Raw genomic sequence first — 71,116 nt, 5'->3', positions numbered from 1 at the left:
TCAGACCACACAGCCCAGTAAGGCTTCTCGTAACCTGTGTGGTTAAGCCATCCCTCCCCCGGGGCACAGCAGAGGGGTGGTTTCTGCTCGATGGTTCTCACCTCCCAAGGCATCTTTTCCACTCAGAAAATGCTCATTAATTGACAAGCAGATCCCCTAGGAGATCTTGCATTGATACTTCTCCATCTTCTCCCATTTCCCCAAGAACTAAACTCAGAAAACTGCATGGATGTGGGAGAGAAAAGAAATGCACGTGTGCTGAGTCGCTCGGTCATGTCCTGCTCTGTCCTGCTCTTTGCGACCCCATGGACTGTAGCCCGCCAGGCTCCTCTGTCCGTGGGATTTCCCAGGCAAGAACACTGCAGTGGGTTGCCATTTCCTCCTCCAGAGGATCTTCTCGATCCAGGGATCAAACCTGTCTCCTGGGGCTCCTGCATTGGCAGGCAAATTCTTTGCTGCTGAGCCACCTAGGAAGCCCTGAGAAAGGAAATGACAAATACTTAATTTATTCCAAAACTGCCAAGGGAGGGAGGGATGGAAGGGGAGAAGAAAAGAAGGAAGGAAGGACGATGGCTGTGGTTTTGATTTCTGAGGCTTGCAGAGTTTAGATAAACCCTCTGTAACCTCAGGAAGCTCAGAGGCTCACCGGAAGCCTTTCTAGGGCTTGGACAGGGGTCTGGGAACCAGTCCAATTCCAGGGAAGTGGCAGGAAGAAACACTCCATCCTTCTGGGCCTTCAGGAGGGACATGGGGTCTCTGGGGGAGAAGGAACAATAAGCTGCCCCACAGGGTCACCCAGAGGGAGACATTCGTTCTCTAGGATAGTTCTGGAGGGGAGCCTGTGGAAGGGGGAAGAGTGGAGTGTGTGTTTAATATAGTGGCTGCCATTAGCACCTGGCTTGTAGCATCTATAAAGCACTGCTCACGTGAGCAGCTGTGAGCTCCGCATGGCGGCTCCCAGAGGAGGAGAGGGGCATTCAGCTAACAAGAGGCAGAGCCTTGACTGAAATGCGTCCCTTGTGATTTAAAATCCCTCCTCTTCTGCTCCCGGGAAAGGTGGTGCTGTAGTCCTGGGCCAGGACGGGACGTGAACAAGGCAGTGAACCAAAAGGAGGAGGAGGTTTTCATCCTGGAGTATCATGTAATAACCCTGCAGCCCCGAGGGCTGTGGCAGGGATGGAATTTCAGGATACGGTCAACTGCCTCTGTCGATGGTAGGATGGACGCCACGTGAGGAGAGGAGCTGTCTGTTCACTCACTCAGACATAACTGTGAGCTTTTCCTGAGGCACTGAGTCACATCAGTGGACAAAACAAAGGCCTCTTCTCGTGCAGGACAACAGACACCAGACGAATTTGGAAATACACGTCACGTCAGGTGGTAATCGGGGGAGAAGTGACGCGGCCTGACCCGCATCTTCCAGCATCAGGCTGGTAGGAGGGCAGGAAGAGAGACAGAGGAACAGCCGGGAGGCCACTGCAAGGTCCTGGCTTTGGCTGGAACAGCAACACTGGTCCAGTCCTGGCTGCATGTTGAGCCCACAGAACTTGGTGATGGTTTGTTTGTGGGAAGTAGGAGAAACAGCGTGAGAAACTCCAAGATGGAGTCACTGTTGAACGAGATGGGAAAGCTTTGAGGCCTCGGGTTTTGGGGAAAAAAACAAGGGGCTCCTTTTGGCCATTTCAAGTCTGAGCTGTTTTCTAGAAATCCAAGTGGCAGTATGATTGGTGATATAGTCAACTGCTTCTCTGAGCTCTACCAACCCCTCCTCTGGCTCTGTTCCGCCGTGAGCATCACGGACCTCCTAGCCTCCAAGCACACTGGAACCTCTCAGATGCCGCCAGGCTTCCCACAGCCTCCTGCGGTTGCAGCTTAGGCCTGGCTCCTCTGTGCCCCGCCTACTTGCTGAGTCAAATTTGATAGGGAGCTTTTCCTGGGCATAAGCAGCACCTTGTGGGGCAGGAGGCAGCTGCCCAGCTCTTGAAGACCACGCTCCATCGGTGCTGAGCCCACCGTGTGAGACCCTGCCTACTGCTGGTGCAGCCGCAGCTCTGTGGTCAGAGTTCTTGACCCATTACACGGTTGGGTGCTATTCCCCAAGGTCCCACAGTTGGATCCTGAGTCCAGGGCCCTCCTCCTCAGCTGAGAGTGACTTCTGGGAAGCCAAAGAGGTACCTTTCTCCTGTAGCAGCCTCTAGAGCAGCCCAGCGCTGAGCCCATGGTTCAGGAGGGTAACCTCCAAGAGGAGGAAGCTGAGCACCCTTAGATGCTGATAACAGTGAGAGCGATGCATGCTGGCTGCTCAAAACTCACTTAAGGGGGTGGGGGAGCTGAGGTAGGGAGCAGATGGGGGAAGACACAGTGCTCACAGCAAGTTGATGGTTGAATCCCAGTTCTCCCAGTTGCCCAGGAGCTGGCAGCAGCCCCCCCACCCCCCCGCACACACACCACTGAGCAGCCCTCTGGCTTCACACAGGCACAAGGATCGCTTTATGCTAAACAAGGCACAGACGATCTTTCAGATCCAGGCTCCAGCCAAGTCTGTAGGGAGCAGCTACTCCTGGCAGAACTTGGCTTCAGACACCAAACAGCCACTTCCATGTGTGTTTACTTAGTACATTCAATTTTTGAAGACTGATCTGTGGAATCCCTGCTGGGAACTGGGTTCCAGTTCTGAGGACAGACATCCCCAGGTGGGGGCGGGTGAGAGGTTCTGATCCGTAGGAGGAGCATGGGGCGGCTCTTTCCCCTCCATGCACAGCCCCTCCCGCAGCTAAAGGTCATCGTCACCTTGCTTGGCATCTCCCCATCTCCCTCAGCATCCCCCTTCTCCGATCTCTCGTCCACCACCTTTCACAGAGGCCCCCTGCAGCTGCCGTGATCTTTCGATCAGGTAAGTGGGTCCACTTGAAGCCATCTAGAGGTTCATGTGGCTTCTTGAAAGGAAGCCCAGCTCCTTCACCTGCCCTCCTCTCCGCCCTCACCTTCTCCATCCTCCCCACTGACGCTGCTCCAGGCTGAGCCCTCCTCTCAGCCCCGCAACCCAGGATCTTCCATCCTGCCGTCCCCCTGCCCTTCCAACCTCAGGCAACTGCCTCCGTTCACTCAGACCCGGGAGGGCTTTCCTCCACTGAATAACCTCGTGCCTCTGTTTCAATTCCATCACACGGGCTCTGCTCTCTGCACAAACTCACCTTTCTCAGAAGTGACTAGCCATTTTCTCTGCTCATACGCCGTCTGGTCTCCCTTTGGCTCACCTCTCTGCCACCCAGCACGCAAGCTCCAGAGCGCATCCCTGGTCTCTGCTCCCCACAGCATGCCCAGGACCCGTGCTCACAGGCCTCTGTCAGGGAGAACAGGCTTTTCACAGGAAAGGAGGGAGGCAGGAGCCCGTCAGGGGGCCACGCTGCCCCAGGTGGGCCTGCTCCCACACAGCTGCTGGCAAACCGGGTTGTCACGGGAAAGCAGTTTGACAGTTTGGATCAGGAGTCTTGAAATAGTTCCTTGGTGTTGAAGCAGAGTAATCTTCCTTCTGAAGGCCTAAACAGAAGGGGGATATCTGAAAAATAGGCAATCCAAATACTATTGATTATAGTAACGAGCTTTACATTGCATCACGATGACATTCATTTTTTAACTGGAAGTTTATACCTCTTAGAAATGCTTTTTTTTTTTTTTTTCCTGGTTAGGACATATCTTTTTTTTATTTACACAGCACTGACGGAAAAAAATAACACTGAGAGTTAGACCATGACAAGTTGCTTTCATGATAGTGTTGATCAGTACAGTAATCTGTTCCATGAGCTTCTCTTGCCTTTTACATTTCTCTTATCCAGTCTAAGGAGTTTGGCAGTTGTCTTCATATGCATTGCTTCAAATGTGATAGCAAACCCTTTTGCACATATCTTGGTTACAGACCATAGCAAAGTTTCATCGATTTGTAAATAGTTTCCACGGTAGAAAAAAAAAATCAGTAATAACTGAAAATAAATGAGTTCTTTTTTTAAAAAGAAAACTGTAATTTTTCTAAATGGTCAAAGGATATGAATGGGCCATCCACAGAGGGGAAAACCCACATAAATCAATAAACATCTTAAAAGTCATCAAGAAAAAACAAATAACAAAAAGATTCCATTTATTACCCATCGGATTAGTAAAAAGCAATGTCTCATAACGCCGGTTGTGGCAAGCGTGTGGGGAAATGAGAATTCTTGGGTATTGCTGGGAGGAGAACTTGGTACCTTGGAGGGAGTTTTGGGACTCCACAGCCAAACCGAAGGATCTCACTCTATAGCCCTGTGGGTCCTCACAGTACCCTGGAGCCGCACTGTTCAGAGATAGACTCACACGTGTGCAGGGGGGCATGGGCTCCTCACCGTGGGGTTTGTCATCATGGAAAAGGGGAGACAACTCAGTTGCTCCTTAGCAAACAATGATTAAAGGGACAAATAAGATGTGGTTTATTCACTTAATGGAATAAGGCTTTTTAAAAATAGAATTAGGGATCTGTATAGCAAATAAATAAACCTCAAGAATAAGTTTGGGTAAAAAAAAGCAAGTTTCAAAAATATAACTTGCATTATGAGGCCATTTTTGGCAAAACATACAAAAGTATATATTGCTTGTGGCTGTTTATTTGTATGTCATAAATGTGCAAAATCATATGTGGTAATAGCACCCAGTTACTTCAATATAATGATGACTTTGGAGACAAAGAAAGGAGAAAATTGTGATCAAGCTTTAGTAATACTGGTGACATAAAAAGAGAGAGAGGAAGAAAAAGAGAACTGACGTAAATGTGACAAAATATTAATACGTGTTTGATGTTAGTGCTGCTACATTTGTTTCTGAGTTTTTTATGCATATAAAATATTGTGAAAAAACTAATAGTGAAAATTAATAAATATATATGTAGGTTAATATCTATAATCTTAGGTTGGGGAAGATATTTCTAACAGGGAACACCAAAAGCAAAGATTGGTAAGAAAGATTAGTAAACTGACAAGATAAAGATGATAACAAATTAAAAAGTGAATGATAAAGTGAGAAAAGTATTTAGACTGTATTTGACAAATTAATGTATAAATTAAATATATCTATGATATAAAGAGTTCCTATATGTAATTAGGAAAAATGATAAACACCTCAGTGTAAAAATAAGCAGAGAAGTGGACAACCAGTTTATCACAGGAGAAACACAAGTGGTCAATAAATACATGATAAATATTCATAGAAAAGTAAATTAAAGCCGTGTTGCTTTTCACTTCGAGGACTGGCAAAGATTTGCAACTTGATAAAAGCTCTTGACAAAGATCAAGGGAAATGAGCTTTCTTCATTGCTGTGAGAATATAAATTAATATCATCTTTGTAGAAATTAATTTAGTATCAGAGTTCAAGATCCTTAAAAATATGCATCTTCTTTGACTTCATATTTCCACTTATAGACATATAGCTTTAAAAATATTGGACAAACAACTAAACATTTATTCTATAAGGATGTTTACTACAGGTTTATTTATAGCCATCAAAGGTTGAAAATAACTTATTTGAGCAATAGTGATTAAATAAATTAATGTTGTCTGTAGATGGCATGCAATTAATAATATTGGTTCCCAAATTACCCTTATGTATATGTAGTTTACAGTGTACTGTTTGCTGAAATAACCACGTTATTATACTGCATAAACAGTCTGGTTCCATCTTCTTAAGGGTATATGCAAATATGAAAGCTCTGCAAATTCATCACCAAAGTTTCATAGTGTTTTTTCATATGTGGTGAGATTTTGAGTCTTTCTAATTTTTTTCTTTATATAGATCTTAATTTCCTGATTTTCAACATGTGTATATTACTTACTTGGTCCAGGGAGTCGCAAAGAGTCAGACACGACTGAGTGACTGAATGACAGCAATGAAACAAAAAGATTACATTGAAAAGAAAAAGATAACTTTTTAAATAAATTAACTTAGTAAGTATAAAAAGAACAATAACGTTTCCTAGAGAAAGTACAGGGAAATACATATATCCAGTTGTGTGAAAATCCCTGAAGGGCAATTTGGCAAAATATGTATCAGAAGACTTAAACATATTATGCTCTTGAGCCCAGAAATCCCACTTCTAGGATTTTTAACCTCAGCAAAGATTAACAGGGGACTTGAACAAGGGCAGGGTATATGAGCAAAGGACATCTTTGCAGCATTATTTCTGATACTGAAAAAATGGAAGCAGCTTGGGCATGGAAGCAGAAGAATGGGTAAATTAAGTATGGTACCACCTTCCAATAAGAAACCCCACAGCCCTGCGTGTGATGCAACAGGCAAAGGGGGTAAATGACAGGAAAAGGTAGCCACGATACAGTCTTAAAAACAGGTCACAGAACCGGATGTAGATAATGATCCCAGTTTTGCGTTTTTTAAAAAATGCCAGTGGAAAATAGCATACCAGAATGTTAACTAACAGTGAAGTGAAGTTGCTCAGTCATGTCCGACTCTTTGTGACCCCGTGGACTGTAGCCTACCAGGCTCCTCCCTCCATGGGATTCTCCAGGCAAGAATACTGGAGTGGATTGCCATTTCCTTCTCCAGGAGATCTTCCCGACTCAGGGATCAAACCCAGGTATCCCGCATTGCAGGCAGACGCTTTAACCTCGGAGCCACCAGGGCAGCCCTAACTAACCATGATTATCTCTAAATAATGGTGCTGTCAGTAAATCTTATCTTCCTCTCTACTTTCTGAATTTCCTATAACTGCAAGCCAATTACATGCAGAAAGAGGAAAGTATATTAATGTGATTCATCAGAAGAGGCCAGGTCCTCCAAGCATGGCCTGAACCCATAAAGGATAGAATTCTGCCATCACCTCTTTCATCCTTCAGAATGTTGCTCAGGGGCACATGTCCCTTTTTTTTTTTTTTTTAGGGTAATTGCCAATTCATTGTTTTTAACTTCACATTTAAAAAACAATATTTAATGGTATTGGGAGAAGGAAATAGCAACCCACTCCAGTATTCTTGCCTGGAGAATCCCATGGACAGAGGAGCCTGGCAGGCTACAGTCCGTGGGGTCACAAGAGTCGGACACGACTTAAGGGACTAAACCACCACCTCCACCACCACCATTTAATAGTATTACGCATTTAAGCGTATCGTTCTGTGTTTAATACAAACCGCACCGAAGTGTGTAAAGTGAAATGTGAAGTCTTTTTTGGTCATGAATTTCACTCCCCAGAAACAGCCCTGTTGGCAGTTTTATTTATACCAAAGGGCTTTCAGACATTTTTTTCATTTGCAAATATATTTATATACTCCCCTTTTTTTCTTTTCTACGATTATTTTACACAAAGTACTCTTCAATAAACTCTTTCACCTAACAATAATGTATTCCAGGCATTTTTGGTCAGTTAGATCTTTTATTCTTTTCCTAATTTATTTGTCTACCCATTCAATTGCCGAGTTAGATTTTATCACTACATAAGTTATCCATAAATACGATTTCTTAAAATGTGCAAAGCTCTAAAGTGTCTAAACTGAAAAATAAAAATTTGTCCCACCCCTCCCTCTATCACCTCAGAAATAAAGGATGCTAGCAGTTTTTGTTTTTAAATCTCCTGTTCGTCACCTTTGTAACTTTAAAGAATACCAATACTTTGATTTTAAATTTATCTCTGGGCTAATTATATTGATTCCCACTATGAAAGATGCAGAAGCCCTTCCTTACCTGCCTCCCACCTGTACCCTCTCTTCTTTATCGAAATTTTCATTGGTGGTTGATTCAATCTGTAAATACAAAAACTGTAAATATGAAGGGCAGACTGTGACCTTGAGAACAAGGAGATATTTTGGCAAATGTGGGGACTCCTGGAATCAAATCTCGGTGGATATGAGAGGGCTGTGTATGGAATCAGACAGTACATATTCTTTGTGTTTCATTTCTTTCTCTTAGCATGGTGCTCTGGAAGTTCACCACGTTAGTATAGCTAGAGTGATCAATTACAACTGCGTGTCTGCAATCCACTTGCCAGTTAATGGGCCTTTGTGCTATTTCCAGCGGGAGCTAATGAGTAAAGCTGCTAGGAACGTATGCCCACAAGTCTTTGTGTTAGATGTGTCCACTGCTGTTCGATAAATAACCAGAAATGAAATCTCTGGATCATAGAATAGAAGCTCCCAAACTGGTTTCCCAAGTTGCTGTTCCGTTTCCCTTTGCCGTCGGCTTTCAACGTTGTGTGAGAGCTGCAGGTTCCCCAAAGCCTGCCCCGCATTTGCTTTGGTTGGTCTTTCAGCAGTAGCCATTCTGGCGGGTCTGTAGGGGTATCTCTTGGTGATTTTAATCACCATTTTCTCTAATGATTGATAATGTTGAGCCCCTTTTCTTGTGCTTGTTTGCCAATCATATAATATCTCCTTTGTTCAACTATTTAAGTTGAATTTTTGTCTTCTTTTACTGAGTTGAAAAAGTTATTTATACATTCTCACATCAGATACATGTTTTTCAGATATTTTCCCCAGTCTGTGGTTTACCTCTTCATTTCCTTAATGGTATCTTTTAAGGTGCAGACATTCTTAATTTCGAAAAACTCTAATATATCAAATTTTCCTTTCATGGTTCATGCTTGTGCGTTCTCAAAGATTTTTGGCCAGTCAAAGTCACAAAGATTTTCTCCTGCGATGTTTTGCTAAACATATAATGTATCTTCTCTAGAAGTTTTTTGGATCTTTTCATTATCACCAGTTTTCAGCGATTTGATCATGATATAACTTGATGTAAGTTTCTTCATCTATGAGGTTGAGTGACTTTCTCGAATCCTTGAGTTTATAGTTTTCATCAAATTTGGAATTTCCATCTTTTACTTCTTCCAATTTTTTTTCTCTTCTATCCCTTTTCTGATAATCCAATGACATGTTTTTGGACCACAAAATACTGTCTCACAGGTCACTGTGCCTGTTCTTTTTCCACTTTTACTTCTTTTTTTAAAGTGCTTCATTTAGTTTCTTTCTCTATTGCCATGTCTACAATTTCCAAAGTCCTCATCTTGTTCTAAAATCCTATCATAATCTACTTTTCCTTGTTTATCACTTATTACTTAATTTTCTAATCAGCTTTATGCTTTTCACAGATGTCATCTCAGTGTCTTATTTTCATTACTTCACATACTTTGGAACAGAGTAGAATAGGATTGATTTTTAAACGTCAGTCTGTGACTCACTATATGGTCTTAAGCCTTTAGACGTGGGTGAGCCTCAGTTTCTTCATCTATGAAATGGGAAGGAGCGTGCCTACTTTCAGTACTAGACGCACTACACGTGAAGCCCTTGGCAGTGTGACTGGCCTTGAGCAGGAAGGAACACAGGCCCTCTGCGTTAGTATTCACGCTCCCATGTGATGGGCAAACCCTACGACAAAGAGCTGTCATAAGCTAATCTTAGATCTCCGTGCCTGTCAATCCGTGTCTATCGATTATTACAGATAATTATAATCACTGTAACATTATTACAGTTAACCCCCAAAATGTCAGGGACCGAAGACCTTTTTTTTTCCCCTTTCCTTTTTGCTGTCTTTACCTTTCCCAAATTCCTGTTTGCAAGCACAGAATAGAGCCAACTTTTTCATTTCCAAATGTCCCCACCACCCCCTGAAACCTGTGGAGGTGCTTTTCTGCACAAGTCTCCTTTCTGTTTACCAATTCCACTTCTGAGTTGAGCGTAGAACATTGGAGAGGAGGCTCTCGAGGACCGATGATGGATAATGAGAAAGAAATTCAGGCTGTGAACAGATGTGCATTTGGGAGCACAGCTGCGAGCCTCGGCGTGAGAGAACACGGCTTCACGTCAGAGAGGACACTCAGATGCCTGTTCAGTCTCTTCCGCTTCTTCCCCTCTGTCTTCAGCCTCCGGAGGATGACGGTGAGGATTCTGCTCACAGGGTTGTTCTGAGGCTCCTGAGATACACATGTGAAAATGCTTTGCCAACTGGCAAATATCAGAGTCATGCTGGCTGCTGTTGTAGAAAGGGAAGTTCTTTCCCCATGTCCAAAACCTATATAGAAATCTCTTAACATATAATACGTGTATGGAGGACAAAACCTGTTTCCTTTCAAGATAAGAGGATCAGTGGCAGGAAAACTAACAGCATTATTTACGAGAGACTCTTTTTTATTTTATTTATGTTTTAGAACCTTTGTGTTGGGGTGTAGCCGATTAACAAACTACGTCATAGTTTCAGGTGAACAGTGAAGGGACTCAGCCATACACACACGTGTATCCATTCTCCCTAAACTCCTCTCTCATCCCGACTGTCACATAACACTGAGCAGAGCTCCCTGCGCTACACAGTAGGTTCCTGTAGGTTATCCATTTTAAATACAGCAGTGTGTATATGTCCATCCCAAACTCCCTAATTATCCCTTCCCCCACATCCTTTCCTCCAGAAAACATGTGTTCATTCTAAGTCTGTGAGTCTCTTTCTGTTTTGCATGTCAAGTTATGAGGGACTCAAATGAAGGTCTGCCTGCAATCTGGGAGACCTGGGCTTGATCCTTGGCTTGGGAAGATCCCCTGGAGAAGGAAATGGCAACCCACTCCACTATTCTTGCCTGGAAAATCCTATGGACAGAGGAGCCTGGCAGGCTGCAGTCCGTGGGGTCACAAAGACTTGGACACGACTGAGCGACTTCACCACGAAGGTCTGCAAGACTATCATTTAATCCCTTTTGCAAGTAATACTCTGGAAGTGCAGCCAAATAAAAGAAAGAATCCTAATGAAGTGGGGTAGGGGAACTGGTCTGCATCAGCATGGTCAGGGAGCTAATTAAAAATGCAGACACTTGCCCCAGGCTGGACTTCCATGTCAGAACTGCTGGGGCCGGAACTCAGGAATCTGCAAACTCCCAGCTGTGATAATGCAAGTTAAGCAACTACTATGCTAAGAAATCATAGCTGACTCCGTTAGGAAGTAGTGAATTCATGATTTAACTTTGTAATAAAAACAATGCAAAAAAAGAGAAAGAAACAAAAGTAGATTAAAGTCCGCAGTCCCATCAGTACCAAATATACCGGTAGTTGTTTGCATTTCGACATATGGGCAGCGTGTTTTACTTATCACCACTGTGGTTTTTTAAATAAACGTGTATATGTTGTCTCCAAATAAAAAAACTTTATTCGCAAGCTAGTAATTATCACAAGAATGTAACTATTATCCTGGTGCCACTTTTACACATAATTTGCCTAACAAATTTCAAGCTTTGCTATGTCAGCAGAATCAAATGTAGGTGACACAGTAAGCATGCATCTGTATTTAGACATTTTCACAGACATGCTGTCTTCCTTCCTGAAGTTTTGCTCAGCACCCTCAGACGTTTCACCCCCTGAAAACAGTTTCCATTGAATTTATCATTGTGGGGAGTGAATTTCCACTGTGGAAACATTTTCAGTTTGCAGAATTGAAATAGCCACACGTGTGTCTACTTATCACTGAGCCTAAGTTGGCAGCCACTTTGGCCCTGGGGACACACAAGTCCAAGTTCACTGCCAGCTCGCCCAGCAGCCCTGATATACCCAGACGGGAGTTACAGCTCTAACAGTGGGTCCTGTGATAGCACTGGGCAGATATTCTGCTAGTATTGAAAATACTGCACGAGGCATTCACTCTGGTTTCTTGACTAATTCCATCACATGCTCTACAATCTAGCCAATGGAAAAACTCTGTTTTCTGAACAAAGTTTCTGTCTCCATGTCTTTGGGAAAGGACTGTTTCTCTATATGTGGATACTACTTAATCCTGGTGGAATTGCGCATGGCATTTTTTCTCTGATGTTCTCTCATTCTCATCCTTTACTCTCTCAACTCCCAACAAGCGTGAAAGGAATGCTGAAATTAAAGCATCAGTACTCAGTGACCTCTTGCGGAACCAGGAGCTGAAAATGTTGACAAGGAGCTTTTCAATGAAAGGATCAGGCTGGCATCACCTGAACCCAGATCTATCTTAGTATCTCCGAAGTGGTACAGCTGGATATTTGAGCCTCCTGACAGATGAGCCTCCGCATGACGTGAAGCACATGTCACTCCTATTAGGCATCTGAACTGATCAGAAAAAGGTGAACCTGAGTGTAGTGAATCCTGCAGTTAGTTCTATGTGTGAGAAACACCAACAACCTCAGACACGTGGATGATACCATTCTAATGGCAAAAGATGAAGAGGAATGAAAGAGCCTCTTGATGAGTAAAGGAGGGTAAAGGAGGAGAGTGAAAGAGCTGGCTTAAAATCAACTATTAAAAAAATTAAGATCATGGCATCCAGCCCCATTAACTCGCGGCAAATAGAGGGGGAGAAGGTGAAAGTAGTGACAGAGTTTCTCTTCTTGGGCTCTAAAATCACTGTGGATGGTGACTGCAGCCATGAAATCGGAAGATGTTTGTTTCTTGACAGGGAAGATATGACAGACCTAGACAGAGTGTTGAAAAGCAGAGATATTACTCTGCCATCAAAGGTCCATACGGTCGAGGCTATGGTCTTCCCGGGAGAAAGCAATGGCACCCCACTCCAGTACTCTTGCCTGGAGAATCCCAGGGACGGCGGAGTCTGGTGGGCTGCAGTCCATGGGGTCGCGACTGAGTGACTTCACTTTCACCTTTCACTTTCACGCACTGGAGAAGGAAATGGCAACCCACTCCAGTGTTCTTGCCTGGAGAATCCCAGGGACAGCGGAGCCTGGTGGACTGCCGTCTATGAGGTCGCACAGAGTCGGACACGACTGAGCGACTTAGCAGCAGCAGCAGCATGGTCTTCCCAGTGGTCAGGTACAGTTGTGAGAGCTGGACCATGAAGAAGGCGGAGAGCCGAAGAATTGATGCTTTTGAACTGTGGTGCTGGAGGAGACAGGAGAGTCCCTTGGACGGCAGGGAGATTAAACCGGTCAATCTTAAGGGAAGTCAACCCCGAATACTCATTGGAAGGACTGGTGCTGAAGCTGAAACATCAGTATTTTGGTCTTCTGATGCGAACAGCTGACTCATTGCTGTGAAAGACTGAGGGCTGAAGGAGAAGAGGATGAGATGGCTGGATGGCATCATCAACAATGGATGTGAACTTGGGCAAGCTTCTGGAGATGATGAGAGACAGGGGGGCCTGATGTGCCACAGTCTGTGGGGTCGCAAAGAGTCGGACACGACTGGGTGACTCAACAACAACAATGAGACAGAGGGGAGCCCGTTATGAGCCGTCGTGAGGAAGCAAACTCCAGAAAGCAGAACATTCCACAGGACCACCCATCTCGATCTGACAAATCAATGGCGTGAAACAAACCCAAGCAGGGGCTAGCGTGGGCGGGGGTGGGAGGCCACTCCAGTAAAGGTGACCCAAGAGACTCAACCATCCCGTACGGTGTGTGAAGCTTGGCTGAATCCTGAATAGGACAAACCAGCATCAGGAGGCCATTTTTGAGGCAATTGGGGGAAACCGATTATGGATTGGATGTTAGATAAAACCATAGAATTACTGCTCCTTTTGTTATGTCTGATAACGGCATTGTGATTCTGTGAGAAAAATGTCTCCATGTCTTAGAGATGCGTACAGAGTATGGCGGGGACACAGCATGTTTCAAGCCATGAGTTTCACTTCACTTTAAAGTTTAAACCCTTTATAAAATGATTTGTCTTAAAATACTTGAAGTTTTTCCATCAAGAGAATAATTTCTAACCCTTCCCTGGCGGCCCCGTGGTTAATGCTCCGTGCTTCCAGAGCAAGGGGTGTAGTTGATTCTTGGCTGGGAAACTAAGATCCCACATGCTGGGCAGTGTGCCCAAAAAAGGAAAAAAGAAAATAAGTAATAATCCTAGTGTATAAAGATAACTGGTGAATCTGGGAGATGTGCATAGAGGTGTTCATTATACTCGTGTTTTACATTTTGAATTTTTTTGTCCAAAACAGTTTAGATCTAAAAAATGATACCTGAACCATCCTTTAAGGATTATCTAGTGTTTTCTTGCAGGTGGAAGTGATTTCTCCTTGCTCAGCTCACAAGGCCTCTCTTTTGAACGTCATCTGCGTACCTCGCTTGTTGTGGCTTGAATGTACGTCTCTCGTCTTACCGTCCCTCGAGAACAGACATCTTCCTTGTTTCATCTCTGTGTCTTCGCTGCGCCTGACACAGAATGCAGTTTCTGTGACTATGTAAACACAAGAATATGGTTTCTGAGAGTCAGCACTGTTAAGTGGAGGGGATGATATACACAAGGTGAACTACATTCAAGTTGAGCTTTCCTGAACAGGAGACTCGAAAAATAAGTTTCAGCTCACGTTCTTTGGCCTCTTTTTAGATCAGAGTCATGCACTGGGGAAGGAAATGGCAACCCACTCCAGTACTCTTCCGGGGAGAATCCCAGGGTTGGCGGAGCCTGGTGGGCTGCCGTCTATGGGGTCGCACAGAGTCGGACACGACTGAAGCGACTTAGCAGCAGCAGCAGCAGCATCGTAAGCCCATCGTTGTATTCTTCTCATCTAGGAAATGGGCGTTGCACTAGAGGATTCATGGAGGGGGCAGGACTTGGAATGCTTAGAAGCTGGCAAATACTCCATAAGGATGCAAGGAGCTCACCAACGGGAGGCTGGTGTCGCATCACGGCAGCCAGTGCCCAAAATGAGCCCTGGCTCTGCTCATAGGCTCACCTGTTCCACCTTGAAGTGGCCCCTCATGTCTGTCAGGTGAAGTCACAGAGTTGAGATTTTGGCCAAGAACATGGCAAAACTTCCAGATACCAGACTTAGGAACCAGTCAGAGGTGGGTGGAAGGCTGTCCCCACAGCTCACTTGCTCAGCTGGGCTTTAAGTCATCTGTAGAAAGAGGGCGGGGCTGCCCGTTTGACAGTTACTAAAGAAACCATGATTGGTAGTTATTCGTATATGTGGAGTAATAGTGAAGTATTTATTAAACACTTACTTTATGCGCCACGCACTGTTCTAAGATGTGCCAGCAGCATGGAATAACTCATCTAATCCTTACAGCAATGTTAAGCAACTTTCGCAAGGACACAGAGGTTGAACAGAGCAAAACTGGGGTTCAGACCTCTGCATTCTTGTCTTTGGTGCGCTGTGGTCTCTTTCAAACACGACAGTGTTCCTGGGGTGTCTGGCTCAGTATCTGGCACAGGAAGGCCACTTAACACGTGAGAGTACCTGCTATTTAAAAAATCTTTTTGTCGCAAGGCATGCGGGATCTTAGTTCCCCAACTAGGGATCGAACCCAGGCCCCCTGCCTTGGAAGCAGAGTCTTACCCACTGGGCCGCCAGGGAAGTCCCTGTACCTGCTCTTTAAAAGAGTCAACCAGAGCCACAACGTTGGCTTTTGGTACCTCAACTTTTTAAAATTAAAAAAGTAAACCAGCGTTAAACTGAGTTTTCTGTCTCGCCACCACGTGCATTCCAGGGTTGACTTTGTATAATAGAAGATATTTTCCCACTACGTCCACCTCCTGCCTCTCAGATAACCTGCTTCTGGAGCAGCCAGTGCAGTGGAGGGACTCAGAGCCATCAGCACTTCTGGGGCCACGCAGTGACCTGCCATGCACATTGGCCTCTGACCACCCAGGCCCTCAACCCTAGGAAAGGTCAGGGACTTCAGGGGGTCCCAGGCCAGCTCAGAGCTCCGCGAGGCTCTCCTCTGTCACCCAGTTCATCCTCCAGTCACGATTTAGTTAGTACCCTGTCTGCTCTGGTTCTTTCATCTGGTTTGGTCTGCATAACAACTGTATGTCTTACGTACAGGCCCTGGGTCCTTGACCTTTATAAAACCTAGGTAGCTGCACCCTGTGTCCACATTACCAAACACTTTCCCTATGTTGAATTTGGACTTGAGCACGTCAGCTGATGAATGAACTGCCGCCTGCATGCCAACAGTTCCGCCTTGTCCAGATTAGCTCTTTCATCTGAGTGATAGTGTTTGCACAACTGTTTCCATGTTTTGGTGCCTTTCCCCCTAATTTTACACAAATGGACAAATAGTCATTGGAATTACACTTGTAATTGTGGGTGAGTGCATAATTAAAAGACATCTGTGAAAGGCTAAAAATAGACCAAGTTTTTCCAAATAGGCAAGACATGATTGACAGGTTATCAGTATTTATTTTAAAACATGCTAAAAAAAAAAATGGTGTTCCATCATGCCAGGTCCGGGATGAAGGAAGCCCACAGACAGGGTAGTGCAAGCAGAAAAGTGCACTGAAACCTGGTTTAATTCTGCAGAACTGAACTGCCTCCTCAGCCCCAAAGTCTATTGTTTGGCTTTTTCGGCATTCACCTTTGAGCATGTTTTTTTAAAAAGTCTTTATATGTGAAAATGAGGGATGGTTTCATACTTCCCCATTTTATAGGTGAGGAGACTGAGTCTAGAAGATGAGATGATTTGCCCAGGTTCACCCAGCCAATTGGTCACTTGCTTGGACCACCCACTTCCCCTGGACCAAGGAGGAGGGAGACTGCTGTGCCAGGCTCTCCCTGGAATCCCACACCTCCCCTCTCCATCAGCGCTCAAACGGCTTTTCCTATGGGCTGGAGGGCTTCAGAGGCGGGTTCAGTCCCCACAGAGATGAAGATGAGGTGTCAGAACTCGAACTGTGAGCCCTGGACATAGAGCCCCAGGCAAGGCACCCATGCACCCTTTCTGGGCAGGGAGGTAGGGGGCAGAACAGGCTGAGAACCCCCTCCAGCCCCTGACTCTGTCACCTTCAGTGTGATCTTAGCAAGTCACCTGGCCACTCCATCCTCAGCAGTGAAATGAGAATAAGTGTAGCCACCCTACGGATGCTCTGTGCTATGCCAAGTCACTTCAGCCGTGTCCGACTCTATGCCACCCTATGGACTGTAGTCTCCCAGGTTCCTCTGTCCACAGGATTCTCCAGGCAAGAATACTGGAGTGGGTTGCCATGCTCTTCTCTATGGGATCTTCCCAACCCAGGGATGGAGCCTGCGTCTCTTATGTCTCCTGCATTGGGAGGGGGGCTCTTTACCGCTAGCGCCACCTGGGAAACAAACGTGAATATCCAGTAAACCGTATCTGTCAAGTCCTTTCAACCTGTGAAATGCTGGCAACTGGAAATAAAAGGTTTTAAGGTTGAGGCTGTGTTTCAGGCCACAAGCATCTCCCCTGGGGCCCACACTGACCTCCCTGCTCTGGTAAAGGTCTGCACGGGGGTCTAACCTCGTCCAAATAAACAAGCATGAGCCCCCTCCCCAGCCTTCCCCTTCTCTTGCTACTCCCCAACCCTCTCTGCACTACACACACACACACATAGCACATACACGGTTGCTCTGTCATGAACACACACAGGTGCACGTGTGCGCACTCTCACACTTACACATATACCCTTCTCCTATCAGTCCTTCACTGCTGGAAGGAGGCCAGTATCCCCTGAGTGCAGCAAAGCCCCCTGAAGCCCCTGGGACCTGCACATGTTGCCTAGGGCTTCTTCATGGACCCTGCGTTTCCTGGCTCCACCCAGCCTGAAACTGCTAAAATATCACAGCAGGGTGGCAGCCCGAGCACGGGACGGGTCGCTGCTCGTCACATGCCCTCCTGATTGACTTGGGCTCCCGTCAGAGCCCCTGGGGTGGAGGGACCCTAGAGAACCTATGTGTTTACAAAACCCATGGAAAACCATCTGCATACACACTGCGAAGGAACTGAAGGACAAGGAAGTGTAAGTAGTGGTGATTTAATCTGAGGAATTGTATTGATACTTCTTGTCAAGTTATGTGGATGTTCAGTTCTGTTGTTTAAGTGGAGAGAAAGGATTGCCCAGAAAGTTTAAAACTGGTGGCAATAGGGTTGACGAGACAGGGTTGGTCATTTGCGCAGGCGCAGAACCTGATGTCCATGTAGGGAAAATTCTAGAAGCTGCTGCCCGCCGACCCTTCGTTGAACCAGGAGGCTGGAAGAAGGAGGAAAAGCCTGAGACCCAGAGAGTTGTTCCCCAGTGCTGGGGCTCACCCTGGTGCAGGTCTCACACCCTCTCTGGTGCTGAGCAAGGCATTCCCATCTTTTTTCATTTTTCTGCTTGTACCAATAAGATATGCTTGCTGTTAAAGAATTCAAGGAACGTATAAAATCGTAGGAAAGCAGTTAGAAAGTCACATGAGGTCCTATTGTTTGAGATAAACAATATTAACATTTTAGGAAATATCTTTTTGGAGCCCTACTTTGCATCAACACTCCCACACACACCCCCACACACAGGGTTTTAAATGTGCTTTTTCTTTCTGTTGGAGGTTGGGGGTGGGGGTGTTCTACCTCCTTTTCTGTCTCTGCCTCCCCCGCCAATAACCAAGTAAACATCTTGCTGTTTATCCTCCCAAACCTAACCCTAACCCTAACCCTATACAGCGGCTTCTTGTCTCATTTGTTGCTTTTCCGAATATGGGTAAACCTCACCCGCTTCGTTGTATCCTGCCTTTCTCACCTAACAATATGTTGTAGAAGTTCCTCTTAGCCTCACTGTAAAGATCTAGCACATTCTTTTTAATAGATGTATCACATTTTAGAGACTTTTAAAGTCCAGCTTTACAGTTGGTGAGCAGTTACAAAGTTTTTTATGTTCTGTTTTTTGTTGCTCCAACTATTGCTGCAATAAAGCACATATATCTTATACATTCCTATATAATGATGTCTTATTACACTGTGAGATTCTTGGAAAAGGGATTGTAAATCGAAAGGTAGGTATATTTTTTCATTTTAATAGAACTTGAAAGATTGCTTTCTAAAAGTTTGGTAATATCAGCCCTGGGATTTCTTTGGAAGGAATGATGCTAAAGCTGAAACTCCAGTACTTTGGCCACCTCATGCAAAGAGTTGACTCATTGGAAAAGACTCTGATGCTGGGAGGGATTGGGGGCAGGAGGAGAAGGGGACGACAGAGGATGAGATGGCTGGATGGCATCACTGACTCGATGGACGTGAATCTGAGTGAACTCTGGGAGATGGTGATGGACAGGGAAGCCTGGCGTGCTGCGATTCATGGGGTCGCAAAGAGTCAGACACAACTGAGCGACTGAACTGAACTGAATATTTTATTTGTTCAATAAATGTTTATTAAACACTTATTCCATGCCAGGCACTGTTTTGGTAATTTAGATTTAACAATGTATAATACAAAAATCCCAGTCTTCATAAAGCTTTCAACCTAGAAATGGAGTGAGAAAGAACAGATGAAATAACAATAATAAATATTTTTGTACCAGAAATGTAAGAAACACAATTTTCCCTTTATCATCAACAATTGGTATTACCATTCCTTGTATTTATTTCCCAATCTTATTGACGTAATATAGTCTTTCCTTGATACTCTGATTTGCATTTTCCAATTGGGAAGTAATTTTAGCATTTTCACCTGCCTATTTAGTGATTCCCATTTCTGTTGGACAGATTGCCTATTTGTAATTTTACTAATTTTTCTATTGAGTAGATTATATGCTAATCCCATACTTCTTGTCAATTTTCATGAGCTCTGTGCATGTTATAAATAGACATTTGTCTGCTGTGCAGTTTGCAAGTCTTTTCCCCACTCTATCGCTCATCTGCTGGCTTCATGACGGTTTCCTCCACCGTATAGTGCCTTTAGCATTTATGAGTTTGCCTTTTGGTTGTGAGTGTGCCCTTCATTCTCTCTCAGCTTCCCGCTCTCCTATCTTGGTTCATCGTCATCTCCAGCTCTGAATCACATGTTGCTGTGGTTGTTATTTTTGTTGTTGTTCAGTCACTAAGTCACATCTAATTCTTTTGCAACCTCATGGACTGCAGCCTTCCAGGTTCTTCTGTCCATTGGAGTCCCCAGGCAAGAATCCTGGACTGGGTCTCCATCTCCTTCCTCAGGGGATCTTCCCGACCCAGGGATCCAGCCTGCATCTCCTCTGGCTCCTGCACTGGCGGGTGGACTCTTTACCACTGAGCCACCAGGGAAGTCTGGGTCATACGTATCAGATTCCTAATTTTTCTTCCAAATCTTTAATCTAAAAAAATTTTTAATATATTTTTTCAGTATGCCTGGAACTTATTTTTAACATGGTGTGAGATTGGGGTCCAGTTGCACTTTCTTCTAAGTAGATAGATATCTTCTCAATACCTTTTATTAAAATAAACCCTCAGCTCTCCACTGAATTAAAATGCCACCGTTTCCGTATGTACTGGAATCTGTTTGCATGCTAATTGTTATGTTTCACTGGTGAGACATCTATTCCTATACCATTTTCATGCTATTTTGATTATACTCTCCTTTTTCATAATTTTAAAGCTGGTATAAAACTTTATGTGGTCTTAGAAACTTTCAGATAATTTTATCCAATTAAAAAATCATACTTATTATTGAAAGCACTTTTAATGTCTGTTGGGAACAAGAAATAAGCCACAATCAAGAAAGAAAAGAAATGAAAATAATTACAAAACAGTATAATGTAAACCTTAATTGCAATGAATTTGAAAAGTAAGGGAAATCAAAGATCTCTTATAAATCATATAAATTATCAAATTGGTGTAAGAAGGAGGAAAAATAGCAAGAGGCAAATTCCTGTAGAAAAAATTGGAAATTTATTTAAAGATCTAGTATTTAGAATCCTAGGAACAGAGGACTTACCAGCTGAGTTCCATTTAGCCTTTAAAGAACAGAGAGCCCCAATGTTATCAAATTACTCAAGATTATTGGAAAAAAGATGAAGAGCTCCCTGGTATGTTAGGAAGCCAGCATCATCTTAATGTTAATTCCTCATAGACTAATCACGCTTGGGAATGTAGATTTTCATTCAAAATAAAATATTAACAAATAGGGTCTAACCGTGAGTCAAAAATCAAAAAGACTAGCGTCCTGTAACCTGATAGCTTTTACTCCAGAGTGCAAGGGTGTTTCAGCAGAAAAAACTTATCAACATAAGTCATCACATCAACAAATTAAAGAAGAAAAACTACTATATTAATAGATACTAAATAGGTACCTGGTAAAATTCAGCAGCCCTTACAAGTACAAACCTACTATCCCTTATCCACAATGTGGATACCGAAAGATCTCTGAAAACTGAAATGTTGACCTGTCACTTTGGCACTATATTTCATTTGATGTTAAAGGTGATCTAAACTAACAAAAGAGACGATTAAATACAAGTAAATACAAAAAGGGGGGCTTTGCTGGTGGCTCAGCGGTGTATAATCCGCCTGTAATGCGGGAGACCCAGGTTCAATCCCTGGGTTGGGAAGATCCCCTGAAGGAGGGCATGGCAACCCACTCCAGTATTCCTGCCTGGAGAATCCCATGGACAGAGGAGCCTGGTGGGCTACAGTCCACGGGGTCACAGAGAGTGAGACACGACCAAAGCAACTGAGCAGGCACGCACACAGACACAAGGAGAGAAGTGTTATTCTTTAACAATGTGAAGTTTCAGAACTGTTTACATTATTAGTAACTAAAACCGATTAGTAATTAGGTTACATTATTATTGCTACTAATAACTAGTAATTATTATAGTACTAATAAAATTAGTACTATATTACTAATGTAGTTTACAAATGTTGTTTATGAGAAATATACTAAAAAACAATACTTGTGGGTTATTTGTTACTATGGTTCTCTATCCATCATTCACAATTATTATAGTCTTTTCTTTTCTCAAGATGATTTTGAAGAGAAATAATACGAGGTGTGTGCTTTTAACTCTGAAAGAAATGCTTTACGGTGTTTCTTTGAGTCTAAGACACCGCTGCTCGGAGGGCTAGCGTTTATGTTTCACTAAGAGAGGGGGGAAATGCTGCTAATTACCTGTGAATCATCATTAACTGTAAGACACTGAGATGCGGGAAAAGGGGTGCGCCTTGGAACACGATGTATATATCCAGTGGCGGTCAGGAACCCTGTCATCCACACACCCTTCAGACAAGAGCCCTTTCCTCCATAAGCACCTGCCTGGTGGGGGCGGGCCGGCTGTGAGCTGGAGCGTGATGGTCTAGGGTCAGCCCAGGCTCCAAAACTGGCTCTCTGTGTCTGACCAGGGACCAGCTATTTACCATCTCAGACCTCCCACTTGCACTCATTTTGGAGATCTGAAGGATGATATGAGATAGGTGAAGTTCTTGGTCAACAGTAAGCTCTCCCCGAACAGCTGCCCCTGGAGTGAGGGTGTTGGTGACGTGGTGGGGATGCTGGGGCCTTCCCCACATCTGTCACTGAAGTCTCTTTATTCAAGAAAAATCTCGATCATATTTCGTTCGCCTCTAGAGAACTTTCCCCGATATTACTGAGAAGTGGACCTTGGGTGCCTGTGGGGCTCATTGTGCTGTAAATTACAGCATCTCATCTGAAAACCTGAGCTGGAGAGAACCTCAGAAGGTTCTCAGGGTCCACGAGAGGGGATGTGATCTTCCCAAGTGAAGACTGAAACCCAGACCATCAGATGCGCTGGTCACCTCTTTCTAGATAGCAAGGCTCCTGTCCCCACGGCCTGGGATCCACCCCAGCAGGTTTCTGGCACTTTCCTCAGACCAGACCATCTCTGAGTCCTAAACCCAGGCGTCCCTCCTCTCTGGGCCACCTCTTCCGGCTCTTGGAAAAAGATGCAAACAAGCTTAGCCCGCCCAAACCCCTTCTGAACCCATGTTCTGACTTTGACCTTCACGCTGCCCACTACTGCCTTTCTGCATTTGAAATCGGCCCCCGGAAAGGGTTTGGGGGTTCTCTTGTGCACATCGCTGATCTGCTGCGTGCTCTCTGACAGGATGGGAGTGGTGAGCAGCAAAAGGCAGATCAAGGAGAAGGGCAGGAGTGGATGGAGCCCTGAGAAGACCAGCACCCAGAGCAAAGAGCCCCCACCACTGCCGCCCCTGGTGAGTGACCTGGGCGCCCAGCTGGAGAGGGCGGGCGACGGGAGCACAGAGCCTACCTGTGCGGCTCCAGGGCTGCTGCCTATCTCCAGCCAGGGCCAGCACCATCTCTAGATAACTCAGGGCTCCGACAAACAGGCCCCCTCCCACGGCCGCCCTGGCTCAAGTCGTGGTGGTGGTATAGTATAAAATTAAACAGCCAGGTTGTTGAGTCAAAGTTTATTAGCTGTGTGCTTCAAAGCAGGTTACTTACCTCCCCTAAGCCTCAGTGTCTGCATCTGTAAAATGGGTACAGTCAGAATGCCTTTCTGATGGGGCTGTGACCATATGCAGTATATATATGAGTATAGAAGGCACACTGCCTTTAGCGCAGGACCAGGCCTGATGGGCCCACCTGTTAATTCTTAGCCAGTTTTCAGTGGGCAAGGGCAGCCTGAAGAGAAAAGGAAATAAAAAAATGTCAACTTGAAAAGAGGAAATTGAGAGAATCTGGAGCATTCAGCAACATCTGCTGCCCCCATCCCACGGATGGAGGAGGCTCGGGGGCTGCAGTCCACGGGGTCGCTAAGAGTAGGACACGACTGAGTGACTTCACTTTCACTTTTCTCTTTCATGCATTGGAGAAGGAAATGGCAACCCACTCCAGTGTTCTTGCCTGGAGAATCCCAGGGAAGGGGGAGCCTGGTGGGCTGCCGTCAATGGGGTCGCACAGAGTCGGACACGGCTGAAGTGACTTAGCAGCAGCAGCAGCAGCAGCAGCTGCCCCCATCCCTGCCCAGAAGCTCCTGGAGATCATTGTCCCCTTCTGGTCTGCTCACGAAGCACCATTTGATGGTCCCATCCCCAAAGATGCACTTTTAGACAACTATTCCTGTCTCCTCCTGCCTGGCCACCTGCTCCCTTTTTATTTGGGGCAGCTGGGAGTCATGCCTGGATCCCCAACTCCAGATCTCTCTACCGCCATCAGCATATCCATCTGGCCATTGCCTTCCTCTGATAGTGACCTGAAGCAGTTGGGGGAGAGGGGATTGCTAATCCCATTTTCTAGAGAAATCTCCATCTATGTCCCAATTTAGTGCAGGGCTTGGCAAATAACGAAATGTTTGTTGAATGACCGAATGATTCACTGGGCAAACTCTGACTTAAACTGAGTTTGTTACTTGCTAATAAGTATTAGAGTTTGGGATGTTTTTAACTTTTTTAAAAAGTCACATAATATATATTAATTATGGGAAAAAATTATAAATACTCATTTGTCCCACTGCCCAATGATATCAGGATTTTCGCTTCAGAGCTCCTGCCTCCAGACCCCTTTCCTGTGTGTTATTTATGTGTTTATATTTTCAGTGGAACCATGCAATACATGACGTTTTGCAAAATGCTACTTCAAAATTGTGTTCAATAAATGTAGAATACAACAGGAATATTTGTAACACATACATCAAGTTGAAAATAAGAACAAAATGAACACCCAGCACAGCACCCCCTCACCCTCAGAAGCAGAAAGTGGCCAGTGAGACTGTCTGCTGCCCCCGTCCTTCCTGTCACCTCGGGTCTCACTGACCTGAGTGTTTATCATTTCTTAGCTTCACTTTTTCGGTGTGATCACATACGTATGCATTTCTATACACTATTCAGTTTGATTTTGCCCTTTGAATCAGATGGCACATATTCGTCTGAGATGTGGGAACTTTTTTTTTTAATGTTAATTTATTGGTTTATTTTTGGCTGTGCTGGGTCTTTGTTGCTGCTCAGGCTCTTCCCTAGTTGTCTTGCACAAGCTTCTCACGGTGGTGACCGCTCTTATTTCAGAGCACAGGTCCTAGGGCACGCGGGTTCAGTAGTTGTGGCACACGGGCTTAGTTGCTCCTCGGCACGTGCGATCTTCCCAGATCAGGGATCGAACCCGCGTCTCCTGCACTGGCAGATGAATTCTTTACCGCTGAGCCACCAGGGAAGCCCGGAGACCTGGGTTTCTGACCTCTGTTACATATGTGGGTTTTATCCACGTGAATGTGCGGGACTATAGCCGCAAACTCCCAGAGTTGTCCAGAATTTCACTGCATGACTTTCCAACCAGTCTGTCTATTTGTGTGTCTTTGGTCAAAGAATGATTTCCACACTTCAGCAATTTTTATTTAATTTTTGGGAGGGCTAGGAGCATTCCTGTATAAAACTTTCTCTACAGGGTATATATCTGGGAATACATTCGTCGAGTTTTAGCGAAATATGCTTTTAAAATAATTTTCCTTGAGAACAAACACTGTTTTGCAACTTCATCTTTTAAAGCAGAGCCAGGCTTTTAACCTGGCTGAGGATCCAGTTCCCCGCCCCCAATTCCTCAGCTGCTTCTTACGAAGTTGGGGCATCCCCATGTACCCCTCCTCCAACCCTGTGTGTGGTCTGGCAGATGGTGGGGGGGTGGTAATGGGGATTGGTGCTGGCACCTGGGGAGTTTCAGCCGCTCATGTAGAGTTTAACTGTGCAGCTCAGGCTCCCCCAGACCCTCCAGCTGGCAGCCTCACCCCACAGGGCCCCACCCAGACCTCAGGGTGTGAACTAATATAGAGCGCCTGCATTTCCGCTCTAGGTTGTGTTTAACCACCTGGCTCCCCCTCCTCCTGACACCACGCACCCAGATCAAGGTAAGAAGGGGCTGCAGCCGAGCGCCCCCTGGCCACGTCCTCTGGGCCCCGGCTTCGTGAGGCTGGAACAGGGGCTAAGGTGGGAGCAGCTGCCTAGAGAAGAGAAGCCCTCGAGGGTTGGAGAGAAGTCTGGAGGGAGGCTGAGTGAGGTGCCCCAGGTTTCACCTGTCAAAGGGGATCTCTCCAGGAGTCTAACCACCAGCTCCCTCAGTATCTGAGCCTCAGTCTTTGTAAAAGACTTTATAAACGAATACCAAGAGTTACCGCAAATACAGACAGCATCATCAAACCCAGGCTTTCAAAGATTCCAGCACCCAGCTTCCAAGGGTGAGGGCCGATGTTCTGCATCCCAGCCCCCGCTCTGCCCCACACCTGGAAGCCCCATCTTGTTTCCCAGCCCACTTTTAAAGGCCCCCCGCCAACCTTCTAACCACCCCCAGCCTCCACTTCAGTCTGATGGGAGGGACTGCGGAGATGACATAATGAATGACCTCGGCGGTCCTGCGTCAGAAGCTCAGACTCGGGCAGGGGGCTCACAGGGTGGGGCTTCCAGGAGCAATCCACCCCAGCATCCCCCTCACCCACCTGCACCCAGCACCTGGGGTCCTCAGGCTTCATGCAGTCACACCACTGCACCAAGCAATCAGCCCAGAGCCCAGCTCTGCCCCAGGACTGCGGAGGACGCCAAACTAATTACGACATGGCTCTTCCCCGAGGGAGCTCAGAGTCTGCCTACTCAAAAGAGCTGGAGCCCAGTTAGGGGCCTCGCCTGGTGCCTGGTGTTTCTTATCCTGCTGAGGACACAATGAATCACCATTGTGGGGTGGGGGGTGTGGGTCCTTCACTTCCTGCTGGGGACTTTGCACCTCCAGGAAGAAAGCTCAGGGGAAAGAAATAAAGCACACGTATTCCAGCCCCTCCTTCCCGGCAGAGTGGGGTGAATAGCCAGGCTTTGGTGACAAAGCTGAGTCATCCACTCCCAGGGAAGATAAGTGGTCTCCAGGTGACCTTTTCCTGGAGGGGTCTTGGCTTCCCAGAGTTGTGCAGAGAAGTAGTGGCCACTGGAAAATCTCTAAGCCACGCTCCGGAGCCCCCTCCCCACCTCTGCTGTGGGACCACCAGCTTGTCTGGGTACTGTCAGGCTGAGCACTGTGACCAAGCCCCGGGCACAGTCACAGCTCAAAGTTACAGCTGCCGTGTTCTGAGACCACCACTCCCCTTGGAACAGAGGTGGGGAGGGCAGGAGGGGAGGCTCACGGCCTATAAGGGCTGAGAGATCTGCCCACGCTGGTCCCAGACTTGGGTCCACAAAGCTCATCTCCCTAGACCCTCGGGACTCTCCCAGCCCCTAGCACGGCTCTCGCGGCCATGTCTAATCTGTTCCCTTTAGAGAATCACTTCGTGGTGGCCCTGTATGACTATAAGGCCACGAACGACCGGGACCTGCAGATGCTGAAGGGGGAGAAGCTGCAGATCCTGAAGGAGTAAGTGTCCAGGACACCGTCCCTGCCACTGCAGGACCCCCTCCCCTCGCCCCACCCCGACACCCCACAGCTGCCTCCTGAGTAACTTCTCCAGTGCCCTGCCCGCACCCCCCAGCCCAGTCACCCAGCGCTTTCTTACCCTTGACCCAATCACCTTTCCTCCACGCACTTTTTAAGAGTCTTTCTGGTGAGGTGGTTCCTATTCACTGCCTCCTGCTCTGCTGTCAAAATCCTATCCTTCCTTCAAAACCCACCTCTAATGTCACCTCCTCCATGCAGCCCTCCTGACACCCACAGTGCTTGCCTGACTGCTCCATCACAGCTCTGGGTTGGAGTCAGTTGTGTCCAGATTTATCCCGGATTTCTTCTCAGAAACTCCTCCAAAGTCGATACTCTGCTTCAAACATCGTGCTTGTCCTGTGGAGCCTGGGAGCTGCTTTTGTTCTCGAAGTTCTGTGAGGGCCTCCAGCCAAGAGCAGAATGGCTCTTGGTTCGTCCTTTCTTAGCAACCCTTCTTGTTTCTGTCTTTCCCATCCAGTGCAAACTTACTCCCTAAACTCTAAAAGTGTCCCATTAATGGAGAGGAGGCTGCTCACTAGAAGACTGGGCCCCTCTTGGGTGAATCAGGCTGTGTAGATAAACCTCCCCTGGAGGCCGCATTGTCCCCTTCTTCCCTGGAAGGAAGCTTGCAAGTTGGCAATGACCTGGACACCTCAGGGACTGAGCCACTGGCCCCCGTCCCTTCTCTCCACTCGACTGTCTGCCTCTCGAGTTTTCTGCCTGAGATGCTGCTGTGGGCTGTGAACTACCCAGGGAGAGGCCCGCGAGAGTCACTACCCGCTCTGTTTTTCCTTCCTTCCTAGAGCTGGAGACTGGTGGTTGGCCAAGTCTCTCATCACAGGAAGAGAAGGCTACGTGCCCAGCAACTTTGTGGCCCGGGTAGAGACCCTGGAAGTGGAAAAGTAGGTGGACAGACAGCCCCACAGGTGTGCTGGCTGCTTCTGCTCCAGGCAGGATGGAGCTAGAAAGCAGCTAAAAAGCAGAGCAGGGTGTGAACCCAGTGCAGAGGGCACAGGACGGGGGTGGGGACTTGGAGCCACTGGGAAAGGCTTGTCTAAAATCCCAGACAGCGTTTAAACGTCTGTGTGACACCAAGGACACCAGGGAGCCTACGCACGCCTCCCATCTGTGAATTGAGAGCTGCCCATTTCCTGGCTAACCTGATAGGGACGCCCTTAACCAGCCAGCCTCCTCCCCTGCCTCCAGGGGGCAGGACTCAGGGCTCACACCTCGGGGGACTCATAGGATGGGGGCCTTACAGGAGAGCCTGGGCACAGTATCCTCATCACTCACAAGTACATGGCACCAGCCACAGCCTCAGGCATTAGAGCCCCGAACAACCAGAGCCAGAGCCCGGCTCTGCCCAGGACTGGGGAGGACGCCAAACCGACTACAACATGGCCCCTCCCCTGAAGGAGCTCAGAGTCTGTCACATTCATGAGCTGGAACAGGCTAGCAGCCTCGCCTGGTGTGCCCGTCCAGTGATGCTCACCCTCGGGAGGGCTCCTTGCCCAGCACGCCCAGTCCTGGGCCTCTCCTTGGACCAGGGTGAGGCTAGGGCAGGTCCACCTCAACCAGCCACGCTCAAGGAGCACTGGAGACTGACGGCAGGGAGGGTGGGCTGTAGGGGAAGGTGTCGGGTGCATTTACCCAGAGCAAAATTAACGAAGGGCACCAAACTCCATTCTCGTTTCTTGTCAAGGAAACACCACGTCCATTGCTGACAGGAGGGAAAGGCACTGAGGGGATTTCATGTATCAAGATACGGGGGTTCAGCTCAGGGTCAGGTTCGCAACAGGAACACACTGTATCTCAAGGGGGAAGGGGCTTGGGTGACAGATCCCCAGGAACATGGCCACTCTCAGCGCTGCCTGCCTTTGTGCTTTTCCTTTCCAGGTGGTTCTTTAGATCAATTTGCCGGAGAGATGCCGAGAGGCAGCTTCTGGCTCCAGTCAATAAGGCTGGCGCCTTTCTTATTAGAGAGAGTGAAACCAGCAAAGGTAACCCTGGGGCCCTGCTGCCCTCGCCAAGCAGCCGGGGACCCCCACCTATGGCCTTCCTTTTGGGAGTTGGGTGGGGGGCAGGAGAGGTGCCAGCCAGGAGAATCTGATAGCTTCCACCTGGGAGTCCCCGCCACATCAGGCCAGCCAGGACAGCCCATGAGTATCCAGTATTTGACCTTGAGGCTGTGCACATGGACAGCTCTCCCAAGACCTGGCTAGAAATGCAGGCGACACAGGTGGGGGATCGGAGAGGGAGTTAGAGAGCTGCTCCAGCCACGGAGGGCCGGTCTCACACCGCCTAGGCCAGGGGGAGCGCTGAGGCTGGTGGGGGGCGGAAAGGCGGGTGACCCATCTGGAATCAAAGGATTTGAAAGAGTCTTTAGAGATCATCTCAGTCAGAGGCTGTGACTCAGACACTTGCAAGAGCCTGGGAGGCATCGGAAGTTTGGGGCACAGCCTGTGATACAAAAGAAGGGGGTAGTGATCACGAGAACTGGGGGGACTCCCAGATCTAAACCCACTGACCGAGTGGAGTGTTTCTGCCCCCACTCTCGGTCACTGGGCTTTCTCTTTCTCTGTCATTAGCCTTCTGTCTTTCCTTCTTAAAGTGCTTTTGGCTATCAAGTATAAAACACATCTAAAAATTGCATAAATTATGAACAAGAGCAGAATTATAAATAATAAGTATAATAATTATAAATATAAATAATTATAGTATTAAAGTATTATAGTATTATAAATATAAATGAGTATAATAATTATAAATAATGAGTAAACATCTGTGTAACCACAAGAGCAAGAATATTCCAGATGCCCAGAGCCCCTCTCACTGCCCCACTGGTTCCCCTTCCTGATTCACCTTCCCACCCGCAGAGAAGCCACCGCTCTCCTGACTTTGATGGAAGCCCTTCCTCGCCTTCCGTTATAGTTTTACCACCCGTGTTTCATCTGTTCTTCACCTTTATTATACAAATGAGATCAAGCCATTTTAGTTTTTGTGTCTCACTGCTTTCACTCAACATTGTAAAATTCTGTATTCGTGTGCTAGACCTTCTGTAGTAAAGTACCGGGAACTGAGAGGCTTAAGCAGCAGACCTGTGCTTTCCCACAGGTCCAGAGGCCAGGAATCTAAGGTCGAGCTGTCAGCAGGGTTGGTTCCCCCTGAGGCCTCTCTCCCCGGCTTGTAGGTGGCCATCTTCTCCCTGTATCCTCATGTGGTCGTCCCTCGGCATATGTCTGCGTCCTCATCCCCTCTTATAAGCACACCAGTTGCGTGGATCAGGACCCACCTCAATAATGTAACCTCCTCTTTAAAGGCCCTATTTCCAAAGATAGTCACATCACTGAGGTATAGGACTTGAACATAGGAATTAGCAGGGATGGGGGGACACAATTCCGTCCATCACAGATGCATTTGTGTGGTTGAGGCAACAGCAATAATCTGCTCACTTTGACAGCTAAACAGAATCCAGGATATGAATATTCCATAACTCTTTCTCCACACTGGTGGAATTGGGGTTGTTTCCAGTTTGGGGCTGTTATAAAGGTGCTGCTATGAACCTTGAGGGATATGCTTCCTAGTGGGTTTGCCTCTAGCCTTCCATCTTTGAGATACTGGGCCAATATCCCCATTTGAAAGATGGGGAAACTGAGGGAAGAAGTGACTCACTCTAGACCAACAGTGAACAAGCATCAGAGCCCAATCATCTGAGAGGCTCTGAAAATTTTCACGAGCTCTAAAGTGTGCCAAACAGACCTAACACTGGGCAGATGGAGGAGAACTTCCCAAACAGGGTGAAGAGGACTAGATGTTTTGTTTGCTGTAGAATATTTCAAACACGCACACAAGTAAAGCAAATAGTAAATGGAACCCCTGTACTCAACACTCGGCTTCAACAATAATCAACCCAGCTAATCTGATTTCACGTACATCCCCAGCCCCATTACTTTGAAGCAAATGCCAGACATCACGTCATTTCACCAGGAAATGATGTTTCAATGGCTGCCTGTTGCTAAGGGGCCCTCTGGAGGGAAAGCCACCCCAACCTCAGTTGTGAAGGAGGAAAGGATCTCTAAAGGTGGGGTGTCTCCTCCTGTCCTTGCCCCCCACCCCACAGCTAGTCCAGGCTGGGGTTGGCCAGTTGGAGCAGGGGCTAGAAGACCCTTCGCAAGACCCCTCGCAAGACCCCTCTATACACATGGGCACACGCTCCCCGGAAATCCGAAGCCTCTTCAGGAGGGAAGGAACACTGCTCCCGGAAGGCGGGCAGTGAGTTCTAACCTAAGAGGTCTTCAGAACATCCCTTAGCTTCTCGAGACTAACTTTATTGGTATCTATGTTGGAACTGATTAGTTTCCCACTTCAAGGACAGGTGGCCTTTACGAAAATCTGTCTCTGGGAGCCCAGCCCCGCGTCCCAGCGCATTCCAGCCGCAGGGTGGAGGCAGGACAGGGGATCCAGATCTTGTGAACAGGAAGGACTGAGGCCCGCTTTAAGAAGAAGGAATGCCAAATTGTAAAAAAGACATTAGGGACGGGCCCTGAGAGGAGCCCACACAGCAGAGAGGCTGCCGCGGCACTGGAGGAAGAGACTCGGGCCTGCTTGGCTGATCTGGAGGCATCACAAGCCGGGAACAGCAGCCGGGAATGGAGAAGATCGCTCTTTTCCTCGCCAGGGTGGTGCGTGGATGAACGTACTCACTAGCGCCTCCCTCTGGTTCCTGCGATACCCGAGCTTGCTGCCCTCACCAGGGGCGAAGTTGGGAAGACACTTCGCAGCGTGCACGTTGGGCTGGGGTAGGATAGGAGGGGCGGGCTGTGTCAGCGGCAGGGCACGCCACAGGACGCGCGGTCTCTCCACATCCTTTTGCAGGTGGGCGATGAGAGAGCCGCAATGGCCAAGGAAGGGGAGAAGGGATTTGAGATGGGGTGATAGTCTGATACGGGAGGAAAGACGCCTGAAGACAAACAGCGCAGGGCAAAAATCAAGCGCCCACGCCCAGGACAAGACGTGTCCGAGCCTGCCACCTGGTGGCGGAGGGTAGTACTGCCGGCGCGCCTTTAGTACGGTCACGGGAGCCCCCAGGCTAACCACTGATCAGCCAAGGGCCCTGGGGCAAGCGAATCCCCGTTCTGGGCCTCAGGTTTCTCGTTTAGCAAATCAAAGTGGAAGTATGTGGCACCCAGAGAACTGAACAGAGGCTCCTTATAAAAATATCAAGTTCATGGAAAATTTCTCAGCTGGAAACTCTTGCCTCCTAAATTGCTCTTAACCCTTGGCATCTGCAACCGCCGACTGAAGAAAACAGGATACGTAGATGTGTGTATGGATTTGAACAGAAGCCTTGGGTTGTGTCTTATTATGCTCTTCCCCATGGACAGGAGTGCTTCGGGTTGTAATTTGCTATTGCATGTGGGGCAGAGTCAATCTTTCCACGGAGTAAAGGAAGGAATGAGTCAATCTCCTAGTCCCTCCAAAAACTCTGTATCTAAATATTCCGGGGCAAAGGGTCCTCAGGTCCCAGGTGCCCAAGAAGGGGAACAGCCTGATGGCTAAGAGAGCATTCTGCATGCTCCAGAGTTCTGGAGCAGTTTCAGGAGGTTTGAGGAGGAATGCCAAGGACAGAGTTAGGATGAGCTGACAGGAAAGGCTTCCAGGAGGGTGGAGGGTGAGATGAACAGAAAGGTAACTGATGATGGTCAAAATGGAAAGCAGAACTGGGGGAACTTGCCTGCAATGCGGGAGACCTGGGTTTGATCTCTGGGTCAGGAAGATCCCCCGGAGAAGGGAACGGCTACCTACTCCAGTATTCTTGCCTGAAGAATTTCCTGGACAGAGGAGCCTGGAGGGCTACAATCCATGGGGTCTCAAAAGAGTCGGCACGGCTGAGCAACTAACAGCACTTTTCCAAGGCCTTGAAATGAAGCCCCAAATCCCAATCCTGATTTTCCCTCTTTGGGTCTTACTTCTCACGCGTGTGTCTTTGTTAACCCTCTAGGTGCCTTTTCGCTGTCTGTGAAGGATGTGACCACGCACGGGGAGGTGATCAAACACTATAAGATCCGCTCCCTGGATGATGGCGGCTATTACATCTCCCCCCGGCACGCCTTCCCCACGCTGCAGGCTCTGGTGCAGCACTATTCCAGTAAGAGGGGGGGCATCTGACAGAGGCCTGGGCTGTGCCAGAGGAGCCCTCGTGTCTCTCCATCACTGAGTTCTCAAGATCGCATGAACCATTGGTGCTGTTTTGGCGGGTGGAGGATTATCCCAAGGCTGGACCTAAGGTGTTGATAACTGTCAACATAATGATTCCCTGTCTGTGTCCCTGACCCTCTATGTTGGCTGTGACCACATGGAGAATAGCAAGTATTTTCTGTCTTAGAGACAGCAGGACAATGACAGCGTGCTTATTTTACATAAAACAAATGCAGAGAGCTGAGTGTGTGTGTGTGTGTGTGTGTGCACTTGTGCACATTGAACTTGGGGTGGATGGGGGCTGTCGAGAAGGAGTGGGGACACAGCCGGGAATGATACAGCCCTCATGTTCTGTATGGTATCCACAGATCTGTCTATGCTTGTGACCTCCAGCTCATCTCTTCTTTCCTAATGCAGAGAAAGGGGACGGGTTGTGCCAAAGGCTGACCCACCCCTGTGTGAGCCTGGCCCCCCAGAACCCCTGGGCCCAGGATGAATGGGAAATCCCCCGGCAGTCTCTCAAGCTGGTCAGGAAGCTTGGGTCCGGGCAGTTTGGTGAAGTCTGGATGGGTGAGTATGTGGTACTCGGGAGTAGCTCACCCGCTGCCCTACATCCTAGAGCACAGAAGGCTCGGGCCCTGCACGGGGCATCGTACTTCCCATAGGGGCTTGCGAAGGGGAAGGGGCTGGGGCCGTACACCCATTTTACAGCCGAGGTAATGGAAGTACAGAACGCTGAAGTCACCTGCCCTCAGCTGTTCTGATATGGCGATGAAGCAGGGGCAGAGTCCAGCTCTCCCCCTGCCCCCACCCCAGCCCGTGCCCGCCTTCCCTCTTCACTGCCCAGAGCTGCCTTTCCCGTTGACTCCTGTGTGACCTGGAAGAGGAGCCTGGCTAGCTCCTCTTGGCTTTGTCTCACTGGGTGGAAACACTGTGTTAACCAGGGTGAGAGGTGAACTAGGGGCTCCAGGACCCTGATAACAAAGTCACCACCTGCAGCTATGAGACTAGCCCGTCCCTTAACTTCCTGGCCCCTGTGGCCTCACCTTCAATTACAGTGAATGGCCGATCCTCTGCTTAGCAATGTGCGATCAGAATATAAAAGATGCTTTATTTTATCCCGGGAAAGGGCCGTGTCCCTGGGGCATGATTTCAAGGTGGGACCCTGCTGCCTCCCTGATTCCTCCGGCATCCAGGACTGATGCCTGGGGCACCCCTGGCGGGAGCTCCCCCTGGCTCCTTGCAAGTCTGAGTCCTGACTTCTTTCCACGTCAGTGCAGACGGGGACCTAATGGGCTGGGCAGGGGCTGGGGGTGTGTGCAGGAGCCATAAGGATCTAGGGATGAGCGTCGCAGGGTGCAGAGAGGGGCACGGAGCCCTCCTCTATGATCCTGCCGCGGGCTGTGATGCTTACTGCCACACTGACGCTATTAAGTGGTTGAAGAGATTCATTAGGCAGGGATAGGAGGACAAAAGGGACACACCCCCCGGACCTGGCTGTAGGGACCAGGAGGTGAAACAGCCCCCCTCCCAGGCTGGGTAATTTCCTTAACTGCCCGGGGTTTCTGTCTAGCAGAGGAGGCAGGGACAGGCTTGAATCCTTCTAGGTAAGCAAGCACATCCGTCACCATCAGGAGCTGTAATTCCAGCCCAGGACCACTTTCAGGGGGCAGGGCTCTGGCCACAGCGCCCCATCTATATAGAACAGGGATGGCTCCTAGAAGCTTACGTAGATTTTGGATAAGGGATCACCTCCCCCCACCTCCAAGTCTTCTGAACATCCTCTTCATCTTCTGTCCCCGGGCCTCAGGTTATTATAAAAACAACATCAAGGTGGCCATCAAGACCTTGAAGGAGGGAACCATGTCTCCGGAGGCCTTCCTGGGCGAGGCCAACCTGATGAAAACTCTCCAGCATGATAGGCTGGTCCGTCTCTACGCGGTGGTCACCAAGGAACCCATCTACATCGTGACGGAATACATGGCCAGAGGTGGGGCCCTGCCCGGGGCTGCGCCCCTCACACGGGCAGGAAGGCTTGAGGGTGGGGGTCCAGGCTTGGGGGCGCCGAGGAGGATACGGCTGACCTGCTGCTGTGAGTTTGCCTGGCCGGGGGACCTCTGCCCGGGACCACTGAGGCGTGAGCTGGATCAAGCAGCCAACATCCTGGAGATCTAGGGTGTTCCACATGCATGGGAGGGGGCAGAGTGAAGGGTGATGAGAACAAGACAGCTAAGTGGTCCTATAGAGGAGTTTCCATAGCTCAGGAGACCCTGCACCAGCATCTTTGCAGGGAGCTTCCCGTGCTTGGCACCCCCTGGGGCGGACAGAGGGCAGCAAAGTCTAAAGAATAGTAGGCTGGGCGTCCAGAGACGGTTCTAGTCCAGGAGACCTTGTACAACCCTATCAACATTTTCAGCACGGATGATGAGAGGTTGGGTGAGATGGCCACTGAGGTCTAGAGTATGGCCATTCTCTCCTGGGGCCTGGGGAATCCTTCTTACCCCTCCTATGACCCTGACTGCACCCCGACTCCTGTCGGACCCTAAAATGCTGTGTTGATGCTGACTGTTCTTTAAAGGGTGTCATGAAGGGGTCCTACATTGAGCTGGAGGCATGTGGCTCCCTTGCTCACCTCTTAGCCACCCCTCAGGTGAGCAGTCCCCCGCTCTTAGATGCCAGAGAGGAGCAGCTTCTGTCCCCTGTACCAGCTCCAGGAGATGAGTCTCCATAATTCTGGTGATTTCCTGCATCCTCGGAGGCAGAATGTCTGCCAACAAAGGGTGAAGTGGGAGGAAGATGCTTTGAAATGTCATTCAGGGCACGAGCAGTTTCTGACCCGGTTCCTTGACTGTGTGACCTTGAACCTGACTGAGACCTCACGTCCTCTGAGCAGCTGGCAGCAGATCCGCGCCTCTTGGGAGCTGTGAGGGCTGAGATGGGAGTTTCTGTAGAGCAGTGGCACCTGCAGCCGTGGGGGCACAAGAGACCTGAAATAGTGCCACCCACTTCCCGCCCAGGTGGGCAGCAGCCCACACCCCGAGAGGCCGGCCCGGCCAGGGTCGGGTCACCCTGCAGAAGGTCAGCTGCAACTTCTCTTTCCTCAGGCTGCCTGCTGGATTTCCTGAAGACGGATGAAGGTAGCCGATTGTCCCTCTCAAGGCTGATTGACATGTCGGCCCAGGTTCGTGAGCTCCAAGTGCAGGGATCCAGGCCCCTGGGCCCTGTCCTCTGCCCTTGCAGCTCAGCGAGATCAACTCTTTGGAGGCTGTGTCCATTAGATTCAGGCTGGCCTGTGAGAGAGAGAAAACCCAAGTCATCATAGCTTCAGTGTGTAAGCACCAGAGGCGGGCAGTCTGGGGTGGGCAGTGGAGCTTCCCCTCAGAGTCACAGGGACCCAGGTTTCTTCCACCCACTGGGTCTTAACAGATCATCTTCCCACCCAGGGAGCCTGCTCATGCTTTAGCATCTTGACCTCCTCAGCCAGGAGGAAGAAGTGGGATGGAGGGGGCAAACCACACCCACTCCCTTTAGAGCCAAGTGCTGGAAGTCACTCCCTACACTTGCTCTCCCAGCCCCCTGGCCACCTGTCACCCGCCCGTACCCAGCTGCAAGGGAGCTTGGGAAATGTAGTCTTTCTCCTGGGCAGCCATGAAGGTTCTGTTGGTGACAACCAGAGGAAGAAAGGATGGTGTGGGGAACCCAGAAAGTCCCCACGAATTCCACGTCCTATGGCAGGTCAGCACTTCGTGGTGACCTCCTCCATCCTCAGATGGTGCCCATCAATGCCTTCTGTAGACTCAGACATCATGAAGTGAAGAGCAAAATGAAGAGGAGGGAAACGTTCCTCCCGGGGGATTTTAGCTGAGGATTCTAACTGGCAGCAAAGCACATCTGGTGGCCCTGGGTGTGTGTCTGTTGAAACTGGAACTCTCAGAAGAAAAGCTCCGGTCTGTGGTCAGCCCGTGAGACACAGAAACACACACACACATCCTGTTGGAGGGAGGCACCCTCCCCTCTCCCACGCCACCCCCACCCCCCTCCAAGTCGTTATCTGCTATTAGTATCAGGGCAGGAACTGAGGTCACCGTGCCTTTTTTCCACCCCCTTTTTTCCACTGAGGTGCGCACAGGCTGGGCTGAACAGGATGGTGAGGTGGTCTCGGAAAACTAAGCCTGGTAACTGGTTTCAAACCACAGCTCATGATAAGCCTGCTCACTCCCTTTTTCCCTTTCTTTCCCTTTTCTCACTCGTTGTCAATGATCTCTGTCAAGCCTTTGGGAAATCGTGGGTCGCCAAGAAGCAAAGGATATGAAAAGTCACCTGAGTTTATAAGTTCAGTTCAGTTCAGCAGCTCAGTCATGTCCGACTCTTTGTGACCCCATGGACTGCAGCACGCCAAGCTTCCTTGTTCATCACCAACTCACGGAGTTTACTCAGACTCATGTCCATCAAGTTGGTGATGCCACCCAACCATCTCAAGCTCTGTTGTCCCCTTCTCCTCCTGCCTCCAATCTTTCCCAGCATCAGGGTCTTTCCCAATGAGTTAGTTCTTCACATAGGGTGGCCAAAGTATTGGAGTTTCAGCTTCAGCATCAGTCCTTCCAATGAATATTCAGGACTGATTTCCTTTAGGATGGACTGGTTGAATCTCCTTGCAGTCCAATGGACTCTGAAGAGTCTTTGCCAACACCCAGTTCAAAAGCATCCATTCTTCGGCGCTCAGCTTTCTTTAAAGTCCAATTCTCACATCCATACTTGACTACTGGAAAAACCATAGCTTTGACTAGACGGACCTTTGTTGGCAAAATAATGTCTCTGCTTTTTAATATGCTATCTAGGTGGGTCATAGCTTTTCTTCCAAGGAGTAAGCGTCTTTTAATTTCATGGCTACGGTCACCATGTGTAGTGATTTTGGAGCTCAAAAAAATAAAGTCTGTCACTGTTTCCACTGTTTCCACTGTTTCCCCATCTATTTGCCATGAAGTGATGGGACCAGATGCCATGATCTTCGTTTTCTGAATGTTGAGCTTTAAGCCAACTTTTTCACTGTCCTCTTTCACTTTCATCAAGAGGCTCTTTAGTTCGTTGCTTTCTGCCATAAAGGGTGGTGTCATCTGCCTATCTGAGGTTATTGATATTTCTCCCGGCAATCTTGATTCCAGCTTGTGCTTCATCCAGCCTAGTGTTTCTCATGATGTACTCTACAAATAAATAAGTTTCTAAGTAGATGTGGCCAAGAATCTGAAGGTTAGGAAAGCAGAAAATCAGAACCTTCCAGGTGAACAGCTTCTAAAACACATTGTGATCACGCTAGCGCCTTGCTCTGTGTACAGGCACACACACGTGTGCACACTCTGCCTTCTGGGTGCTCCTCATCTCGCTTTATAGCATGAAGTGCAAAGCTCCCCTCCAAACGCAGCCCGTGTGCCCCACTTTGCAGCCACACGGCAGCTCCCCCCGTCCTATCACACCTTGGAACCTTCACGCCGCCTGTCTCTGATGTCTGGCACTGATGCAGAGGGTGGCCTAAAGTCCTTTCTCTCCCTGAGAGGGGCTGGCCTTCACTGTGGGGCCCCCTCCCTCAGATTGCAGAAGGAATGGCGTACATCGAGCAGATGAATTCAATCCACCGGGACCTGAGAGCGGCCAACATCCTGGTGTCTGAGGCCTTGTGCTGCAAAATCGGGGACTTTGGCTTGGCCCGGATCATCGACAATGAATACACCGCCCAGGAGGGTGAGCAGCACCCCAACTCCCCAGTCCCCCTTGGATTTCTTATCGTACAAGTCTGACCTTGCTCCCAACTGGTTCAGCATTTCCCTGATGTGCTCTGCAGACCACAGGTGCCTCAGGAGGAATGACTACGTGAGAGTAGGTTTAGAGATACCACCCATTCCATGAGCCCTCCCTTGGAGATTCCCAGCCCATAGCAGCATAATAAAGGCACTGAGAGGGCATGCAGCTAAGGAACGGTGCACATACGTTTCATGTTGTGTCTCCCGAAGTCATTGGAACCCCAGAAACTTTTTCCACGTAGGTTCTGTGAACCTCTCATAGAACCAGGGGTTCACAGAGCACACTTTAGAAAACACTGCCCTAAATGCCTGCCTGCTCAGTCACTTCAGTCATGTCCAGCTCTTTTCGACCCTATGGACTTGTAGCCCACCAGGCTCCTATGTCCATGGGATTCTCCAAGCAAGAATACTGGAATGGGTTGCCATTTCCTCCTCCAGGGGATCTTCCTGACCCAGGGATGGAACATGCATCTGTTACATCTCCTGCATTGGCAGGCGGGTTCTTTACCACTAATGCCACCTGGAAAGCCCAATGTATGAGCAGCAAAAACTTAATACCTGAATTGGGGTCACTACAGGTGCTTTGCTTTACTTTGTAAAAACTAGGCAAAATCCTCTTTACAAGAGGATTTGAGGCACTCAAAATACATTTCATTAAGCAACTTAGCGAGTGATACTAGTGAACATATTAATCAGTTGATACAGGAAATGGATTATCGGTCCCATTCATTGAGGGAACTTCAGGCGAGAAAGCTAGAGAAGGTGCGGGTGATCAAGGGATGGGCCGTGCAGCTGCTGTGGACGTCATCCAGGGCTGTAGGATTTGAACCCTTTCCTCACTGTGACCCTAGCAGGTACATGAGTCACGTGTCACCACTTCCCTTTTGCAGGAAAGGACTATTTAAGGCAGTAAAGTGAAAGTGTTAGTCAGTTGCATCTGACTCTTTGCAACCCCATGGACTGTAGCCCACCAGGCTCCTCTGTCCATGGGATTTCCCAGGCAAGAATACTGGAGTGGGTAGCTATTCCCTTCTTCAAGGGATCTTCCTGACCCAGGGATTGAACCCAGGTCTCCTGCATTGGAGGCAGATTCTTTACTGTCTGAGCCACCAGGGAAGCCAAGCTAAGGCAAGGACAAGTTAAATGACTTGCCCCAGTCATGGGTTCCCGTTAGTAAACAAGGCTAGTGGGAGGGGGAAACGACCTCTTCAGTCCCAGGTGGAAACACATGCTGGTCGCCCAGTGAAGCCAGTTTAGGCAAAGACACAAAGCAGGCGATGGGGGTGGTATTTGTCCTTTGGTGCTGTGGACCCCCAGGGTCTTCACACTCCTGGTCATGCGTCCTGTGGGTCTGAATGACTCCCTGGGCGCATTTCTGTCTGATAGAGTGACCCAGGCATCACCAGGCAGGGTAGGGGCTGGGGGAGAAAGAGCAAGGAGTTGGGGGGTGTGGAGGAAGTCAGTCATGGCCTCATGAAGCTGCTCATGGTTTTTCTCACAGGGGCCAAGTTCCCCATCAAGTGGACCGCCCCAGAGGCCATCCATTTTGGGGTGTTCACCATCAAAGCGGACGTGTGGTCATTTGGAATCCTCCTGATGGAAATTGTCACTTATGGGCGTGTGCCCTACCCAGGTAGGCAGCTGTGTCCTACAGCGACCCTCCCGGCTCAGGGCCGTCCTGAGACGGCTGTGATGGCAGATGTCCCATCCTCAGGGCCTGGGGCTGCCCACCTCCGTGTCAGAATGGAGCCCCATGGTTGAAACTGAAGCCCAGGTGTGCCACTCTGGGGGCGGGGCGGGGCGGGGCGGGGCGGGGCGGGGCTTCCCTCCCGCCCGTCAGCATTGCTCTTGGAAACAGGACTGTGTCCCCTGCATCCAGCAGAGGTCAGTGAGTCCACAAACCTGGAATTCAGTTAAGGTCGGGGTCTGAATTCAAGTCTCTTCCAGTTAGTTTCCTTCAGTTGAGTGGCCAAGTGGTCCCTCCCTTGGCCTTACACCCTGGGTACCGCCCCCAAACCTCAACCCCCAGGCGGATCTGAAGGGCTTGGGCCCTTAGCCTGTGGGAGGGGCTGGGGTCTGTTCACCAAGCACCTGCTTGGTGAGTGATGCTCACCTGTGTGCCTGACAGTCCCAGGTAAGCAGGTAGCACCCCATCCAAGAGGAACTGCCCCGCACTGAGACCATCTACCCTGTTCTCAAAGCAATGAAAAATAAAGAGAGAGATGCGTAAAGGTGGCGCCAACCGGGCTGAGGGCAGAGACAGCGGTGGATGCCTCGCGGGCCCCCGCCGGCCCTCAGCCATGTCTCTTCCACCTCCAGGGATGACCAACCCCGAGGTCATCCGCAACCTGGAGCGCGGCTACCGCATGCCCCGCCCAGACACGTGCCCGCCTGAGCTGTACAACGGCATCATCGCCGAGTGCTGGCGCAGCCGGCCGGAGGAGCGGCCCACCTTTGAGTTCCTGCAGTCGGTGCTCGAGGACTTCCACACGGCCACCGAGGGCCAGTACGAGCTGCAGCCCTAGGCCCGCGTGCAAAACTGTCTGGCCTCGGCCCCAGATGCACCAGAAAGGTGGGGAGATGTCCGCACGCCCATTTCTCAGATGAGGAAACTAGAGGCAGCTGGGTCACGGCCTGGACTTTGGAGCAGGATCCAACCGCAGCGCCACACCGCTCTGGCTGTGCGGCCCTAGGCGACTTCGCCTCTTAGCGGCTTCACCTTCACCCTGGCAGAAAGGGGATGAACCTACCTCGCATGTGCCGCACGAGGATGACCTGGTGAAATGTTCAGAGTAGTGCCCGGCACACTCCTCGGTGTCCGTCATCGCGTCACAGAAGGCTCCCTGTGTTGGCACCAGAAACAAGGAGTCGGCCCCCGGCGACCTGAGTCGCTCCGCACTTTGGGACTTTTCGGAAATAAAGTCGCGAGACCTGACGTTTCCCGTGTCGTTCTTGGCGACAAGCCTGGACAACGCATACATGCCATTCGTGGTTGTATGCGTGGTGCGTCTAGGGACTCGCAGATGGCACTGGGTTTCAAGAGAAAATCGACGACCCCAGCCCCCAGACAAGGGCGCCATCACTGCCTTGTAGGGCGGCTAGAGTAGCGCCAGCAGGTGGCGCCCTCACCCCAGACATCCTCAACCTCCAGGTCTGAGTTGGGTGATGGGGAGAAAGGGGGTTTGCTCAGCAGGGGCGCAGGCAAGGGAGGTGAACAAGCCCTGGGCTCTGGGTCCCTGGACCGGGAGCATAGACAGGTGACTTGGGAATGGTAACACCAAGGAGCGTTTCAGGCTCCGCACTGTTCACTGACGCCCCCATTTGTGACGCTTTTGTTTTGCTTATGCTCGATTTTACTTCTTTGAGCTGTTAGGGTTACAGAAAGCTAAATGAGAAATATAAAGAATCCCTATTTAACCCCTCATCCAGCCCCACCCCTAACTTCCCCTGTTGTTAACATCTTGCAGTGGTAGCTATACATTTGTAAGGACTGATGAGCCAATACTGACATGTTATTATTAGTCGAAATCCATAGTTTCCCTGTGTGGCTTCTCAGGTGGCACAGTGGTATGTATACTCCCATACCACCGTACAGTGTTACAGAATAGCTTCATTGTCATTCCCTGGGCCCCACCTGTTCTTCCCTCCCACACTCCCCCAAACCTCTGGCCAACAGCTCGCCATGTTTCAACTCCTCTGGTCCTGTGACAGTCTGAACCAAACAGAGCTTCATAATCAGTCAGTATTTATTGGGTGTAAAGAGAGGCAGAGCCTGTGATCCTTGTTTTAGAGATGAGGAAACCTGGGGGCACAGAGAGGGTAAGTAACCAACCCAAGGTCACACAGCTCTAATAGTGGAGTGAGGACTCACCACTCTTAGCCATTCTTCCAGGAAGATTCTGTCCAGATGTCTCAGACCGTGCCCCCTCGAAGCCTTGGGCCTCCATGCTGGGCTCTCAGGAGAAGGAGGCTCACAGTAGGCTGAGCGGCTGGGAGAAAGCCCACCCACCTCAAGCAGAGCAGACCCTCTTGCTTCTGGCTCACAAGCTCAGAGGCCTCACAAGGGTTATTTGAACAGAGTGTGACTTTTAAATTGTTTTGAAAATCAATCATTTAGCCCAACTCTCACTCCATTCTCAGCCTCTCACGAGTGGAAACGGAGGCCTAGATAAGCTCTGGGTCAGACCAGGTCCATAGACCAGGGCCAGGGCCCGGTCCTGCCTCTGCCCACCCCAGCTCACCTGCTTTCCTGGAGGGTAGATTTTAGCTTATTGCAGGCTTTTTTTTTGTTTTTTGTTTTGAAAACAGACATCTTTGTATTTGTGTGTGTATGAAGTTGCCCAGTCGTATGCGACTCTTTGCAACCCCATGGACTGTAGCCCACCAGGCTCTTCTGTCCATGGGATTTTCCAGACAAGATTACTGAAGTGGGTTGCCCTTTTCTCCTCCAGGGGATAGTCCCAGCCCAGGGATCAAACCCATGTCTCCTGAGGTGTCTGCATTGGCAGATGTGTTCTTTACCACTGAGTCACCTGGGAAGCCCTTCTTGTATTTGAGAATTCTCCAAATCAGATTAATTAGCTCCCTGGAAAAACCTCATTTCTTAACCATGGCAAAAGGGCTATTCACTTGATGGAACAGAGTCCAGAGCCTTGAAAACATTACTCACAGCAGCTCCCTGGTGGTCCACTGGTTAAGACTCCACGCTTCCACTGCATGGGGCGAGGGTTCAATCCCTGGTCCAGGAACTAAAATCCCACATGCCCTGGGGCACAGCCAAAAGAACAGTAATCCAATATATTTTTTTAAGTTACTAATGAGAATGGGGCCCCCAGAGCAGAGCACTTGACAGTTTACAAAGGGGTCCCTGGCTCTACGAGGCCTCTCAGATGTGTGGCCGTCTGAGTGGCCGCTGGGTTCCTCCTAGTCCTGAACAGGGGGAGGCGGCAAGGCTGACGGTGCCACTCACCATCACATCACTGCAGTGGAGGGGCTGGAACGCTGACCCTGGCTTCACGCCCAGCACTTGGGGGATCCAGCAATAGCACTGAGGTGAAAGCGAGGACTGGGGTGGACCCAGCTCATGCCAGGCAGGCTAAGTGGCCGTGTGGGGCTCTCCTCTTAATAAGGTTAAGCAAACCGCTCCGAGAGGATAACAGGAAGGTTTTTTGAGTGCCTGGTGGAAAAGCAAGGAGGAGAAACATCTGGTGTTGGTGGGGCCGCAGGCTCGATGAAGTCTCATCCTTGAGACAGTAACTGTGGTCCCCGGAGAGGTGAGGTGGCCAGAGTCCTCGCCCATGAGATGGGGATTCTGTTGATAACTCACGGGGTGACGACTCCACCTGGCAGTAGCCAGGAACATAAAAATAGCCATCAGGGAGGGTCCAGCAGACACTGGGAAAATTAAAATTTCTGGGCAGAATGGTGGGTGTGTGGAAAGGTCTGGCTGGCACCGGCAGGGACTTTTTGACCTTCCAGTTCCTCCTTGGCCGTGAAGGGTGCCAGCGATGAGGCAGACAAGAATCTGTTCCCAAAGGGCTCTTAAATACACCTCACTCGTGGGAGTGTGCATCTCACATCCATTGCTGTGATCACAAGCAAGGACGCTGGAGCAGCGCTTCACACCTTTGTTACCTGCCCAGCGCCATGCTCCTACTTCAGTTTATGCCACATGCCACATGACAACCTCAGAACCCATTCTGTTACTAGGCCCCTTTGTAGATGAGAAAACCTTGTCTGTGAGAGGTGGTCACCTGCCAAGCTCGGGCACCAGGGACGCCAGCCCAGGTGAGCCTCAGTGCGGAGCCCACTCCAGTGGGGAGTTCCTGGGAGAACGAGGAGGTTAGGCTTTGCTGGAGGCGGAGCTGGCACTGCCCCAGACCCATCCAAAGGCTGCGCCCAGACCCCTGTGGCCTCGTTTCCGGGCCATTTGTCCATTGTGCTGTGGAAGGACAGGCTTTGGAGGAACCAGGAATTGTTCACTCCGCCTCTTGGCTCTGCCTCTTACTGGCTGCCAAATCCCTGGCCAGTTACTTGGCCTCTCTTGGCCTCAGTTGCACTGTCAATAAAATGGACACAAACATACCAGCTCACAGGGAAGCCAAGGGTAAGCTGAGATAATGTGCATGAAGCTTCGGGTATGGGCTGTGCATGCGGTAGGAGGTCAGCACACAATCGCTACCCGCCCTGCTGGGGGCCCAGTCCAGACAGCATCTTCCTGGGGTCACGTGGGGGTCAGTGTGGGAGCCCAGCCTGCTCACCCCCAGCCCCTCCGCCTCTGTTTCAAATCAGTTTGGCCCCTGGGCCACCAGGTTCCCGTGGGTAGCAGAGGCTGACAGGGCTGATGGGAGCCAGTCCCAAGGGGTCTGAAGGCAGATTGCTGAGGACTGATGAGGTGAAGGGGACACCTGCCCGTGAGCTGACAGCATCGCTGTGAGCAAGGAGGGCAGGAGGGCAGGGGGTCCCTAATCTCGGCCTGATGTCTCCTGGAAGGAGGAGGGTCCCCTCTGGGGGTGCCTCCGCTGGAGCATTTCCTTCCAGGCCAAGGTCACTCTGCGGGCTCTTGGTTAAAATTAACCTCTTGCTCATCGCTCTGGACTGAATGGCCTTTTCCATGAGCCACCAGGACTTGCCCTTTCATGGATGAGCTGGGCTGTGTGCCCTCCGCTCTCCAGAGAGAAGTGGAATCTGTGGCCTCTGTTCTGGAAGCTGGACAAGGTGGGTGATGCTGAGCATATGCAGGCACGTGCTGGCCTGCACGCGTGGGTGACTAACCGGGCCAGGCCGCCTGGTGTGTGCTAAGCCGCTTCCTTAGTGTCCAGCTGTGTGCGACCCTAGGGGCCATAGCCCACCAGGCTCCTCTGTCCATGGGATCCTCCAGGCCAGAATAGTGGAGTGGGTGGCCATGCCCTCCTCCAGGGGATCTTCCTGACCCAGGGGCTGACCCTGTCTGTGCCTCTTAAGTCTCCTACATTGGCAGCCAGGTTCTTTAGCACTGGTGCCACTTGGGAAGCAGGGCACCTGGGGAAGAGACTTAAGCTCAGAACTGTACAAGCTTCTTGCCATTGGCATTATTTCTTGACTGTGTTGTTTCTTTCTTACTCATTTTTAGCCCCTGGATTTGAACAGTTGGCCCACTGCATCCCCATGCACCACACACAAGCTTAAGAAAAATACGCAGTTTTCCTCTTGAATCCCAGATAGCCCACGGATACTCATTAACTGAGTGAGCAAATGATAAAGCGAAGTGCAGAAAGCTTTGGCCAGACAGTCCCTTCTGTTGAGCTGGGCTGTGTCTTTTTCCCACTGTGTCCACAGCCCTTAGCCCAAAGCTAGAGGCATAGAAAGTCCTCAGTGGATATTTGTCAAATACATGAGTGAATGGGGACAAGTTGCTATTTTGCTCTTTGCCCATATCCCAGAGATAGTAGCATGTTAAAGTCAAAATGATGCACCCAACTGGGGCTCAGGCAAGGATGGTTTGAGCCACATCAGAAAGGGGCTGAGGCAGGGAAGAAAAGAGCCAGTGGCTGTGGCTCTGGAGGCTGGAGTCCTGCTCAGCCAGGAGGCCTTTGCAAGTCAACGGACACCTTGAGCCTGAGTCCTCTCTCATCAGGTGCACCCACTAACTGGTTCCTTGCCTGGAGCAGATGAGATAGTCAATACCTCTCCTGTCCCTCACAGAAAGCCTGGTACATGGCAGGCATTCAACAGAAGAGTAACTGTTAATACTAGTACCAGATATCTACAAAATAAAGGTGGGCTACACTTCCAGAAGCAAAGGATGGGGTGGGTTGCTGCTAATCCTGCAAAGGGGACTTCCCTATAGCACAGTGGGTAAGCATCCGCCTGCCAGCGCAGGGAACGGGGGTTTGACCCCTGGTCTGGGAAGATTCAATATGCTGAGGAGCAACTAAGCCCACGTGTCACAATTACCGAGCCCTCAAGACTAGCCCCCACTCGCCACAACTAGGAAAAGCCCATGCGAAGCAATGAAGACCCAGTGCAGCAGAAATAAATAAAAATAAATAATTTTTTTAAATCCTGCAAAGGAAAGCCTCAGGAGGGACATGAATGAGTTAAGAGTGTCAGACAAGGGGAAATTTTTGCAGTAGCTGTATAACAAAGGACAGAAAACGTGAGTCATTCCTATTTCTAGGGCTTCCCTGGGGGCTTGGATGGTAAAGAATCTGCCTTCAGTGCAGGAGGCGTGGGTTCAATCCCTGGGTCGGGAAGATCCCCTGGAGAAGGAAATGGCTAGTCACTCCAATATTCTTGCCTAAAAAATTCCATGGACAGAGGAGCCTGGTGGGCTACAGTCCACAGGGTCGTAAAGAGTTGGATACGACTGAGTGACTAACGCTTCCCTGTTTCTAAACAACCAAAAGACAAGTGGACAAATAGTGGACAAGAGTACTGGACAGAAAGCGAGTGAAGTCGCTCAGTCATGTCCAACTCTTTGTGACCCCATGGACTGGGGCCCACCAGGCTCCTCCATCCATGGAATTTTCTAAGCAAGAGTACTGGAGTGGGTTGCCATTTTCTTCTCCAGGGGATCTTCCCAACCCAGGGATCGAACCCAGGTCTCCTGCATTGCAGGCAGATGCTTTACCATCTGAGCCACCAGGGAAGCTAATAACATAGGCAAGGTTGCCTGGTCACAACAATAAGTGGAAAAGTGAAAATTAAATGGGCATGCAATATTTTTGCCATCAGAATGGCAAAAATGACAATATTGCTCATTTCTGATGATGATGTAGGAAACTAGTTAACCTCATCTAGTGTTGACAAGAGTGTTATTTGATTTTAAAAAAAATATTCTGGGGAGCATTTTCGGCAGCACCATGCAAAATCTGGGATATATTTATACTCAGCGATGGAGTATTGCACTTCTAGAAAATGATGGTACACTAAGACACACCCTCCTTCTCAAAGATATGTGAAAGTTACCACTCACGGCCACATTCTGTCATCGCAACAGCAAACATCGAAGACAACTTGAGAGGTTTCCCTAGTTGTCCAGTGGTTAGGACTCTGAGCTTCCAATGCAGGGGAGCCAGATTCAATCCCTGGTTAGGGAACTAAGATCCCACAGGCCTCAGGACAATTAGCCAGCGGGCCACAATTAGAGAAGCTCACATGCTGCAACTAAGACTCAAGGCAACCAAATAAATATTTTAAAAATTAAAAAAAGAAAAGAAAGCAACTTGAAGGTACAGCAAAGAGGAAGATATAAGTAAATTAAGGAACAGGTATTTTGTGGAATAGAATTCTGTCATTAAAATGAATGGGGCACTTTCTTGTGATGTGAAAACATGGCCAAGACATATCAAGGGTTCAGGATGGGGAAGTGCAGAAAAACACGTATGGCATGAATTCACACACACAGTTTCGGTATTTATCACACGCACTCTTACACGTATGTAAGTGTGCAGTAAAGGGACCAGAGAGAGTCCAGCCTGACCTGGGCTGGCAGTGGGGACTCAGGGGACAAAGACAGATAAGGGAGGGGCTCACAGTTGACTCGTCCTTGGCTGGAGTCTTTTAGAATGAGAATGCCGTAATGCACTTGAAGGAAAAAAGCCAGGCAGCGTCAGTGATGGATTGCACGATGCAATTGTGCCTGGTGGCAGAGAAGGGATGACGTGACCCCGGGGTTGGGTCCCGCCCTGGGGCTCCAATCAGCCTCCTCATGCGGGGCCTCATTTGCCGCCCCCCATTTCAGCCCATTTCCTCTCCAGATAGCGCCCCCCCACCAGGTTATCAGCGGCTGCCTCGCGGGGAGGCCAGCCCTGCACCACACCTTTAATGTGCCGTCAGCAGGCTTATCATCCCTGCAGGGAGGGAGGCCAGCGGGAGGTCCAGGGACCAGACGGGGCTGGTGGATCGCGACCAAGCCCCTCCCCTGGCGCAGGCCGGCATCCTAATGGGCTGGGGGTTGGGAGCCGAACTTCCCACCTCCAGCGTCTCCTCCCTCCACTTCCTCATGACAGTCTTCAAGCCTCAGGAGCCCTCTTTTTTTTTTTTTTTTTTTTAGATGTGGACCTTTTTTTTTTTAAGTCTTTATTGAATTTGTTACAATATTGTTTCTGTTTTGTTTTGGTTTTTTGGTCTCAAGGCGTGTGGGATCTTAGCTCCCCGACCAGGGATCGAACCACACCCCTGCACTGGAAGGCCAAGTCTTAACCACGGGACCACCAGGGAAGTCCTCACCTCTTTCTACAGTAACAGTAACGTCACCAGAACGGCGTGCACGCCCTCCATGGGCCTGCTGCGGTGCTGGGTGGTGGGTCTGCTTTTTTGCTTCTTAATCTTTCTACCCAACAGGGAGGAAGCTCTCCAGATGTTAAGTGACCAAGGTCTCCAACAAATGCAAGGCAGAACCAGGATCGACTGCAGGCCACTGCATGGGCGTCAGCCAGGAAAGCAGGGGGTTGCAGGGGGTCTCATCAGCGCAGCCCTGGGTCTCCCCCAGGTGCCTGGAACCCTAGCGGTGGCTCCGCTAAGCTTTGTCAGTGGGAGAAGGACCCTCTCCATGGGGGTGACTTATGTGAATGCTGTTACACTTGAGCCCCACTAACTGAGACCTGCGTCTCCTGGCTTTCTGAGGGACTGAGTGAGGTGGAAGGTGCCCTTCATGGGATCAGATCCCCGCCTGGCAGGCCTCTCTGAACCCCTGAGACTCCAGGCAAAACAGCACCCAGGTGGACTGCGAGAAGAGGCAGAGCAGGCGGGGGAGGCGGATGCAGAGAGCCTGATGGGGACTCAGGTGGCAGCTGCCGACGGCTGGAGGCCCCTGCAGAGCGTTTTCCACAGTGGAGTTGGGGTGGGGGTGGTCGATGGCCAAGTGGGGCTTCATCTCTGTGGGGACTCTTTCTGAGCTGGACACTGATCTTGTTGACTCAGATTCACCCAGCACACATAGCATGAGCACTGACCGGGTGCCTGGAGCTAGGTACTCGGCCCCCATCGTTCTAATGGTGAAAACACCGTAAGAAGACCCAGGCGAGGAAACCGAGGCCCGAGGGAGTGGGTGACTTGCTCAGAGTTACATGGCTTAGACGTCCAGCCCAGTCCCCTTCCACTGCTCCTCAGCTGGCGACGTTTGCAGGACGGCAGACCCAGCTGCTTGCAGCACGACTGGCTCTGGATAAACTGTGCCGAAAACAGGCAGCCGGATGAGAAAGGACTTGAGCACGAAAGGTACCAGAATTCCAATCTGGGCTTTCCCAGCAAATTTTCTTGAGTCAGTGTGATCTTCTCAATATTAGACTAGACCATATGAAACTGCCATTTTTGTTGGTTAAAGTAATTGAATGTTAGCCATTTTGTGTGGTTTATCCTAAGAGTATTTGAGGAAAAAACTCTAAAAAAAAAAAAAAAAATTCTGGAGACAGGGGGCTGGAGGAAATGACCTTTGTCTGGCTCAGGAGTCTATGATTTGTCCCTTGAGTTTAACTGCAAGTATGATTGGCCTTGCTGGGACAATGGCTGTGAGCCGATATTTCCTGCACTCACGAGAGGTGACAAACACATGGTCTTGGACAAGTCCCTTCCCCCTGTGACTGGTGAGCCCTAATGCGGATGTGCTGTGGGTTGATGTCCTCGTTCCCTGGGAGTGGGGTTGGGGTGGGACCAGTGATGGGCAATCTACCCACTGACATAGAAACCCTCAACGCTCTCTTCCATCTTCTCTCTGAGTTCCTGAAGCCCCACAAGGATTCCTGCGCCCAGGCTTATGTAAAGGCTTGGTGGGAATTCCAGTGGGTTTCAATCTAGGACTGTGGAGCAAGGCGGGGCTCTGGAGCGGACTCACCTGGATTAACATCCCCGTGCTGTCACTTCCCAGGTGGTGAGTGCCCCAGGTATGGCATTTGCCCCTCTCTGCTCCATGCCTGGGTTTCCCGCGCCACAGAATCTGGACAATGCCCGTGCCTTCCTCCAGGGCTGGGGGAGGGCGAGGGCGGTAGTGTCTGTAACACGCCTGGGAGATGCTAGCAGTACTTACATAATTGTCCCTGCAGGCAGGGCATTCATTACACACCCTGTGAGGAGCCATAACTGGTCCAGAGGCCTGTGGCAGCCTCCCTTAGCTTTTCCTGTTCACTCCACCCCCGCCCTTGTCCTGGCTGCATCGTTGGTGGTCCTGGGCCCACCGCAGCACTGAATCCCTGCGATAACTCTGGGGTCACAGGGGTCAGCCTGCGGCCAGCAGCTGCTCAGGCCTCCGGATCTCTCCACGCTCCTTGCTGATTGGGGGCTGAAGTGGAGGCTCGAGAATCTCTGAGAAATTGGTGTAAACACTGAGATGGACACGACAGCATCCGTAGCAAATCTGGATGAGCTGGGAAGCGTCCTTCTCTCTGCTGGGGGAGCCACAGGCCTTGGGGAAGGGAATCCTTCCACAGGCCTGGAAGGCAGCATCTGAGCCTACGAGGACCTGACCTAGGGACCCAGTGCTGTGGGTATCGTGTTCAGATGGCTCTGAGGCCCCCTCTCCTGAAACCCTGCCCCTCTGGCCCACTTACTCCTGATAATCCCCATATAGGTCTTCGCAATCATGGGACCACTGTGAACTTCGGTCTCCTCTGCAAATGGAGGATAAAGCCTCCTCTTGCTTGGCCTGGAATGGTTGTGAACACTGGACTGTGCAGTGCCCAGCGCAGGGCCTAGACACAGAAAAGTACTCAAGACCAGTTAGCACCTTCCCACTTTGAGTTCTCCCCTCTCCAGAAGCCCTTTCCTAAGATGCTAAGATCCCTGGGATAGAGGCAGGCTGGTCTATGACATCTATCGGTGAAGGAACATGAAGACAGAATTACAGAACTCTGAAGCCAAAAGGCCTCTGCCGATCTAGGCAAGCCCAGTCACAATTCCCTCAAAAAGGCTGCAGGACTTGTGGTCAGCAGGGTCACTCAGGACCTCCATTCACCAAGTGTGTGCGCTTAGAGCAGGCTCTCAACCTCCTGAACCTCAGCATCCAGGTCTTAATGTGCAGGTAATAAGGACATCTGCTCCACTGACCCCACATTCATAAGGTAAGATACAAGGGACTTCCCTGGCAGTCCAGGGGTTAAGACGTTGCCTTCCAAAGCAGGGAGTGCAGCTTCAAGCCCTGATCAGACAGCGAAGATCCCATATGCCTCAGGGCCAAAAAGCCAAAAGATAAAACTGAAACAATGTAACAAATTCAATAAAGACATTTAAAAAGATCTTTAAAAAAATGTCATTAAAAAAAAAGTGAGGTACAAGAAAATTTATCACTAATTATTTGCAGTGCTTTCAGAAGCTCAAGTAGCTAAGTGTTTCCCCAAGTTAGCTGGGGACCAGACTCACCTAGCCTGACCCCCACGCCTCCTCCCTTCCCTGGTCTAGCGAGGCAGCCAGTCCCAGGTCTAGACCTAGCAAGCCACGGCTGAAGCCAGGCCCCAGCACTGCAAGTCTTAATTCAATACTCGGAGCTGTTTTGTGGGAACTGCTCACTGGGCCACACCCTCCACTTTCATCCCCAGAGTGTAGAGGCCCAGAGCAGAGAGGCCCCAACTTACCTTTCAGTCTTCCCATGGGCAGCATGTGCCACGCACGATGCAAGCTCAAGGGATACACACAGCCAGTCACGGCCCCTGCCTATGATGGGAATATGACTAAATTATAATCAAAACCTCAGAGTAATGGGGACTGTGGTCTATTAAGTGTCTCCTATGTCCAAGTACTTACTACACCTTTGGAATTTGATTCTATTTCTTAAGTCTGTCCTTATAAAGTGGGTCCTATTCTTGTGCCCATTTTATGGATGAGAAAACTGAGGACAAATCACCAGCTGAGACTGGATCACAGCTTGGGTCCTTCTGACACCAAAATTCTTGCTCTTGTTCTTACCATTCTTCCTAAATATCCTCCCCATTAGTCTTGTGGATTAAATCCCGACTCCAAGCACACCTTCCAGCCTCTTGTAACTCTAAACACTGGAGCTGGTCCATTTGGTCCCTGTGAAATACTGCCTTGTTTCCTTACATGTAAGCCTTTCACCGCCAGTGCTGGACAGTTCTCCAGGGCAGGGCTGCCTCGATTTCCCTCTGAACAGTCCTGCCAGCTTCTGACTCAGGAGTCAGCCAGGCCCCAGGTGACCCAGATCTGAGTCACAATGGTGACATAGAAGGTCAACTTGCAGTGAGCGTCCTTCCCCTAAGGGCTGTACCTCTTCCATTTCTGCCCTCTCCCTCCAATTCCCACTCGAAATCCATGACACCAAGTGGGGAATCCATGTCTACAGCATTGCCCTGCCCTAACCAGGTAGCAACCCCATAATTAATCAGTTGATTGATTACTCAATACATGAAAGAAAAGAAAGAGAGGGAGGAAGGAAGAGGAAGGTTCTGACCCATTAGGCCTGAGGGAACCCATCCTGACTGGTAGAAGTGGCCAGGAGGTGTCTGGAACTTCTGTAAACCACAAGAGAGAGTGTAAGCTCCCTGTGAGCAGGCAGTGTGTTTCCTGCCCCTAGAACAGGGCTTGGCATGCAGTTAGTGCTCAGCGTCTTAAGTGATTGTCGACCTTCCCGTTTGCTCTGGTCCCTCTGGCTCCTCCTCCCTCCCCATCACCCCACCTGGCTTCCCAGTGTCCTTCACACAGCCTCGTTCTCCCCACCGGCCCCACCTCTAACCTCCCCTGTACCAGACTCAGGATCCCGGCCCCATTGCCCCAGCCTTCACCTGCCTGAGAGGGTTGGAGAGTCAGGAAGTAATTGCCTAGTGAGTGATCAATACATTGGCATCTTCAGATACTTAAAACTTTTGATTTTTTTAAAGTTTTTATTTTATACTGGAGTATAGCCTATTAACAATGTTGTGACAGTTTCAGGTGGACAGCGAAGAGGCTCAGCCACACATATACATGTATCCATTCTCTCTCAAGCTCCCCTCCCATCCAGGCTGTCACATAACATTGAGCAGAGTTCCCTGTATGGTAGGTCCTTGTTGGTTATCCATTTAAAATACAGCAGTGTGTACATGTCAATCTCAAACTCCCTAACTATCCCTCCTCCCCACACCCGATCCTTCCCCCCTAACAACCATAAATTCGTTCTCTAATCTGAAAACATTTTGATCTGTTTAATTTTGATCTCTGTTGCTCAGGACTGTTCATAAGCATCTGTTTAAAGGCCTACATTAACTTTTCACTCTTTTTCTCCACACATGCCTTAAAGGAAGCCCCAGACTACTTCAGATCAGCTTCCCCCAGCAGACTCTCCCCTTCACCCTGTAAAATCAGGCTTCCCTTCCTTCTCTCTAGATTTGCCCACGGGCCTCTGTAGTTCATGCTTCCAAATTGCAATTCCTCTGCATATTCTCAAATCAACTCACTTTCACTGTGTGTGTGTGTGTGTGTGTGTGTTTTAAGTAAGTTGCAAATAAGAGGTGGCAAGACATGCCGGGAGGGGAAAACAAAGGGACTGGAAATTTTCCAGCTAAAAATCAGGACTGAATTTCCAGTACCTGCCTTAGGCAGGCTAGAGGGTGGGTGGGGACTGCAGGGTGTAAGAATTCTGGAGCCAGTGAGACGCCCACATTTCTGATTCATCAACTGTCTGTCCACTCACAGCATGGTCTCTTTAGGAAGTCTGGCACCTGCCCACTAGCTCACATGCTTGATTCTGTGAAGAATCAAGAGGAATCCTCCTTGAGAAGAGGCAGACAGCCCCAAGGTCATCTTGATTCTTCCCCTTGAACTTGCAAGATCCACTCCAGATGAGCTCAGATCTGCCTTGGACACTTACCTTCTATTTCCTGCCTCTTGGATCTGTTGGAATGAGGTTGCAGCCACAAAACCCTTTGCAGTCGAGTACCTTAGATTCATGACATCCGAACTCAAGTGGTGCAATTAAGGGATTTCCCCACATCCCCTTTCTTCTCCCAGAAATAATGCTGGCCTACACCATTGAAGTAAAATGAAAGCTGGCTGTCCGTCCAAGTTCTCACTGTTTTGTCACTACAGCATGTTTGACACTTTTGCCACCCCGAGGACTTTAGCCCACCGTTTCCTTCTCCAGGGGATCTTCCCAACCCAGAGATTGAACCCAAGTCTCCTGCATTGGCAGGCGGATGCTTTACCACTCAGTCACCAGGGAAGCCCCCCATCCAAGTTCATAGCAGCCTTATTCACGACAGCCAAAAGGTGGAAATCACCCAGATGTTCCCCAACAGAGGAACAGATACACAAAATGCAGTGTGTACACTGGGATATTATTCAGCGTTAAAAAGAAGGAAATTCTGACACACGGATGAAATGAGGACATTCTGCTAAGTGAAATCAGCCAATCGCATAAGGACAGACACTGTATGATTCCACCAGAGTAGTCACGTTCACAGAGACAGGAAGTAGGATGATGGTTCCCAGGCACTGGAATCAGTGTTTAATGGGTACAGGGTCTGAGTTTAGGAAGATGACAAGTTCTGGAGATGGATGGTGGTGGTGGTGTTTGCGCACCGCTGTGAACGAACTTGATGCCGCTGGTGGAACCGCATGCTCAAAAATGGCTTGTTGTTGTTCAGTTGCTCAGTCGTGTCCAACGTTTTGAGCCTCATGGACTGCAGCACACCAGGCTTCCCTGTCCTTCACCATCTCCTGGAGTTTGTTCAAACTCACGTTCATTGAGTTGGTGATGCCATCCAACCATCTCATCCTCCGTCATCCCCTTCTCCTCCTGCCTTCAATCTTTCTCAACATCAGGGTCTATTCTAATGAGTCAGCTCTTCACATCAAGTGGCCAAAGTATTGGAGCTTCAGCTCCAGCATCAGTCCTTTCAATGAATATTCAGGGTTGATTTCTTTTAGGATTGGCTGGCTTGAGCTCCTTGCTGTTCAAGGGACTCTCAAGAGTCTTTTCCAGCACCACAGTTCACAAGCATTAGCGCTTCGACACTCAACCTTCTTGATGGTCCAACTCTCACATCCATATAGGACTACTGGAAAAATCATAGCTTTAACTGTATGGACGTTTGCTGGCAAAGTAATGTTTCTGCTCTTTTATATGCTGTCTAGAAAAGCAGAGACATTACTTTGCTAACAAGGGTCTGTATAGTCAAAGTCTGTATAGTCAACAGTGGCTAAGACGGTACATTTAATGTTGCGGATATTTTGCCACAATAGGAAAATGAAAAGAAACATAAAGTTGGCAGCTGACTTGGCACCGAGTGGACCTAAAAATTGTTTGTTGAACAAGTCTTTGTTTCAGAGTTTGGGACAGTTCTGCAGATACTTGGGGAGTGTCAGCCCCATAGCTCACTGTTGTGTCCTTTGGGCCTTGAGCAATGCCTGGCACATGGCAGGCCAGCAGCAAATAGCTGACAAAGGCAGGAATTGAGAAGGCCACAGAGGAAATCCTTCTTGCCCTTCTTACCTCTCACTCCACCCACCATCTTCCCTTCTCCATCCTCATCAGAGAGCAGTGGTCAACCGACTTGGTTCTGATGCCCTCTGTGGTAGGGACCTTTGAGAATCGTTTCCTTCAAACTCTTTCCCCCAGGGATCAATGTTCCAGGCAATTGATGTCTAAGTTCTTGAAGGCCGCTATAGAAGGGGTCCTGCTAATCCCGCCTGGGTCATGTATTTAATGTTCTGTGATTGATGAGACATTCTTCTCTCTTTTCTGCCCTGATTTACACCTCCCACACCCGCCCACCCAATTCTTTTCCTCTGAGAAGTGTGAGGTGGCCCTGAAGACAGGTGGGAGGGTGCCTCACTGGATTGAAGGAGGGGGCATGCGGGTAAGACTCAGCCCCCTCTGAAATACTATCAGCCCAGACAAAATGTTATGAGGATTAATGAGGCCTTTCCTGGAGCTGGAGATGGAGGATATGCCCCAAGGAGTCCCTTTACCAAGTCTCGGAATTCTCAGAGTCTGTGAAGCCAAGGGCAGGAGGCTCTAAGGAGCCCAGGCTGAGGAGCCGCTATCTTTGAACCTCTCACTGACCAGTGCGTTTCTAAGAGGCCAACGGTGGCCTCGCGATTGCCAGGCCCCACAGAAACCCGGGGAAGTAATTGTGTAGCAAAAAGGCACAAATAGTGTCAAAACTCACAAATTAGGCAAATGAATTCCATCTGGTAAGGAAAGGAACGTGTGGGTTGAAAATATGAAGAGATGATGAAATGGCCTTCCTTCCCAAGATCCCTGGGATGAAATGGCGAAGTTCACTCAGTTTTCCATAGATCTTGAGGATTATGAAACACTAGTAATAGCAATGGCACCCCACTCCAGTACCCTTGCCTGGAAAATCCCATGGATGGAGGGGCCTGGAAGGCTGCAGTCCATGGGGTCACGAAGAGTCGGACACGACTGAGCGACTTCCCTTTCACTTTTCACTTTCATGCATTGGATAAGGAAATGGCAGCCCACTCCAGTGTTCTTGCCTGGAGAATCCCAGGGACGGGGGAGCCTGGTGGGCTGCCGTCTCTGGGGTGGCACAGAGTCGGACACGACTGAAGCGACTCAGCAGCAGCATTACTAGTGTGAGAAGACAGTAAACATGATGCACGGGCTTCCCTGGTGGCTCAGCGGTAAAGAATCCACCTGCCAATACAGGGGACATGAGTCTGATCCCAGGGTTGGGAAAATCCCCTGGAGAAAGAGATGGCAACCCGCTCCAGTATTGTTGCCTGGGAAATCCCACAGACAGAGGAGGCTGGCGGCCACACAGTCCACGGGGTTGAAAAGTGTTGGACACAATACACTGACTAAACAAAACAAATGTAGCTAAACATACAAACAAGAGGTGTGTCCCCGTGGCCATGGCGGCCTTATTCCCACAGAAGCAGCCACACTTCTCTCTCCCCCTGTGCTTCACGTGAGAGTGGATATAGGAATTACAACAGAGTTTCCCAAAGGATGTGCCAGACAGCCTGACAAAATCAGAGGCTCCTTAAGACAGTAATACATACTGCATACTTGAAACTGTGGAAAATACTTCAAAAAAGACATCTGTTTTACTTTGTTTAATCTAGCATTTCTCCAAATTGATTTTCTATGAAAACCTTAGTCTACTAATATCTATCATTCAGTGGAAATAGAATTTCTTGGAACGTACTGAGGAAAATGCTTAAGTATATCATTCAGATACCCTTGGCTCATGATTCATTGAACAGTCAGTGTTCATGCACAAAGACAGGCTGTGTTGTCCAGGCACTAGGAACACAGAAGGCATGAGTCACAGTCCCTGTCCAGCAGACACACACTGTGGGAGGAACCCCAGCATCAGGCGGCTTTGTAGGGGCTGTGTAATTCAGCAAAACACTGAATCAGAGTTGCAACAGTGGGCAGAACAGGATACTGAGATGCCCAGGAGAGGACTCCTACCCCAAGTCAGGCATCAGGGAGGGCTTCCCCTTGGACACACAGCTTGAGCTGAGCCTTAAATCAAGCAGAGGAGTAAGCCAGGCTCATGTAGGAGAAGGCTGTTCTAGAAAGAAGAAAAAGCTTATGAGGGACTTCAAAACACCAGCAAAAAGAACCCATGTTGGAATGACAGGCTTCCTCAGTGCCTCGGCAGTAAAGGATCAGTCTGCCAGTGCAGGAGACGCAGGTTCAACCCCCGGGTCAGGAAGATCTCCTGGAGAAGGACATGGCAACCCACCCCAGTATTATCGCCTGAAGAATCGTGTGGACAGAGAAGCCTGCGGCTATAGTCCCTGGGGTCTCAAAGAGTCAGACTGAGCACACAGGCAAGCAAGGGGATGACTGGGGCAAAGGGTGTGCCCAAAGGGACGGGGAGAGGGGAGGTAGGAGAAGAAGCCTGGAGAAGAGCCAGGCACCTCTCACCTTAAGGTTTGTGGGCTCCATCCTAAGCCATGCAGCACCACGGAAGGGCTATACGTGTGGCTGGCTTTCCTCCTGATATTGCTGGTCAAGAGGCTTAACTGCAGAAGTCGGGGGGGAAGTTTAGGAGGGGCAGGAACTGAAGAGACAGCCCCAGCACATGGGCCAGGACAGACTTCAGACAGGACCTACCACTGTGGGCAAAGGCAGCATCTTTATCAGAGACGTCAGCAGCGGATGCCAGTCTCTGCATAGTCAGGAAATTCTGTCCCCAGGGTGTGAGGCAGGGGGCGCAAGGAAGAGAGGAGACTGAGATCTAGAGACCCAGGAAGGGTTTCTTCTTTCTTTTTTTTTTTTTAAGTAAGTAGCAGTTAGGAGGTACAAGGGGATGGTGAGAATTGGGGTACAAGTGAAAACCTGGGGCCAAGGACAAAAGGCAAAAGCTTCAGTGATGAAAACCACATTTGTCAAGATTCGTCTCAGAACTTGGAATGAGAGTGGGGATTGAGCGGCCTGAGCTGTGAGGTGGAGGAGCTCCAGGAAAGCTGAGAACCAGGCAGGTCCTGGCCGGAGAGCTGCCTGGGTGGGTCTCACCCCCCCAGACTCTCCGCCCAAAGCAACCAAACTGTTCTGGGCTAGTGCTGCCCTCTAGTGGCTGGAAATAAAAACCAAGAGACGTCTGCAGGTGGGCCAACTGCCATTTCTCTTTGAAGGAATTACATACCCTCCGCCCTCACCTCTGTAGAACGCGCTGTAGTTCTCCTTCCAAAATTTAGCTCCCTTCGGATCAGACACTTGCTCACATGTACACACGTCCCCTCTTAACTCCTGCATCTCTGCCTTAGCTCATGCCCAGTTTTCTCAGGGGAAAATTCTCTCCTTTCCCATCTTGCTTTTTCTTGAATTTCATTTGAAGAAATTTCTTTAAATGAAGGATAGCAAAGGGTCTGTATGAATGGAAGGAACACATGTTAGATTTGAAGCTAAGTGCAATTTTTAAAGTAGAATAATGTGCACTGCAGAGAAGATCCTGAATGCCACAACCAAGTTCTGATGAAGAGGAATAAATAAACAAATATTTTTTAAAAGACTTGCAATCTTCTATTTTAAAAAAAGAAGAACAATGTCATCAATCTCTACAAAACAGCACTCATAGGTACTCAGGAGTCCCCTCAGCTGGATAAACCGCCATCTATTTCTCCATCTTCTTCTGGTTAAAAATCTATGTCTCCCGAGATTTCCCTGGTGGTCCAGTGGTGAGGACTCCGTGCTGCGAGGTCAGGGAACAAGAGGTCGAACCCTGGTCAAGGAACTAAGATCCCACATGCCTTGAGGCCCAATAATTGAGAAAATAAATAAATAAAAGACTGATAAGAATTACCAACAATAAAACCCAAATCTATGTCTCCTCAAGAACTAGCATTTAGGAGGGGAAAATGCTTTATCAAATCTGTTGCTTTGTCCAGAGGATGGGAACTATTGCATTGTCTCCATAGGAAACTATGTTACTATTTCCGAAAGAGCCCATTGGTGAGTACGGGCTGCCCCGAGGATCACTTCCTCAGCCTTGAGGTTGACACAGGGTCTGCGGGTGGAGGTGTAATGGGGATAGCAGATCCTAGCGTGAGGAAGAAGACACACCGCTTGCACTTCTTATTCTCGATCTGCTTCCATGAGCCTAGCACTGGACCAAGATACCCAGAGGAGCAAAGCCAGAGCAGCTGTGAGAACCAGTTCATCCCCTAGCACCATGCTGTCTTCACACCCCGAGCATCTCTCAAAACTAAAGACAAGGCTTCCCTGGCAGTTCCTCGGGCGGCTCCCACCAGCTGCAGCTTTGAAGGGAGACTTCCTGTGTGAAGCCAGCCCAGGCTGTGCAGTTATTATGAGGCTCCCCTGGAAGGCATACTAACTTGTATGATATTTGCAGGTACCAGAATAGTTCAGCACCTCGAACTGTAGGTTCGTGCAGCAGCCAGAGCTCCTGATCCAGCTCTCAGCTCCTCTGTCTGTCTCTCTCTCTGCCTCCTGTCTTTCTCATACACACACAGAGAGATCCAAGCACATTCTGACCTAAGACCTCTCCTTATTTGGGGAAAAACAGCAGCCTGTGTTCTCCCACAGGCCAGGAGAGCATCAGGCCCCCTCCGGGACACTTTGTTTGCAGAGTGACTCCCCTGAAAGCGGAGGGAAACTGATGATGTCACTCGAGCAGGAACTCTCAGAAGGACTTTCTCCTCTGTGGACCCTGGAGAGCACACGCCTACCTGAACCAGAGAGCTGGAGGAAACGATGGCAAGTGCGGAGGGCGTCTTGAACCCGCTTTTCTGCCCGAGAAAACGTCGACTGTCCTCACGGGAGGCTGGGTGCTGCTGGAGCTGGGGCCTGGTGCCACGGCCACCCTGCGTGCCTCACTCCGGCTCCATGCTCGGCCCTGCCTCTCCAGCCTTCAGCCCAGTGCAGGTCTGCCCCCCTCCGCTTGGCTCCTCGCAGCCCTCTTGTCCCCCAGAGTGGCTATCTGGCCACCCGTCGGCTGGACAAAGCGTTTGTCAGCTTTAATGGATGAATGACTCCCAGCCCTGACATGTTTTATGCATCCCCGGGGGCTTTGATCTCCTTGTCTGCGTACATAAATGAGAGGATTACTGAGCCATCCAGAACAGGGCACCAAAAATGTCTTTCACTGAGGTGCTTTTGCCTCCAGCAGATAAGAGTCATAAGCTGAAATCCCGGGAACCATTAGGGCCTTGAGCTTGAGGGTAACTCAGCTCAGGAGAAATGGATCAGGGGGACTGGTCTAGGAGGCACTCCCTGTCACGGTTCCCCGATATTGTTTATATCTGGGTGATGTGGATAAAGAAACCGGTCGCTTCTGGCACCGCCCTTCCTCCCTGAAGATTACAAGCAACTGTGGCTGACATTTGCCAAGGCGGCCTGGACTGACTCGTTGGTGGCATATGGTTACTGTCAGGGATTTCTGGATGTGGGGGCTGGGATCGGACACGGGGTTGGGGACTTGTATTTTTAGGACACTTGGAGTTCTCAACTGGATTTAGGCCAACTCTCCAGATGGTTGCGGAGCAGCAGTGTCACTTCTGCCTGGCTCCACCTCCTGAGAGAGACAGAGAAGAAATGGAAGTGATTATTGCCCTCATTAGGGGCTTCCCAGGCGGTGCCAGAGGTAAAGAACCTGCCCGCCAATGCAGAAGATGTGGGATCAATCCCTGGGTCAGAAGATCCCCTGGAGGAGGGCATGGCAATCCACTCTAGTATTGTTGCCTGAAGAATTCCACGGACAGAGGAGCCTGGCGGGCTACAGTCCACGGGGTCACAAAGAGTCAGACACGACTGTGCGACTTAGCATGCATGCACGTTGTCCTCACCATCTTATGTCCAATGAATGCTAAGGGCTGGTGTTTGGAGGTGGGGCTCCTTGAAAGCTCACCTGAAGTTTCAAAATGGCAGCACAGACATGGGAGCCAGCTGAGAGACTGGGGGTGGGGTGGGTAGGCTGGCAGAGGCCATCATGGAAGTGAGAAGGGTTTCTGTTAACCATCAGCCACTGAAGGGGTCCTGTAAGTTGCTCCAGTGAGCTAACCGCAGCGCTGATCCCTAATTAGCTAAGAAGGCTGCTGTATCTACTGACATGTTTATCACATGAGCCTATATGTCCTAGGGACAGGCGAGTCACTGGTAGATAAGACACACTGCTTCCTCCCATGAGCCAAGAACTTATTCATCATTTTCCTCTTAGGAAAATAACAGGAAAGTCTCTCTGGGGTGGAAAGGCTGCCTAACCCAAACTCATCTAAGGTTTGAGGATCTTCGACAATATTACTAAGGAAGAATCATCTGCCTGAGCTTGAATGCCTCTGGTGACGAGGACGTCACTACCATAAATCTTTACCATCTTTCCTTATTGTAAATGTCACCCTGGTTCTTACTGCTTGTCTCTGGGGCAGAGTAGAATGAGTGTAACTTACCTCCATAGATCTTGGGTGAATAGTGTCTAGCCCACTGGCAGATCATACTTCACATCTGACCAAAGGCAAAGAAAATTAGGTTCTAAGTCACAACCCTCGCCTAGCCCTAGGCCACCCACTAACTCATCCAGGACCTTTGGCGAATGAAACAAAGGTGTCTTTCCCTGAGGCATATTATCGCCACCTGCTGGCAAACCGCTGCAGTGCACCACTTCCTGTGCGCCCCATCCCCCGCCCCTCCAGCCTGGGGGTTCTCTTTTCCTTCAAATGTGAGAAGGAACTTTCGGGAGTCTCAGCACTGGAAGGAGTCTGTGATGTGCAATATAAATCAAAAGTTTTTTTTTTTTTTTTTTGGCCGTGCAGTAAGACCTGTAGGATCTTAGTTCCCCAACCAGAGTTCTCACTCATTCCCCCTGTAGTGAAAGGGCAGAGTCTTAATCACTGCACCACCAGGCAAGTCCTAAATCCAAAGTGATTTTAAAAATTTTAGTAAATTTAGTGTTTTACTAAAGGACAAGCAAAAAATTCTTAACCGTCTAGAGCAGTCCTTCTCTAAACTGTCAGAAAGCATCTCACACTCCCAGAGGCTTTTAGCCTCTGTTCCTGACTCTTCCTTTCCTTGACACTTCTTTCATTTTCTCTCCTGTATTGATGTGTCATTCCCAGGACCCTCATCCTGGCTAACTGGTTCAGAAATAGACGAAGAGGGTCTGCGGTAGTAAACTATGGACTCCTGCTAAAGAATAAAGCAGTTTTACACACCTCCCACCTAGAGCCCCAGCAGCTCTCAGAGCTCAAGCTCAAGAGCCCTAAGTCCCTTAGGGTTTGAGGGCTGAGCTGGGGCCCACCTCAGGGCAAGAGGCCCTGCCCCATCCTCCAGGAGTTTCCAACCAGCACAGCTATCTGACCTGGACTTGGGAGAAGAGGCCACCCTATGAGTCTGACGTCTTCAGTCATCGCCAATGTGTGACTTTCAGAGTCAGGAACACACTGCCAGGCCTCCAGTCGGCACAGGCAACAAGCAGACTTTGCTCTCCCTCCTCCTGCTCAAGGCACCTGGGAATGCTGGTGTCGGGGAGCGGCTGCCTCCACCATGCAAGTCCCCAGACAGCTGTCCAGCCCTGGACACGTTCAGCAACCGTGTGCAGTGTAGGTTTGCAGAGAAGGTAACGCCTGAGCTGAGTCACAACAGGTGGAGAGATTTGTAAAGGTGGAAACAACCGAAGTGTCCACCGACTAGGGGTAAACAAAATGTGGCATGTCCATACAATGGGATATTGTTCGGCCTTAACAGGGAAGGGAACTCTGACAGAGGCCACAGTGCAGGAACCTTCAAGACATTCTCCTAAGCGTAAGAAGCCAGTCACTGAAGGATAAACACTGTATGATCCCACTTACAGGAGATACCTAAGGATTCAAATTCAGAGACACAAAGTAGAATGGGGGTAAAATGGGGCTGGGGTTGGGGGGAGGAAATGGAGAGCCCCTCCCACGGCACCCAGGGTGGCAAAACAAGGCCTGCAGGAGCCCCCCTCCCTCTCATCCCCCCCTCCCGTCCCCTGCACCCGCCCAGCTTGCCAGTCCCTCCAGGAGCTGCCTCAGGGTAGGGAGAGGGCGGCAAGCAGACTTCGGGGCGGGGAGGGATGCTGGGGCAGTGTCTTTCCACCTGCCCCTGCCCCCTCCTTCAGTCTTCCAGAGCCTGGATGCAGGCAGCTTTTGCTTCCTCTCTGTTCCACCGGGACTCTCCACTGGGTCATAGTCCCCTGCGCTGGCATCTGCCTCCCCTTCCTGCAGCCTGGGGTGTTGGCCAGGGGGGATGGGGTGATGCAGAAACCAGCTGACGGATAAGGGAACAGAAGTCAGGAAGAGTTTCCACAGGTGAGCCATGACCCAGGAGACGCTATGCAAGCTGAGCTTGGAGGAAGGACTCCAAGGACTCCAGAAGAGGGAAGGCTCAGGTGAGGACAGGCCAGCGGGGCCGCAGGGCTAGAGGATGAGGCATGGGGCTCCCAGGGGCCAGAAGCTGCCCGCTTACCAGCTGAAGAAGTCTGAGGCTGAGCCACCTCCTCCCAAGGGCCGGGAGCTTCATGGAAGCAAAGTCAAAGCATCTTCCTTTGCTTTGGGTTCAGAGAGTGGCAGTTCAGGCCTCACCGTACTGAGGCAACAGGTTTTCCATTTTAGTCAAGGATGCAATAGAAACTCCTCAAGGAAGATCCTGGAGGCCTAGGGATTACAGGCAACCTTCAGTGTCACAAATACAGACTCAGGACAGGCTGAATCTGCTCTCGTCCCCTGCTCTCGTTCTCTGTGTGCTCGGGTCCCTCAGTCGTGTCTCACTCTTTGCGACCCCATGAATTGTAGCCCGCCAGGCTCCTCTGTCCATGGGATTCTCCAGGCAAGAACACTAGAGTGAGCATAGCCATTTCCTTCTCCAGGGGATCTTCCCGATCCAGGGGTCAGACCTGCGTCTCCCGCATTGCAGGCAGCTTCTTTACTGTCTGAGCCACCAGGGAAGCCCTGGTTAGCTGGATACTCTGGTACTAACTGAGGCCACCCCATCTTTTGCCTTCCCTCCCTGCCCTCACCATTTCCTCTCCGGACCAATCATGCTGCCGGGAAGCCCCTCCCTCCCTGCCCTGGGAGCATCCTCCTCCCACCAAGAAAGCTCATCAGGCTGAGATGCGCTCAGATTGGGAACCTGAACTGAGCTGCCTGTTCCCGGCAGCTGTGCCCACATCCACCACTGGGGACCACCAGGCCACGCCAGGCATCCACCTGCATGGATCCTCTGTTGGGTGGACAGCTCTGGGGGCCAGCCCACAGATTCAGAATTTGAGGACCCAGATTTGAGTCCCAGCTGCAGAGCTGGGTGTTCTTGCAGCATCACCAGCCCTCTCAGAGCTGAAGCTTCCTCACCTGCGACCTGCGATGTGGGACGGTGTACCGCTTTTGTATGTGTCCTACCCTTCCCACCAGATTGTCTCAGAGACCCAAACAATAAATAAATGCAACGGGGCATTGCTGATTATGAGCTTCCCTGGTGGCTCAGCCGGTAAAGCGTCTGCCTGCAATGTAGGAGACCTGAGTTCGATCCCTGGGTCAAGAAGATCCCCCGGAGAAGGAGATGGCAACCCACTCCAGTATTCTTGCCTGGGCAATCCCTTGGACAGAGGAGCCTGTCACGCTACAGTCCATGGGGTCACAAGGAGTCAGACACAACTGAGCAACTAACATTCATTCATTGCTGACTATAAATGGGCTAGCAAATAGGAGGGCATACCTTACGATCCTCAGTGCTTGAGCACTGTCTCTTCTGTCCTTATTAAAGGGAAGTTCAAGTTCCACACAAACACCTCCCACACGCTCCCTCCCTACAGACACCTCTAGGTCTAGCCGGTTGACAGGCTCCATCCACAGGCACAGGAATGAATTAGGAGGGGCCTTCAGATGCCACGGATTCTTTAAAATATGTCTACTTCAGTCACTGAATTACTGTTTTAAAATTTCTTAAATGCTGGAGAAGCAAAAGCGGCCTCTGACCACGTTTTGCTGCCTCCCGGCCCATCTCCAGAGCCGCCCTCCCTCCCCAGGGGTCCCTCCCGGGTGAAGGGCAAAGCACAGGCTCCCTCTGCAGCCCCATACTGCGCGGCCCCTGCTCCACGGCCTGGAGCTTGGACCCTGTCCAGGCCCAGAGCCAGGATAATCACGCCTCTCTCCTCTGAGCATTTGAGCCAATTAAAAAGACAAATGACCACTGGCTTATCGTCCCTTCTCCTCTGCCCCTCCATCCCTTCCCACTCCCACCACCTCCTCCCCTCCAGGGAATGAAGCTAGGGACCTCCAGGCTGTGATTCCCTTCTGGAACAACCAGGCTCCCCTCCCCATCCTCCCCCGAAACATGCCCTGGTCCTTTCAAGGTCTTGATGGATGAAACAGCTCAGGCCTCCTCCTGGAGCTTCTGAGTGTCCTCAAGCCGGGGGACGGACAGTGAGGCCACAGGAGTGAACTGGGAGAAAGGAAAGCAGGAAAGCTACAGGCACAGATGATTTTTTTTTTTTTTTCTCTTTTGGAAGAGAAAGACTTAGAGCTTATTTTCAAACTCTGGCCTTGGAGCCTGGAGCTTTAGCAGAAGGCTCTATTTCTAGAGGGGCATTTCATTCATTTAGTTTCTGGTTAAGGTGACCAGGTCCCCTGCCTTGAAGGAAGGCCAGCCTGCCCATGAAAGAACAGGCGTTCTGGGTGTGGAAAACGCTGGGTCTAGTCCAACCTTCAAGCTCCCAGACCCAGAGCAAGTTACGGAAGCCTCTAAGCCTGCCCCTCCATTTATCAAATGCCTATCTTATAGGAGGGTTAGAAGGAATAAGATATCACGCAGTAAGTGCCTGGCACAGCGCTGGGTACATACAAAGCAAGCCATTAATATCCATCAATTCTCTTCCCCATCGTGGACGCCTCAAGACATTTATGCTTTCTCTATGGCTCACATCTTCGCCTCCTATCACAGCTTATTTAAGGGTCTCACAAGCATCACCAACAGAAAGTTTATCCCGAAATCTAACCGAAGGAAAAAAAATTCTTTGATACTGTCTCTCCCGGATGAACTCCTATTCATTCTTCAAAACCCAGTCTAATTGTCACCTCTCTGGCTTTGACCTCTACCTTCTCCCAGCACCTTGATCACACTTCCATTCTTACTCAGCAATATTGTCATTGTTCCACTACGTTAATGGGTATTTACTGAGAGTCTGCCCCAGGTAAGGCACACTGCCAGATTCTGGGATACTTTGGTGAACAGCATGAAGGATATTCTCACTGTCTTGCAGCTTATAGTCAAGTTAGAAGAAACAGACATTTTTTAAACAAATTCTAAGAAATAAGCAATTTGTCTTATTTTGTCTTATTTCCTATATAATGGACCCCTTGTCATCCTCTTTGTATCCTGAGAAGCTGCGTGGTGCGAACAGAATGGGGAGCTCGGCAGATGTTCGTTCTTTTCTCCAGCTTCATTTTCAGTGGCCCTTTCCTCTGGGAAGATGATGAAGGGCTGTTCACAGGCCCCTTTGGCGGTCAAGGTCCATCCGCTCCTTAGGTCTGAGCAGCTCTGACTGCCGCGTTTCATGGCCACACCAGCAGACTCAACAGCCACCTGGCATGGACAGAGTTCCCCAGACGCACTGCTTCGAGCCCGAGAGCACAGTAGAGAGACTGGACCGGCCTGTCCCCCCCAGGCTGGGCCCAGGGAGGAGGGCTGCACGTGCAGGCTGGGGGAAGCCCGGCTACTGACCAGGCGCCGCCCGCTGAGCTGTGGAGTTGCCTCTGCCACCCCCCGACCACGCCGCCCCAGAGTCAGGGGCCAGCAGGAGCTGACTTCTTTCCTGTTCCCCGCTGCAGCCAGCTCTCTGGAGAGGAGCAGTTTGTGTGATGTTCGGGGTCGCTGGGGCCCTAGAGTAATGGCGCTAAACAGGGATTCCGAGATCAGCCAGCCCAAGTCCCTCATGGATGGGGAAGGCAACTGACACTCCAAGTAGGAAAGAGTCACGCTTTACGCCAAGAGGACCTTGGAGATCGTCCACTTCAGGGGAGGAAACTTGTGGACTCTACGCTCCTCGTCCACTGTCTGCACACGTCACTGATCAGGAATGGCCCTTTCCTTCTCCTTAACCGAGACAAGGTCCCTAGTCCTTCCAACAGGCAGAGATGGCTGAGCTGACACACGAGACAGTGACGATGCTAATGATCTTCCGTGTGGATATCTGTACGCTGCTGCTGCTCCCTCGCTTCACTTGTGTCTGACTCTGTGCGACCCTATGGACCGCAGCCTGCCAGGCTTCTCTGCCCCTGGGATTCTCTAGGCAAGAGTACTGGAGTGGGTGCCATGCCCTCCAAGGTATCTTCCAGACCAGGGCTCGAACCCAGGTCTCCTGCACTACAGGCATCTTCCTTGCCGCTGAGCCACCAGGGAAGCCCACATAGCTATATCTATATTCAAATACATGTATATATAAAGCGTGTTTTGTGTTGAGTCTCTACATGCCTGGCCTCATTTGATTCTCACAACCCTTCCAGGAAAGTGCTTCTATTATTATTCCTATCTTGCAGACAAGCAGAGGAGACTTAGCTGAAGTAACTTGTCCAAGGTTTCACAGCTGGTGACCCTCAGGCTTGCCCAGCCCTGGCCCCACGGGCTGCAAGCAGGGAAGCCAGGTGTGCAGACACACACACGTCATCCAGAGAGTTTGTTCTGGGCCCCCAAGCACCTACACAGTTCCCAGGACTGTTCATTGGGTGCTTGGCCCCATGCGGTAGTCATCATCACATTAGCTGCCCTTACTATGCGTCTCCCACACTCCAGGGACAGTGCTGGACGACTGACACACGTTGTCTCATTTTTATCTCCAAAGCAGTCTTACAAAGTAGGCATCACTGCCTTCATCATTCTGCTGTTGTTTAGTTGCTAAGTCGTGTCCAACACTTTCGCAACCCCATGGACTGTAGCCTGCCAGGCTGCTCTGCCCATGGGATTTTCAGGCTCCTCTGTCCATGGGATTTCCCAGGCAAGAATACTGGAGTGGGTTACCATTTCCTTCTCTAGGGGATCTTCCCTACCCAGGGATCGAACCCAGGTCTCCTGCATTGGCAGGCGGATTCGTCACCATCTGAGACACTAAGGAGGCCTTATTCATACAGATGGGAAAACTGAGGCCCAGGGAAATTAATTAATGCATGCAAGGCTATGGCAGCATCAGCATTTGAACTCAGGTGGTCTGTCTCCTGAGTTCATGCTCTCTTTTTCCATGACACTAAGCCTTCCTCCCAGAGGTGCTGGTGGAAGGAAAGATGTTCTCTGTTTGCAGGCCAGAGCTGCTGCCAGCACGGTCCCTGGCTTACTGAGGAGATGTGGCACCTGGCTCAGGGGGTGCACGACCTGGTCCCCTAGCCAGTGGGTACACTTCCACTCTCACCCCTATGCTTCCAGCTGCTTTGTCTCAAGCAGCCAGACTGCGTGGAGGACTGGACTCAGCCCCAAACCTACTGGGTCCCACCTGTCCAGGTATGGTGGTGTGCTGGAGGCACCTGAGATCAGAAGTCATCAGAGTTGGCACTGGCTCCGTGACCTCCGGGACTCATCTCCGCCTGGGAAATGAGGAGCCCCAGCTTGTCTAGTGGAGGTTGGTGAGGGGCTCAAATGAGCTCACACAGGCACAGAGCCCAGTCCCAGAAGCCAGGGGGCTTGTTCCCAGATGTGAACACCACCCCATACCAGGTAAGCAACCCTGGGTGAGTCACGCCACTTTGCAGAGCCTCAGTTTCCTCTCTTGCAAGATGGGGATGCGGATGGTTGGACGCGTGTGGATCAAATGCGGAGCTCTGTGTGAGGCCACTCTGTGGACCAGCAAGTACTGTGCCAAATAATAAAGAACCACCACGGATATGAGAGCTGGACCATAAAGAAGGCTGATCATCGAAGAATCGATGCTTTCAAACTGTGGTGATGGGGAGGACTCTTGAGAGTCCCTTGGACAGCAAGGAGATCAAAACAGTCAATCCTAAAGGAAATCAGCCCCCTGAATATTCATTGTAAGGACTGATGCTGGCAAAACAAACCCTGACTCCCAATGTAGCAGTGTTGATGGCACAAACCAGCAGTTATGAAGTGTTGCCAGCTTCCCCTGTCTTTGTGCATTCCTAGGGTCTTAGATGACTGGGCCCTTGGGGACGGGGCTCACAGAACCCTCCCTGGAGTGGGCAGTCTGTCAAGACCTCCCCTTTCTTTGCAAAAGAAGCCACTGGGGCTTCCTGGCTGTCCTCGACAGCTGCAGCTGCTGCCTGAGACGTCACCATGCCCTTGAGAAGGTAGTTGGCCAGCGCAAGTTTAGTCTGAAATTCCATTCCGGTCCTCCCCTGCCCCGAGCGCAAGGCCTTGAAGATGTTACATGCTGTGTGGGCTGGACAGGCAAAAGTAACAGCGAGAGAAAGAGGAGTGAGAGGGAGACTGTGAGGACAGCGATAGCGGGGTCAAGGCCAGAAAACACAGCACAGACTAAAGGCTTGCGGGATCCTCTTCCGGCTGAAGCGGTCATTAGTGGAGATACATAAACTTCAGTGTCTTCACAGCTCCTTCATCTCAAGACCTCATATCATTTTCCAAAGACAAGTTTTTCCTGCATCCTTTGCCCTGGAATAAAAGCAATGCCCTTGTAACTCTAGCCTAGAAATGTTCAGGCCTTTGCCCACACGTCACTTGCATCTTTTTTTTTTTTTAATTTTGCGGGGGCCTTCCCTGGCAGTTCAGTGGTTAA

The 71,116-nt window shown here is 49.8% G+C and overlaps 1 protein-coding gene across 1 annotated transcript; it reads left to right on the top strand.

Moving 5' to 3' along the window:
* Nucleotides 1-22,736: 22,736 nt before the first annotated feature.
* Nucleotides 22,737-41,548, top strand: BLK (BLK proto-oncogene, Src family tyrosine kinase). The gene is made up of 12 exons (XM_068973722.1): nucleotides 22,737-22,844; nucleotides 25,432-25,486; nucleotides 26,877-26,970; nucleotides 27,834-27,932; nucleotides 28,927-29,030; nucleotides 33,032-33,178; nucleotides 33,646-33,798; nucleotides 35,039-35,218; nucleotides 36,333-36,409; nucleotides 38,814-38,964; nucleotides 40,525-40,656; nucleotides 41,343-41,548. The coding sequence occupies exons 1-12, from the start codon at nucleotides 22,737-22,739 to the stop codon at nucleotides 41,546-41,548; spliced, it is 1,506 nt and encodes a 501-aa protein (XP_068829823.1).
* Nucleotides 41,549-71,116: the final 29,568 nt, after the last annotated feature.

This window comes from Capricornis sumatraensis, chromosome 6, assembly GCF_032405125.1.
Source record: "Capricornis sumatraensis isolate serow.1 chromosome 6, serow.2, whole genome shotgun sequence".
Taxonomy (NCBI): domain Eukaryota; kingdom Metazoa; phylum Chordata; class Mammalia; order Artiodactyla; family Bovidae; genus Capricornis; species Capricornis sumatraensis.
The sequence above is the reverse complement of the archived record's forward strand: the minus strand, read 5'-3'. Positions and strand labels throughout refer to the sequence as shown.

Excerpts from the sequence above, each read along its gene's own strand:
- BLK (XM_068973722.1), top strand. The coding sequence starts at position 22,737 with ATGGGAGTGGTGAGCAGCAAAAGGCAGATCAAGGAGAAGGGCAGGAGT. Across the intron at positions 22,845-25,431 it reads CCCCACCACTGCCGCCCCTG|GTTGTGTTTAACCACCTGGC; the intron begins GTGAGTGACCTG and ends TTTCCGCTCTAG. Across the intron at positions 40,657-41,342 it reads TGGGCGTGTGCCCTACCCAG|GGATGACCAACCCCGAGGTC; the intron begins GTAGGCAGCTGT and ends TTCCACCTCCAG.